Consider the following 71,659-nt stretch of genomic DNA (forward strand, 5'->3'; position numbering starts at 1 on the left):
TCCTATCTCTGCTGTTGTGCATAGCGACACCTTGTGGCAGTTCAACATTAGAAAAACCAGTAATCTCACACTGCACTTGCTTAGAGACTGTATTCTTGATGTGAAGATGCCTAGGGTCTGCTTAGACACTCCCATATCCTGACCTGCCCTTAACTTTTTTTTTTTTAAATATGTTTTTAAGGCATTTCTGCTTTATTGGGATAGAGACAGTAGAGGTTGACAGGAAGGATGGGTGAGAGAGAGAGGGATGACATGCAGGATATGTCGATGGCCGGAATCGAACCAGGGACCTTGCGATGATATGGTATGTGCCTTAGTGTGCTACACCACTGAGCGCCCTTGACCTGCCCTTAACTGTCTATAATTATGACTGAAATGGATTCCATCTTATTATGTTTTATTACAGCGGTTTTATGCGGACAATTATGCTGCTCAATCTGTCCCACTCCACACTTCTCTTGTGCCATTGCCCTCTCTATTGCATTGATAAGCGATAGTCTTGTTACTCATATAGACAGACATCTTAAACAAATGGTATCACTGTTTATACTCAATCTCTCTCTAAATGTGGTGCCTGAGACAATAAAGAGGGAGTTTTTCAAACGTAACCTTTTTTATTATTTGTACATTCACCACTTACAGGAGTAAACAAAAAATGAAAACAAAAAACAAGAACAAAGTAAGCTTTAATATACTTAAACGATATAATAATGATAAAAAAAAAAATATTAAAACCATTGGGGGGTGTGGAGTTTTTAATATGCACCCCTTCCTCCAGCCTAGGTCGACCATATAGGGAGTAGGGAGAAACAGCATCAGGGGCCAGGGAGGAGGGAGGGGGAGGGCCAGGGAGGAGGGAGGGGGGGGGGCCAGGGAGGAGGGAGGGGGAGGGCAAAGGATGGACATGGGAGGGAGAAGCGTGTAGATATAAGGACATCGGGTGAGCCTGACCTGAGCCAGGTCTAAAAGCTCTTGGAGAATCTCTTGGCTGCAGAGAATAGTCGCTCAGAGAATAGTCGCTCAGAGAATAAGTCGCACAATCGTCCCTCAAACTAAGCAGTTACAGGAAGGAGAAACAAGAGACACTGAACAACTGGTCAGCCCCCCCCCCCCCCTCCCCCCACCCACCCACGCCAGGAAACAAGGTAGAGGACGGCAGACTTGGACAGCAATGCAGGCAGCAGTTTATCGTTTCTCCCAGCGAGAAGGGTTGTGAAACACTGCAGAAGGACTGCAGAGACTGATGTGTGTGTCTGGGGAGCTCAGCACTTATAGGGAACCGAGGGGGAATCAGGCGATGGGTGCCGCACTGCCATTCAGCCCAGAATAATAAACAACAACAACAACAATAATAATAATAATAATGAAAAAACTAATAAGAAAAACACAGAGGAAAATCAACACAAATAATGTCAACTTTTTAGACTGGAGAGACAGATGGCAGTCTGGGGAGCGAACACTGTTAAAACCATGGTCCCTATGAGTGTATGTGTGTGTGTGTGTGTGTGTGTGTGGAGTGTGTTTAAGCATGTGTGTGTATTTAAAAAAAAGAAAAAAAAAAGTTAGAGATAGACTACATCTGGTTGGTCCTCTGTCAGGTCATATGTACTGATCGGGGGGAGGGGGGGGGTTCTTTAAGACAGTTCCAGACACACTGGTTCTTCCCACTAGCGCCGCCTGTCTCGGGGCGGGGGGTCACTGCGACTGCGTGAGCGTCTGCCGCCCCATGCACTGCTGCCCCCTGGTCTGCGATAGCCCGCTTCTCTGCGTTTGTTCTCACCCTCTCTGCCCCTCTCCCTCTCTCTGTCCCGCTCTCCTCCCTCCCCTCTGTCTCCAGCCGTGCCAACCCCGGCTTTAATCCTCTCTTTGCGCTCCTCATCCCTTTTCTTCTCCTCCTCTTCCTGTTGCTCCTTCCTTCGCTTCTCTCGCTCCTTCATCCGCTCTGCTCGAGCCGCCTCCCTCTGGGCAAACTGGAGAGAGAGAGAGAGAGAGAGAGAGAGAGAGAGAGAGATTGTAAGACGGTGTGTTGCAAAAACTATCAATGTAGAAGAAAATAATCACTTTCAATTCTACGAATGTGACAGTTACGGGCATTTGTGACGCATCCATGGGAAATGCTTGTGTGTGTGTGTGTGTGTTGAGGTGTGAAACTGTTATGATGTGCAAGACATCAGATAATTCCTTTATTATTGAGTGTGTGTGTCGCTCACCTGCTCGTCTGTGAGGGGGAGCCAGTATATACAAGGGGCTGCTTTGGTTTTACAGAACAGGTCATCTAGCAGTTTGGCAGGGGGCTCCTCAGCTGCTTTGTCTGTAAAAAAAAAAAAAACACCATGAGTTAATACACCATAGATCCATTAGGGCACAACTCCTCGTGCTCTCTGTCTCTCTCTCTCTCTCTCTGTCTCTCACCTTTCTTATCAGTCTTCTTCTCCTTGCTCTTGCCCCTCTCCTTGCGCTTCCTCTCTCGGGACCGGGATCGCCTAGGACCGCTCTGCTCCTCTCCGGGTTTTCCAAAGTCCCGGACCTTGTCCCTGTCCCATTCGCGCTCCGCACGGGTCCTCTCCCGGCGCTCCATCTCACGCTCACGCTCCGCCCACTGGTCGCGCTCGGGGAGGAGAGGGGGCGGGGCAGCCCCCCGGCCACGGCCAGCCGCTGCAGCAGCAGCCCCCCGCTCCTCCTCGCCGGGCCTGTCAGCAACAGGCAAGCCTCTGTGGAAGTCCAGCTACACACACACACACACACACACACACACACACACACACACACACACACACACACACACACACACACACACACACACACACACACACTTCGTTAGACCAATGATGGACCACAGGTGTACTTCTCGTTGCTGTTCCTAGCATTTCTCCTGGCTCTCTCAGGCCAACATGAAGGGATTCATTGGGAGGTTGAGGAGATCAGAATGGCACGTACCTCCTCCTGCTGGCTGAAGTCCACGCTGAGGAACTTGGGGTTGCTCTGGGGCCACTTGACCCCGTGCAGGGCAGCGCGCGTGGCCACAGCCTCCTCCGCATTGGAGTACTGAAACACAAGGAGGTAAAGAGACCTTTTAGGAACAGAGAGGTCTGGCCTTGGTCCTCAGGGTTCTCCCCAAACAATGTAAGAGGGCCGCTGTGCCACCTTGTCGACTTGGCCGTGCCACCTTGTCGACTTGGCCGTGCCACCTTGTCGACTTGGCCGTGCCACCTTGTCGACTTGGCTCCGCCACCATGTAAGATCAAATTAAACTGTTATTTACTAATGATGGGGTCGCTCTCTTTGATCACCGATGACATTGTTGTTAAAAGTGAAAGCGAAAGCGTTGCCATGTTCCTCAGTTAATTCAGCGTTTCAGCAGTACTTTTAGCACATTTTTTTTTACATGAATAAACGCCGGTTTTGATACTGCAATCCAGCGCCACCAAATCCGAAGCCATACAGAGCAGAGTCATGGATCTGAATTGAAGGGATCGGGGTTTGTGGAGACCACTTACCGTGACGTAGCAGTGAGATTTTATCTTGTCTATCCAGAAGCCCTCCTCCACCACGGTGCCAGTCCTGCTGAGCAGCTCCTTCAGCTGGCCCAGGGTGAACGGCCTCACCTGCACCACGGGACCACAGGGGTTACCATCCGCCATCACAACAGCTCACCCTCACCCTCGGCTGTCTCAGCCAGCCCATTCCAACTACATACTGACCTCATTTCTGTGTCGAGAGCAAAGCTAATGCATGGATATTACCATTTAGCGTTTAATGTATGGATATTAGCATTTAGCATTTCAACAATAACACAAAGGATTCCCTCGGGGGAGCTGTGGTGGTATGTGTTTAAGGGACAGGCTGGGCTCTCACCAGATTGGACACGTGCACTATATTGGAGACTTTTCCTCGCGGAGGAGAGGGCTGCTTGGCCGTGCGGACCGGGTCGTCGATGGTGACGGACACGCCCGACTTCTGCTGGCTGATGGAACGACGGATCAGAGTGTCGCTAGGGGCAACTTAGGAGAGAGGGAGAGGGGGATGTATCGATCAGGCAACTCATTTAGGACACAATCACGAGGGTAGAACATTATTGGGGCGGGGGGGGTCATCATCAAAGAGAGTGATCAATCATTGATCTGATCACTCACGTGTATTGATCTCCATCTCATGGTTGGGAGGAGATGGGGCTTCTGGCTTAACGACACCCTGGAATGAACTGTCCATTCTCTCCTCCTGACTCCTCCCCTCTCTGTCTGACTTCACCTCTTCTCCATCCTCCCTCTCCTCCTCCTCTTCTTCCTCTTCCTCCTCCTCGTCGCATCTGTTCCTCTTGGTCTCCTTCTGCCCGTTCTCCTGACTCTCAGACGGGACCACCTAGGTTGGTGGAGGGGATGAAGAGAAGGTGTCACACAGATGTTTATTTTTTTTTGTATACGTGTTTTTAGAGCATTTCTGCTTTATTGGGATAGAGACAGTAGAGATTAACAGGAAGGATGGGTGAGAGAGAAGGGATCACATGCAAGTCGGGCCCTTGAGCAAGGCACTTAACCCCTAACCAGCGGTGCCGAATATGGCTGCCCTGTGCCCAGAGCTCTGTTCTCCCTTGGGGGTGTGGTGTGTGTGTTGTCTCGGGAGGGGTGTGCACGTGTCAAATTCCTACAATTGATTGCATTGACTGCCAAATAAAGAGTCTTCTTCTTCTTCATATGTATTTTGGATTATTTGGTAACAGTTGAAGCCCCCTTCAGAAAATCGGACAGAATGCACCTTTAAACTGAACAAATGTACGGTCCAAGGATTCAATCATCATGTTCGACCCTGACCTGGGTGACTGTGCGTCTGATCATGAGGTCATGGTCGCCCCGCTCCCTGTCCTCCTCCTCTCCCCCGGAAAGGTGAGCCTCCTCTGGGTGCAGATCCACCACCGCCTCCTGGCCTGGACTCGGCCTGATGTCTGGGATCAGAGACTGATGGAAGGAAAATAAAGACATTACAGGTGGGACCTGTATATATATACACCTGGGGTATATTCATATTTATTACCACCATGTGAATAGATGTATTACATGTATATCCAGTGAGTGAAGTGATACTGTGAGGGTTTAATAACATCCGTAGATGACCAAGGTTTCAAATAACCAAATCAGAGCCGCCCCAAAAGAATTAAACACCAATGCGCCTGGTCTCAAAAAGTGTCAACGTCTCTACCGTGGGCAGCCCCAAGAGTCATCGGGCTCCTCTAAGAGACCATGTACACCTGGAACCCTGTATAGGATGGTTCCATAGTTCCATAGGTGGTGAGCTGCAGTGTACCTTCAGAGAGTCTGTAGTGATGCTGATGGATGGTTTCTTAGCAGTGACACCGCTGCTGGAGCCCCATCTCCTCTTCCTGCCGCCCGCCGCCCCAGACTCCGCCTCTCCCTCTGCACTGACAGCACCTGGGGAGGCCTTACTGCCTGTTGGCGGGGGAGAGAAGAGTTGGGTCATGCTCCAACTGACGCACACGCACACGCACACACACACACCTCAGTGTGTCACACAAATTCATTCATGTTAAACTGGCTCTCACTCACTCACACACAGTGGCTTGTAACACACAAGAGTAGCAAGAGTACCATTGCATACATTGCTTCACCGCTGTTTGTACTGCTTATACTGTTTATATTTTTTATTACTTCTATTTTATTTTATTCTATTTTAAAACTTATTGTTGCACTACTCTGTATAACAATGACATAACAAAGCCATGCCAGACACAACGACTACACCCTAACATAAAGAGAAAGAAGGGGAAGGACAGGTGGTGCAACAACACCTGCACAGCCGTGGAAGGACAAAGACAAGAGGGAGACGGAGATGTGACAGGAGGAGAGGTACTCACTGCTAAGGGAGATCTTACGGGCCGTGAATGCCTTGGGTGTCTGAAAGAAAAGGAGAAAAACACCCCACAGAACATGGGACGGTGAGAGGCAGAGATGGACAGACGCACATCCAGGTCGACGGACAGATAGAAGGAGAGGACAGCACAATTAGAGAGAGAGAGAGAGATTGGGGGGGAGGGGAAGAAAGGAGGTGATAGAGACTGCTGCTCCATGTCACTTTCTTCCTCAGAATATGTTAGTGTGAACAGCATACTGCAGTGACTGACAACACTGTGGGTGTTCGTCCATCTACGGTCCCCAGACACACAGCCAGTGTGTACGCCTTAGACATAGCCAGAGTTTATGTAACGTTTCTAAATACAGCCCCAGAGATGGAGATAATGTCAGCTCAAATTTGGTGAAGAGCTGTGATGGGGGATGGAGCTGCAGTCTCTATCACACATATAGACAGACAGACAGACAGACAGAGAGAAACCTGATGGCAATACTGCAGTTTGAATTCCTTAGAATTTATCAATTTAATTACACCGTATCCAAATAGTGTCGCTCTGTATCTAAGTGTCTCTAGGGATTACTTACAAAACAATGGGGTACAAGACAGACTATGAAATAATAGGATATTAAATATTGGGTGGTTTAAAACCATTCTTAATCAAAACTGCAGTAGCCATATATAATGTAAACAGTGTATCCATTTCACAATTATACTCTAGTCAATTCCCCCGTTTTAGACTAAGATGAGGGAGTCTGACTAAGACTAAGCATTTTCTAAATATTTCGTTGTAGGAAATAACATTGAGAAAATGACTACTTATTCCCTGCAGGTACCACTGAAACCTGATCCTTACTGGGTTGGATATGGCCCAATCACGACTGCGTGTACTGTATCTAGGCAACAAGGGTCCAATCAAAGGAGGTTGAGATGTTTGGGTGGAAATCTGATTTGCTGGTTGGCAGGATGGGCTCTGTAGTTCAGTGGGGGGGCAGCAAGACTTGCGAGGCTTTTTTTTTTTTTTTTTTTTAAATGCTTTGGGTCAAGGCAGGAGTCCTTTGATACCATGTACAAGTCCTTTCAGAAGCATCATCGTGTGTCTATGTTGTGCTACTGTCCAAACCGATGGAGAGCTGAGACAGTGAATCTTGTGCAACAGTCACCACTGAAAATCCAAAGACAGTGAGGAGAGCGGTTCAGCAGACACCCTCTTGCTGGAGGGCATCAGAAGTCAGCCACAGTTCATGTAGAGTGCCAGGAACCAGCAGAAACCCGGGTATATAAAAAGAAGGGATCCAATTGGCAAGTCCCTTTGAAAACACAAAGTCCATGTAGTCCCTCGTGAGAGATTCATTTGGATCCCATTCTTAACAGATGGAGAACACAATCCAAAATGTCCTTTCTCGGAATAAACAGTCCAGCAAAGATCACCCAGCTTAGCCGTTCATGAAAGCCAAGTCCATTGAGCAGCACATCCACATGCTGCGATTGGTTTAGCCACTGTAGAAAAACAGCCAGTAACACCACTGGAAACTCATTCACAGGCGTGTTGAGGAGGGGTGTGAATGAAAGTGTCTTTCAACAAGGTCGTGGTAAGTGCCTGCTTCCTCATCTCCACTACATCCCACCTGTAAGGTTATGCATGATGGCCAAACAGGTGAGGGTCTATGAGCCGACAGGGCTGGGCAGGCCATGCAGGTGGTCAGTTCAGAAGTAATGTGCCCACATCCAACTTATTTGCAGGATGGCATTGTGTTACGGAGACTGTCAGATCACATCCCTCTCTCAAGCCTTTAGCTCATCAGTCCAATCAGAATCTCCTGTCAGCCATCTCCGTAGCAACATGGCCTTTGTTGCCACGGCTGTCCCACAGCAGCAGGGGGCCTATCTCTGGTATACGCAGGGGTCGTGGGGACAGTGGCATAGGTGCAGCAGTAGTAGTAGTAGTAGCAGTAGTAGTGGTAGAAGTAGTGTGCAGGTACCATTAGGGGCAATGGAACAGGCATGAGCACCTTTATAACAAAGCAATCAATGGGGATTTAAACATCAGCCACAGTGAGAGTAGTATACCACCCCCTGCTGCTTCTGTCTTGAGACAGCATCAGCAAAGGTTCAAAAACACAGCAAAAATAAAACAAAATATTTCTTTTCTCTATCGACCCAGTCCTAAACTTTGGGTAATTGGTTGACAGCATCACCAAAATCAACAGGGTAAAATACAAAAAAAAAAGAAAAATCAATAATACTGTTTAGCTTTCATTTAGATAAAAACGTGCCAATTTAAAATTATTCCTCTCTCATGACCTATACGCACTTCACTGTCTACAATGTAGAGGGAGGTGAACAACATAGTAAACTGGAAGGGAGGAACCACTGATGTGCCCAAGATGTAACTCCCTACAACTGCCACCTAAAACAACAACATTGCCATTTCCTCACTAGAGTGGTTAGTTTTGCTGGCTGAGAGTTGGGGAGAAGAATCCTCACAGGTTGGCCCGTCCAAGCCCTGAGCTCAGCTCTGTAGAGAGCTATGGTACAGTCAAGTCCCAGTGTTCCTGAGTAGCCTTACCTCCTCACCGCTCTCTGGAGCCCGATCAGGCTCAGCCATGACGGCCTCCTTCGCCTCCCTGGACACAAAAGACGAGAGAAACGAAAGAATAATAGAGAATAATAGATAGAAGGATGGAGGAGTAGAGAAGCGGTTGGGCAGAGAGATGGGGAGGCAGTGGGAGAAGAGAGATAAGGGAGAAGAATATTTGTTCTATTAGCTTAAAATACAAGATTTTCAGAGCAATGGGGGGGGGTCAACATATATATATGTGATGTGAGGACAATGTCAATCAGTATACAAGGGTTCAAACCGCCACTCTTAAATATCAATTGTCATGCACTTGGTGTTACTCTATTAATTATATAAATAAGTGCCTGCTCCATATTCGAATTCTGTACAAGAATGGATTAGATGGTGGTGCAATTAATCAGTGCTACATTATATCCCAAGTATAAGATAATCGAATATAATAAAGCTTGTTTTTTTGTCATTAGCAAACGGAAGACTAGATTAAAGACTACATTAAATCTATGGAATCGCCTATGGGAAATATAATCCACGAGGTATAGCCACAGCTATATGCGTCGTCTTGCAATTCGCGGTTTATCCCTTTCGAATTAATGGAAAATGACGACACGTCGAGCGAGACATACGAGTCCATAAATTAATATAGCGGAGAGCAGAAAGGCACTTTGGAGTATCCCACTCATCCGAAATTCCCTTTCACTTGATTGATTCATTCTTTCTAGAGGCAGTGCAGTACAATGACAACGGTGACTGCACGTCCCCCACTCCTCTCTCGTCTACAAACACACACTAGTACCATTCTTCAACCGGACAACCCTGCATCGGAGTGCAATATTTCTCCACCAAATTGCAACACAATCGCAATACGTTAGTGAAGAGAAGAGCGCGCAACAATGTTGCTACAACGTAACGCCTCAAATCGGGTGTTGCTATAAAAAAAAATCCCTGCGCCGCGACGAACAGTCTCTCCCCTTCCTACCTTTACTCTCACCAGATTCTAATCCCCTCCGACAGCATTTTTGCCGGTACCGGTTCAAAATCAAACCTGGCCCGTTAAAACGATATACAGAGACAAGGCAAGCGACGAGTTTGACTGTTGACCGGAGGCTCGCTGCACTGCGCTGTCATCGGTTAAGCCCAAACACGCAGCACAGCCATGTTGAATTCAATGAGAAATGAGACACACAGAAATAGGACCCCCATCTTCTCAGCCACACCGGCTTCAAGGCAGTCGCATTAAACGCCTGTCAGGAATTTCTTTAACGTTGGATTCTTCCGATGTAAAACCCTTATTAGATCTAATCTTCAATTACTAATGACTAAAATGTAGTGCAAAGTAGCCACACACAACGTTGTAAAAACGATTGCAAAAGATAACGATGATCACTGATCTATGATACATAAATATAACGAAAAATATTTTGTATGATACCACACAATTTCCAAGGCTAAAGGCATCATGAAGTTTATGTTCTGCATTGCATGAGGCGAAAATGTTTATCCAAGCAATTCCTTGATGAGGTGATCCCAAGTTCACACATATACTGATATAATTGCAATGATGGATGCATATCAGTGTTGACAAGGGTATTTTATGTATGTATGTATGTATGTATGTGTGTGTGTGGTGTGTGTGTGTGTGTGGTGTGTGTGTGTGTGTGTGTGTGTGTGTGTGTGTGTGTGTGTGTGTGCCAACAGTGTGTAAACGGACCTTGCTGTGTCACGCTTTTCCTCCTCTCTTTTGTTGTCCTTCTGTTCATTATCTTCTCCAGCAGGAACTCCAACGAGTGGCTTCTGCAGGATGGATGGATCACGTTAAAGAGAGGAACAGACATTATGCACGTGGACATAACTGATGGAACAGGTAAGATACCACCAACTTCCACCAACCTATGGTCACAAAAATGTCACTTTTTGAATAATCTGTAGTGTAACAGTGAAGACTCAGCTGACCTTGCTGTGGCTGGCTCCATCAACTGTCATGTCTTTCTCCTGCCCAAACACTATCCTTTTGCGCTGTGGGGCTTTCGAGGTCTCAGTTGAATCCTTAGGTTGGACAACTGCCCCCTTATCCTGGGATGGGGTGTTTCTCTTAAGTTTCTCAGACTGAAGGGGAGAGAGAATAGGTCTTATACAATGTGTATCAGGCAAACATTCATTACAGTAATAGTCATACCAAGTAGAAAGAGTGTGTGTATGTGTGTGTGTTTGTTTTGGGACATTTATATCAATCAGTTAGTACAAATGTATCCCTGTCCTATGCCAACTAATGGTCAAATATATCCAAGCCACATGGGTGTGATTGCACGTTGCTAAGACTGCATCTATAGCATTTACTGTGTGCCCAATATACGACAAACATACATAGTCTATAGAATCAATCTTTCACCGCTAAAGCAAAATATTGTAATTCAGAAATTCTGTTCTCCTCTAAAGAATTGACTGTCTCTGTGTCATTTGCTCTGATAGAACGTAAAAAGATGAGAACAAAAATTACACAGGAACAAAAAGGGAAGAACTACTTGCCCACTTGGGTATTAAGACCTATTGCCCTTGTTCAACTGTACACGTCATATTGATATTCATCTCATGTATATTCGCTCATTACATTCATTTAATTATACTCATCGTAATACCTATACTGTAATAGATGCCAATATTTGCATCTGGTTAGATGCCAAACTGCATTTCATTGTCTCAGTACTTGTACTCTGTGCAATGACAATAAAGTTGAATCTAATCTAATCCATTACGTGTATGTATAGGAAATACATTGTTTTAATGGTGCACTCTCTGACACAACAGTTTTTGTAAAAAGCGCTATGCAAATAAAATTGGATTGATTGATGGCGCTGTTTGATTGGGGAAGAGAGCAGGACCTGTGGACCACCACTCACCATTTTACCACTGGAAGTGGTTCTGGTTTTGTCCTGGGAGGAGGCTGACGACCCAGATGAACGTGAAGAGGACGACCCAGAGTCAGAGTCTGAGGAAGAGGAATCACTCGATGAGGAGGCCCGTCTCCCTCGTTTCTCTTCTTTCTTTCCACCCCTCTTCTTCCGTCCATCTCTATCTCCCTCACCCCCCTGTGGTGGGGCTGAGGTGGGCAGCACAGCGCCCGCTGGACCTTTTCCAGCTGTCTCTCTTGCTGCCCGTTTCTGTGGCTCCTCCTTATCCTTTACAGCATGCTTCTCTGACAGGCTGCTGCTCTTCACCTCTTGAGGACTCTTGCACGGCGCGGCAATCACAGGGTTCTCCCTCTCTGGAACCTGTGACGCTGACGCTGCTGGTCCTGAAACAAGGACCCCCTGTCTTGCAGGCACCTGTGGTGCTGCCTGTTCAGCAGCAGGTAGAGGGCCTTCCTGCCCTTGTCCCTCTCTGGGTTTGCTGGGGGAGAGAAGAGTTGAGGCCTGGGGAGGACCCTGGGGGCTGTCAGAGAAAGTACGGGGCCTTTTGATCAGCATGGATGCTGAGGCGGAGGAAGATGGAGTGGACAGAACCGGGGCGTCTCTCAAGAAGCGGAACTTCTTGGAGGAGGACTGGGGTGACAAAGGTGTCGCATGGGTTGGTGACAGGTGTGTGCCAGACTCAGCTGGCTGGTTGTCTCGCCGTGCTTTCTGAGGCAAGGATTGCACTTGGGGAACACCACCATCCAGTTCTCTTCCCTCCGCTGCCACCATTTTACCTGCTCCGGTGGAGAGGGGGGGGGGAGTTGGCAGGGGGGTGAGACCAATCTCACGACCACGCTTCCATGGAGGAAGATGACTCTCCCTCTCTCTCTCAGCCACCCTTTCTTTTTCCTGTTCCAAAGCTTTCTCCTTCTCCTCCTTTTCTCTCTGAAGGGCCTTCTCTTGTTCCAAAGCTCTCTCTTTCTCCACTCTTTCACATTCCAAAGCCTTTTCCATCTCCTCCCTCTCTTTCTCCACGGCCCTCTTTCTTTCTAGGGCTTTCTCCCTTTCGATTCTCTCGTCCTCTAGAGCCTTCAACTTCTCCTTCCTCTCTCGCTCTAAAGCTCTCTCCCTCTCCAAGGCCTTCTCCCTCTCTTGCTCCAAAGCTTTCTCCTTTTCCCTCTCAGCTCGCTCCAGCTCCAAAGCCTTTTCTCTCTCCACTCGCTCTCGCTCCAAAGCATTTTCCCTATCTATTCGCTCTCGCTCCAAAGCTTTTTCCTTCTCCACCCTCTCCCGCTCCAAAGCCTTCTCCCTCTCAAGCTCCAAAGCCTTCTCCCTCTCAAGCTCCAAAGCCTTCTTCTTCTTCTCCCTCTCCAGCTCCAAAGCCTTCTCCCGCTCCAACGCCTTCTCCCTCTCAAGTTCCAAAGCCTTCTTCTTCTTCTCCCTCTCCTGCTCCAACGCCTTCTCCCTCTCCAGCTCCAAAGCCTTCTCCCTCTCCAGCTCCAAAGCCTTCTCCCTCTCCAGCTCCAACGCCTTCTCCCTCTCCAGCTCCAACGCCATCTCCCTCTCCATCCTCTCTCGTGCCAAAGCTCTCTCCCTCTCCAAAGCTCTCTCCCTTTCAATCCTCTCTTGTTCCAAAGCTCTCTCCCTGTCCACTCGCTCTCGCTCCAGAGCCTTCTCCCTCTCTTCCCGCTCCAAAGCTTTAGCCCTTTCTAGTTCCATTGCTCTCTCCTCTCTTTCCTGCTGCAAAGCTCTTTCTTGCTCCAAGGCTTTCTGTCTTTCTAACACCTGCAGCCTCTCCAGCTCTAGGGCCCTTTCTCTTGCTGCAGCCTTCTCCCTCTCTTCCTTTTCCCTAGCCAAAGCTTTCTCCCTTTCCTCTCTCTCTCGTTCAAGAGCTTTCTCCCTCTCCAACACTCTCTCCCTCTCCAGCGCTCTCTCCCTCTCCTTCCTCTCCTGCTCCAAAGCATTCTCCCTTTCTTCTCTCTCGCGCTCCAAAGCTTTCTCTCTCTCTACCCGTTCTCGTTCCAAAGCTCTCTCCCTCTCCTCCCTCTCTCGCTCCATAGCACGCTCTTGCTCAAATATTCTCTGCCTCTCCTGTCTTTCCAGCTCCAGGGATCGAAGTCTCTCTTGCTCAAGGGCTTTTTCTCTTTCCCTCTCCAACTGCTGCTCCCTTTCTTTTTCGTGCTGCCATGCGGCATCTCTCTCTTCTACCACAGAGGCCCTGAGCACACTCACAGGAACTTGACTGTGGGGGAGATGGGCACCCATGCCACCCTGGTTGGTGGCTGGAATCACACCAGGGAAAGACAAACTGGCTGCTGCATTGGCTGTGTGGGTGATGGCAGACACTGTGCCCTCTTGAGGACCTCTACCAGGAAAAGATGTTGCAGTTGCAGTACTGTTCTCCTGCCTCTCTGCCTCCCCGCCGCGTCCATGCCACCCAACTCCAGAAAAAGCCCCCTCTGACTCCATCTTGCGGGCCAGCAGGGTCAGTGGGCCAGGCTTGCGCTCTGCGTGGCCGCTCTGTGGCTCTGGGCTGCTGCTGCGACTGCCGCTGCTTGAGGAGCCAGAGCTGGAGGAGCTGGAGGTACGCCGCCTGGCTGGGGGCTCACCTGGACTAGGGGGGCTTTGTTTAGGAGTATCTGGCAGTGGGAATGATAACTCTGGGGGAGGGGATGGAGGTGGGGTGGGCTGCCGAAGTTGCTGAGACAACAGGGGAGGGGGAATGTGCTGTGGGGGTTGGCGGGATCCTCCGGACCTCTCTCTTGCCAGCTGGCCTCTCGGTGGCTCTCCTTGACTCCTCCTCCTCGCGCCAGTATCCCAGTCCTCATCCTCTCCATCCTCATCACCTTCATCGCTGTCGTCATCGCTGTCTGCTGGGACTTTGCTAGATGTGGGAACCCTCTCCGGTCGCTGCTCACCGCCAGCGACACGCACAGACAGAGAGGCAACGGCACCAGGTGCAGAGGTAGGAGAGGTGGGGGCAGGTGGACCAGGTACATGAGCCTCTCTGGCCCTGTGCCCCTCTCCCTCGCTCGCTGGGCCAGCTAGTACCTCTCCCTCGGAGGGGCCAAGCGGTTTGTGCTGGTCAACCAACACGGGTGAGACATCCTGATGAGGACGGAAAGGGAGCTGAGATTGAGTTTGTTGCAGGTATATGCCAGATAGTTTCTCCCATGCATACATGCAAATTATCAGGCATACATTAAACGGTGTGCAAGTTCCCCTTAAAACATGCAACATCCTCTCAGACATGCAAGTTAAATACACGGGAGAAACGGGAGAAAAAACAGCTACTTAAGTTGCCATCTTACCTGGTCTGGGGCGGCACAAGAACTGTTGTTGCCCTCTGAGTGTTCCACTTCGTCAGCACCTGGAAAACGATGAACGGTATGTATTAAGGGTGTGTTCCCTAAACATGAGAGGAGTATCTGACCCAATTTCATTGACTGAAGCTAACTGTAAGCTTTTAGTAAAGCCCTGAAAATAGAAAAGGCATGAAATGGTTTAGAGCGCAAGATCATATCTATGGGTGAGGGGAGCCACTGTCACCTTGGAATAACACAACTTTATTGTCCACCCGAGGATGGAAATGTGCTTTCATCCCGCAAAGATTGTAAAAATAAACAAACAATCGTATCATAAATCACATCACTGCTCACCGTCAGTTTCAGCTGCTTCCCTGGCCTCTCTCTCCAGACGCTGTCTCAGGAGCTCCTGTTGTTTAGCCAGATACTGCTTTATAAAGCTATTCTGACTCATCTCTTCACCAATCTGAAATTAAAAGGACAGACACTTTAATTATTATTATTTTATTTGTTTAATTGCATTCGTTCAAGATCTATGTTGCAGCACATCATGTGTGCAAGGTCTTAAGTTTTGCTCTAGGCACACCTCCACTTATCGGTCTCACCTGAGAGTTGGGCTGAAGTCCGATGTGATGAGTGGAGGTCCTTTGGAGGTTCTCCAGCATGAGAGCCTATTACAGACAAAGTAAATTAGGCTTTTCATCCTAAACATTTTAACTTTCGATATCATACATGTCTTTTTTTTGCCTTCAATAATCCTTTGGGACGGAGTCAGATCAAAGTTTCAATGTAGTTCAAGAAGCATAATACTACTTCCAGTAACGATAAATAATCTATCTAGCAAACAGAGTTGTAATACCGTATACAAATGATGCAAATACTCATTGCTTTCCCGTGGATCTTATATCAACAATGGTCATCCCACTACTGCAAACTGTAAGTACAGTAGCTACGGTAGTTTGCAGTCGCGTCCAAGTTGTATAACCTCCCCCGTCCCCCCACTAACTCATGCACACCAACAAAGCGCGGAGCCGACCGCCGAGAACTGAACAAACCGTGTCTCACATAAACACACACGTCCTGTAGCATTTTTTACGTCTAATTCAATGTCCCGACTGTTTAAAACACACCTAAGTTTCCAACAACATAGAAAAACGCATCGCCACGACGCAAAGCAGACAGCACACACACTTAATTTATCAAACTAGAGAGCAAAGCAAACACTCCGGCCTTCAAGACAAGAATCAGCCTGTCTGTAAACGTTAGCTAGCCAACTAGCTAGCGAGCATGTCTAGCGGCAGCAATAGGTTTAATGATCTCGACTTCTTAACCAAACATACCCCTTTGAGTCTCTTGATAAGAGCATTTTTCTGTCCGCTTTTAGGGAGCTTTCGCTCCTCCAATGCAGCTTTTAAATCTGCCACCCTCAGTGAGTGGAGCGGTCTCCCATCCAGCGTAACATCTTCGAGATCCGCCATTTTCCCTTCCTCACTCGTTCGTTCGCTGCGAGCAACGCCTTCCTTCAACCAACGTCAGACTCGGCAAGTTCCGACCGCGACGAGGGGGCAATCAACACACTGACAGCATGGAGATCACTCTTTAGTTTTAGCTGAATTTTACGCCGAGACAAAGTAAAATTAAGTTTAACTAATCACAGGGAATTTCGAGGAAATTGCCATTTAAAAACTCACCTTTGCTATAAAATGCGGGGGACTCATTCTTGCACCTGTTGGGTGCCAAACATTGACGCACTGCCCAGGTGTAGTCAGTCAGGGATATTTTATGCAATAGATCAGTTACACCTATTAGATAACAGAGTGATATGCTCTAGGAAAGGAAAGTTATGGAAGATACATTTTCAAAGTATTTGCAACGGACCCTGCCACACCAACATGCGCATCGGCTGCGCATTGTGCGTAAGCTTGATGCGCAACTGCATTCGACAACTGCGCACTGTGTAGCGCAAATTGTGATTAGCCAGCTAGACATCAACATTGCTCGGCTCAGTTGAGGTTTACAGAGCGCTATGCCTACAGCAATATGCAGAAAATAGGAAGGTGACTTGTAAAAAGCTGTACACGGTGAGCTTTGTGATCACAAGGTATTTGGTGGCTAAAACGTGCTTGTCCGTTTCTAGAAGGTTGGCTACTAGCTAAATCATCAGCTGTTGTCGGTTCGTAACGTTATTAGGTTAGCAACAAGGAAGTGCTGCTAGCTAGACCGAAAGAGGGGGAGCTACTGTAGCTACTTGTGTATGTGGACAACAAATAAACATAACAATAACGATTCAACGAGTGTATTCACTGTGACAAATTACCCGCTTATGCTAATGTCGTGGATATTGTTTGCTGTTTATGGCAAGACGAGTGATGTCTAGACACAACATGACTCAATACTAGTGATGTATTAACTGGCATTCTCTGTGAGCTGGATGCATGACAGCTCTATCACAGTATGTGCATAACAATGGATTCCGTTTTCTGATTTACTTAGCACACAGTTAACTAGTTAGATAGTTAGTTAGGTAGTCTCTCATCTGAAACTGAATATGGAACAATAACAATGTTTAAATTGTTCTGTTTTTTCGACCCATAGATGTCCTGGTTCTTTCATGTCAGCCATGGCTCCAATCAACAACCGCCAGGCATGATGTCTCCCACCACAGACGATCTGGCCAGCACACACTACTCCAACATCAGAGGTCCCACACTGGGTACAACGGGCACAGCTGCGCCAGGCATGCTCTGTGCCCAGTCCAGCTCATCTCCACGGAGCCTAAGCCTAGCAGACTTTCCATCGGCACCACAGGGCCCAGTACCTCTAAGCTTGGAGAACCTGTCGTGTACCTCCCTGAATTCGGGGGCGGGCAGAGAGCCCCTACCGCTCTCTTACGTAACTCTACAGGAACAGAGATGCGTGTTGAGCTGGTTCCTGACCTGGGGCACTATGCAGAGGGAACGGTTTCTGCAGGACCTGTTGGGGAAAGCTGTCCCGGGGAAAGTGTGTACCCTCCTTGAGTCGCTCAATACGCTACAGGTATAACCCACTCACCCCCCCCCCCCCCCCCCCCCAACCCAAATATATTAACTTCAAACTGCAATGTGACGTCCTTTGATAGCAGCAGTATCTTATAATAGTCATCTACTGTATACCTCACTCATACTTTTTTCTTTCTTCTCTGTGGTTTCTAGGTTAAGGACAGCCCACCTAATATCTTTGAGTGCCAACTGCGCCTCTGGACCCAGTGGTTTGAGTCATGGAGTGAGGAGGAGAGGAACAGTTTCTTGCACATCCTGGAGGAGAGGGATCCGATTTTTGTTGCCCACTTCTATAGAGGTGTTGCTGGGACTTCAGGCAGGGATTGAGGGATGGGTGGGAGAAGGATATGGTAGGTGTAGAGCTTATGGATGTTAGACAGTGATAGGCAACTGACATTAAAACAGGTGAAGTTGATGGAGTGGAGTTTATATGTGGGGTGAGAGTGAAGAACATGATTTTGTCTGTCTAGTAACATATAAGAAAGCTGTTATACTAATGATAATATACCCTGTGTCAACTAATTTGAGAGGGTAGGACGGAGTGGACTGAATAGAGGGACCATAATGAATCACCACCTTCATCATACAGAATGGATGGATGGATGGCATATCATCAACTTACAACCTTTTTCTTCCCTCTCACTGAAGTTAAACACCAGGGTTGTGTTCAGTAGAAAAAAGAAAAGAAAACAGTTTTCTGAGGAGGTACCACTTGAAATTGCCCAATAAGAACAGCCATTTTTGTCCCCCATCCCCCCCCCCCCCCCCCCCCTTAGTTTGAGACTAGGGCCAATCAGATCAGAGAGTTTCATTTTCACAGCTGCAGTCATATTGAACAGTTTTGTACAATGCCGGAAATAAAACACAATTTCATAATTCAAGTGTCAAACTTTATTGAAACAAATATGTTTTGACATACATGAATGAAAAGAAGAACATTTGATTTGTACTGCAATTAAAGTTGTGTCACTTAAGTCTACTCTAGCCAAGACACATTACGAACAGGGGAGAAGACAATTGGATTGTCATTCTCCACACAGGCGTTGATGAATGGGAAGAGTGTCTCTTTGAACACGTAACTACCCATTGTATAGATAAGAGTCCTGGCATCTGCATCGTAGAAGGAGACCTCTCCCTTCTTATAGTCTAGCAACACACCTACTACCTTTGGTTGCACCGGGGGGACGCCAAGATTTACTCTCCTATCCCCCATAACAGCAAGTTCACCCTTGTTGTTTGAGACAATGGTAAAGTAGCCACTGTTGGGTCGTAGTGAAACAGCCTTCCTATTAGCGGAACGACTAGCAACCCCTAAGTTGTAACAATATTTTGATACCACAATCTCCCAGTAATGTCTCCCCTTGTCAAACCCTGTCTTCCCAAGAACAGCGATAGACGTTTCAAAACGGCCTGGATTGTCTCTCACATTCTGTGGTTCAGAAACTCGTAGCGTTGTCAGATCTTGTGACAGGATGAGTTTACGATGGGCTGTGTTCGGGTCTAAGACAACTCTGTCTGCAGGTGGAAAAACAGAGGTGAAAAACAGTCAGTTTATGAACAAGTATCATTTTGAACATCACTGAGGAAATCAAACCAAAAACATATACCAGTCAGAATGGTATTTTCCTCATCCTCGACTGCTGTTTTCCTCTTCAACTCTGGATTAGAAGGAATGACCAAAATAATTACATTAAAATCCTGAATTTTATTTCACATTTGCATTTATGTTGAACAGGAGGTCCCCCTCAGCCCTCACCATCACATTCAACCTGCAGTCTGTGCATGTCTTCATCCTTCTTCCTCAGGTCCTCCCGAAGCAGATTCAACTCCCTGTCCTGCTGCTTTTCAAGTTCTGAGGCAGACATGAAAACAACACAATTCAATACATCACAAAGGCAAATCTCACCATTGCAGTTGTTCTGGAGCTTTGCACAATCTTTATAATTTTTCTTCCGCCACTTCTCAAGAAAGAGAACGTCACCAGAATGGGTATTATAGGTAAGGATATAATTTGCAACATATGAATATGCCAAACCTTTATTTACGCGATCTAGTCTTCGATTTTCCTCTTCTGTGGCTTTGAGTTGTTTCTTCAGCTCTAATTTGAGGAATAGATAAATCAATCACAATGCCAAAATTCCCCCCCAAAAAACAAACAAATTCCAGCCAAAGCTTGAGATGGCTTGAAATGCCACAATTGGGTCATACTTTACATTGAGTTGATCTTTTACCTGTGTACTCTGACTCTGTTACTACTCTAGCAACAACATTGTATCTACATGTTCTTCAAGTATTTGCCTTGTAATTGTATGCCAATGGTGTTCAGTGGTTTGTGTCACTTATTCCACTTGTGTAAGAGCACAAACTGCTCAACTCCTCACAACATGCAATTATCAAAACTACAGTGTTACACAGGTATAGGGGCAACTTAATGTACAGTGGTACAGCTAACAGGGGGATGAAGGATGAGACATGGAGCATCTGAATAGCCAATGGACAACGTATGAGTTACAGATGCCAACATGTGAGACACTGATGATGAATACATGTTAGTGAAACAACAAAAAAATGAAATTGACGAACCAGAGACATCAGACGCAGTGTCTTTGTCTTTTTTTGCCTCAGTCTCTATGGCTTTCTTCTCAGCCTGAAGAGCAATAATCTTCAGAACTAAATGAAAAGAACAGAATAGAAACAGATTGTGTAGTTAGGTGTGTAGTTAGGGTTAGGGTTAAACACTGAAACAAAATGTATCTCTGAAACAAAATATGACTTTCTGGCGAAATATGGTTATTTGATAAACAAACATAAACAACAGAAAATACTGACATTAAATACATGTAGCTTGATTGATTACTATATAATCATCAACATACTCAAGTCAGCGTTTTTGCTGTCCTTAGCTTCAAGGAGTGCTTTGTTGTCTTCAAGCTGCTCAATCTTCAGGTCCAGTAACCTTTGAAGTTCTGAGGAAAATAGACACTATTTTTTACACTGGTTTACTAGAGGACGAGCTACCAGTTATATTCCCCTGTTGACTCTATGGTTGCAAATTCTACATTTACATCTAGATAGCATCCATTCTCCATTCTTATCGTCTCCATTTACTCCACTTGGCTTTTGATGGTAGAATTTACCTTTGATTCTGTCAGCACTTGTCTGTTTCAGCTCCGATAACTCTCTTTCTTTGTCCTGCTTTTCCCTACGAAGTGCCATGATCTCAGCAGCTGAAAAAGAAAAGCATAGTAGTTTGTCACTCAGAACCACCCTTCCAGAAAACATCGGAGGACAAATTCTATATCACCATCTTAAATTGAAAATTCCTGCAAAAGAAACCCTGGTAACAAATGTATATATGACAACTTACTCAGTTCAGAAATTCTACTGCCACCTTGTCTCACTTCTTCTGTCTTTTGGTCCAACTTGTCTCTGATCTTCTCCAGTTGACTCTCAAGCTCTTTGAGACACAAAGGAAATATTCTATTCCTTCAAATGTTCTCCACTTTCCATCAAATTAACATTTTAATGACGCAGTATGTGAACAATTTAGCTATTAAACATCTACAAGCTATCAAACATAAGTAAAAGAAACTCTTATAACAGAAGACTGGTACTAAGGAAGGACAGATTCATATTACAATGGCACCCACCAGCAATCTTGTCCTCTGATGTCCTATTGGCCTCTGATGCTTGCTTCTGTACTCTTGCTACTTCATTTTGCAGTGCAATGATCCTCATGACTGAATGAACAACAGAAAACAAGCGTTATTCAAAAGATTCAGGGAGACAACATTTGTCACCCGGATAATTCATCCATTCCTGTTACATTGATTATGGTTATAAACTTACTCAGTTTAGAGTTGTCGTTCCTCCCGTCCTCAATGCCACTGATCAGGTCATCCAGTTCTCTCTCAAGCTCTGTGGACAAGAGAGATAGAAGAGTGGATGTCATGACAACACTAACTGGACCAGTGGGCCGATGACAGACACGATCCATCTAAAGTACCAGTAAAGGACCGGCCGTACTGTATGGCTGCATCATGGTATCCGAAAACATTAAGCATTTGACTAATATCACCATACAATATAGAGTAACATATTTACGTGTCGAAATGCAGCCGTAGGTAAAGACTGCCTTATTATTATCTTGATAAGGCCTTCAACTCACCAGCAATCTGGTCACGGGTTGAATCATTCGTAGCCACTTTCTGCAGGTCCTCAATCTGATCCTGTATAGCAATGATCTTTAGAACTGAAACAGACAATGATTAGGATTGAATGTTTGAAGACTGTATTTCAACGGCAGAGGTTTTGCTAAATATATAAATGAATAAATACATGAATCAGTCAATCAACTGACTTCTCTGAGGTTGGGAACTCTTCGCTTCCAGGTCTTTGGTTTTACTCTCCAGCTCTTTGGTCTTTTCATCCAGAGCCTTCTGAAGCTCTGAGAGATAATGAGAATTGTTTTAAATTCAGCAAGTGATTTGAATTGACAATTAATTTTTTTTTTTTAAAAACATTTGATGTAAAAAGCTTCTAATTTTAACAGTTGATTGAGAATCATTGAATTGATTGCGAATCATTGAATTTCAAAACTTTGCGATCATTAAATAAGAATAAGAATACACATTTCTATTTATTTCCTAAATTGACTGACTTGAAATTCAGCAGACCCAAACCCTGGTAGAAACAGACATTTATTTTGCAATGAATAGTAAGCAAATCAACAGAACACTCACCAGCAATCTTGGTCTTAGCTGCAGGTGTCAGGACCCTTGCCTTCAGCTCCTTAACCTGGCCACTCAGTGACGAGACCTCCAGAACTGAAATAACACATTTGATGAGCTGAGCAGAGGCAGAAGACACATTGAAGACCAGCTCAGCTCCATGTTTAGGGCCCAGAGTTTTTCGAGACCATGTGTGAACCTACTCACTCAGTGAGTTGACACTATCAGTTCTTTTGGCTAGCTCTTTTAGTTTGTCACCCAGGTCATCTTGCAGTTCTGTGAAAGGCAAACAGAATATTTTTTTTATATATTACAACTACATGCAGTTGACTGGGTATGAACAGGACACACTAAGACACTAAGAATTCAATGCTGTATATGCTCTCGCTGTGCAGGAAGAATGCATTTACTTATCCCAGAAACCTAATTACTGAAAAGCAGGGAAGGCTGATAGAGGTAGAAATTGGAGGATGGGCTCACTGTAATGCATGGAACAGAATGAGTAATGATATCAAACTATCATCCCTCATTCCATTCCATGCATTACAATGAGCCTGTCCTCCGATTTCTACATCCACCATCCTCTACTGCTGAAAAGGACCCTGAGTTTAATCAGGGCAATTCAGAGAGAGGTGGAGCTCACTGTCAAGTTTGTCCTGGAGCCCAGAACACTGTGCTTCGTTGACCTTCAGCTTTTTCCGCAGATCTGGTTTGAGAAAAATAGAATATTACATATAAATTCATCAGATATGTACAACTGTTTCTGTAACAGTTATTATGCTCAGAGCAGGTTGTTTCTAGCTGAACATGGCTGGTGTGACAAAAGTCGGAGAAATACCATTATTTTGAGCCTGAGTTTGGGAGTTCTCTTCCTTTTGGACCTCAAGTTGTGTCTTCAGTGCTGTAAGTCAAGCACATATTATGACACATACATCTTCCGTGTCACTGCGTAGCATATGAATGTATGAATTTCAAAAGTCCAAACTCTTACCAGTAACCTCAGCAGCAGATAACTTGCTTTGATCAGCTGCATCATTTTGTATCTGTCTGAGTTGGTTTTGTAGGTCCAGAATTGCTAGAACTAAGAGACCCAAAAAAGGAAAATTGTGAGTCTCAGTAAAGTGGTTTAACTGCGAGAAGATACAACATACACCAACACCAACATAGGACTGTATTCTCTCAAGAACCTGTTACCTTCACACGAAAAACACTTCTTCAGCTCTCCCTTAAAGATGTAGGCTATAGTTCTTTCATCTGTTGTTTGCAACTGAAGTTAATGTACAAATGATTCAGTATGGAGTGGGAGCATTAAGCTCAATCAATCCATCGTTTATTTGGATGCCGCTTTTTGCAAAGACAATTGCCTCAAAGTGTTTTACGACAAAAAGAATACAAACAAATGAAACAATAAATACAACACAAACAGTATGAATTTACACCCCACCGTAAACCCCCAAAAAGTAAGGAAACACTCTACACTGTACTTCCTGTACAGCTCTCTCTGTACTCACCTTGTTTTGCATATGCTCTGTCCTTCTTCTTCAGTTGATCAACGAGAGCCAGTAGCTGCTTCTCCTTAGCCTCTAGCAGCGTCCGCAGCTCTGGGAGAGGTAATTAAATAAGTAATGGCATAAGTGGGGACATAACATCTTCATCAGAATTACACAATACTATATGCGGCAAGTTTTTGATCACATTGCCAGTAGATTTGGTGGCAGGTGAAGATTTTCATTTTTTTTTTCAGTTGTTGCAATTCTGTATTTTTTGATTTTAACAACTCAGACCTTTGTCTTTGCATATCAACTTACACCAGAGAATTTCCCCTCAATAGGAACAACAACATTTGTGATTACATTTTAGCAGACAGATGCAGGTGAATGATTGGGGGTTTACCGTCTCCCATTGAGAGATCATCCATAACAACTCTCTGGCTGGATTGGGTTAGGGTTAGGGTTAGGGTTAGAGCTAGATGATATATATATATATATATATATACAGTATATACAGTATATACACAGATTAACATGGGAGTGCAAGTGGAGTAAGTTCATTTGACCTTTAAAAGATTCATAAGAGCAGTGAATATGAATGCCACTTACGATCTTTCTGGTCTATGGTCTGATTGAAGCCTGATAACTTCCCCTTGAGCTCTGCCACCTGGTTCTGCAGTGAGATTATCTGCAGCACTAACAAACCAGAGGGAGGAAATATGAAAAAACAAAGCTCAGGGTTTCATCATCCAATGTGGCTTAGTAATAATAATAATAATAATAATAATAATGCATTTTATTTGTATAGCACTTCTATCATACTCAGAGCACTTCACAGGTCAACAAAAACATTGACAAAAACATGGCACATATAGGGACAGCACAGAACAGGGGCAACATACAAAGTCACACATTATCAACTGTAAATACTGATTGTGACTAATATGTGAAGTTTATTTAACTAGGTGTGTCATATTTCTATAAAGACATCATTGACATCAAATCATGGTCTAGAAAGAAGAGTGTATTGATGTTTACACTGTTCAGTATTAACTCACTCAGTTCAGTATAAACTCACTCAGTTCAGTATAAACTCACTCAGTTCAGTTTAAACTCACTCAGTTTAGTGTTGTCATTATTCTTGTCTCCCATCTTATTAACCAGGTCATCCAGCTCTTTCTGTAACTCTGTGGAGAAGATGACCAACAGCAGAGGTTCAGATATGGTTGAATGCCGTGTCTTCCTCTGCAGCATGTTCTACCCTCCATGTCTGTAGTCCTTCTCTCCAAAATCACCTTGTTCTTATCAATGAGACATCATTTTTAACTCACCTGCAATCAGGTCAGAGTTGGCCTGACTTGCTGTTCCTCCTTGGAGACCTTGGATCTGATTCTGCAGGTAAATTATTCTCAGAACTGAAACACACAGAGGACGGAACACATTGGACCACGCAAAGTGCCGAGCAGAAACCATAACCTACGGTGTGGATGAGCCTCTTTTGTAGGTCATACATGTTCATCTTTTGTAGGTCATAGTTGTTCATCTCATGCCCTGCCGTACAGCATACCAATTACAAGTGTCATGATGCATCAGATCAGTTGAAAACTCACTCCTTTGTGGGTTAGAACTTATCTCCTCCAGTTCTTTGTTCTTTATATCCAGTTGTTGGTTCTTCCTGTCTAGTTGCTTCTGCAGCTCTGAGAGATAAATACAGGTGTGAAGGATGAAGGATAAGGAAGATCAGGGCTTTAGGAAACAATACCTTACTTACCGTGCAAGTTAATTTTTTATTTTTACTTGGTTAAAAGTGTTACTACCTAATAATTGCATGTTCATTGTCCTCCACCAATGGAGGGGACTATGATTCGGTCTCTGTCTGTTCGTATGTCACAAGCGTTTTCACCACTGGAACAATTTTGATGAAACCTGGGTGAATGATGGGTCTTACCATACAGATTGTTAAGGAGTTTCGATATTATTCCCAAATTCGTTAGGCTATAGGCCTATTGCATTAGGCTACACTCCTGGCTCTCCACATTGCAACCTATAATGACATTTTTAATGATGAATCGGCGTCACCTCGAAACTCCTAAACAATCTCTATGGCAAGGCGCATCTTTTACCATTGTTTCTTGGTAAGAGATGGTCCCAGTGGTGTCGGAGAAGAGTGTGTGACATATGAACAGACAGAGACCGAATCATAGTCCCCTCCCCGATTTCATGGTGGGCAATAAAATAACATCATTATTATGCTTTGGTTTCATGAAGTGTCATCTGTTACAACATCGATATTACAGTACACCAGCTTAAACTGGGGTGTAAAACAAAGCATTAACAAAGTTGTTCTTTAGAGAACATCAGGGGAAAGCGGTGAGGCTCACCAGCGACCTTGGCCTTGGCCTCTGGGGTCAGGATCTGTCTCTTCAGCTCCGTCACTTCATCATTCAGACCAGAGATCTGGAGAACTGACAGGGCCACAAGGAACAACTACTGTATTACAGAGTAATAACTACTGTATTACAGAGTAATACAACAACTACTGTATTAGGAGAGAGAGAGAGTGAGAAAGGAGAGAGAGAGAGACAGAGCGATAGAGAGAGAGAAAGTAGACCGTAGACTTAACTACTCTGTAGAAAACACGCAAACACTCTGTAGAAAACAATGCAGATGAGCAGAGAGAGAGAGAGAGAGAGAGAAAGATGAGCAGGGAGAGAGAGAGAGAGAGAGAGAGAGAGTTAGACATCACCCAGTTTACTCACCCAGCTTAGAGGCGTCTCCTCTTTCGACCTTCAGCTCTTTAATTTTGTCCTCCAGTTCATTCTTCGCTTCTGTCTCACACACACACACACACACACACACACACACATTGAAAAATATTGAGCACATACTAATACTGTACATACTGGGGATTAAGCTTTCATGTAGACAATAACGTTGCATGCACCTGTGCATGAATGTTCAGGTTTAAGCCCATGGTGAAATGTATCATCAGGTGTAGCAGAGTTCGCATTAACTTTTAGGACATGAAGTTGAATTTCGAGAAATGTATTATTATTATTTTGGGGGGTTTTATTATTTTTGGGGGTTTTATTTCTAAGTTCGACAAAATGTTGTATTATTGTATATATCTACTTGTATTCTTGTTGTATTCATAACAGTGTTGCAGTGAAGAGCTAGCGTAAAGTAAAAAGTAGACTCACTGTCATATTTCTCCTGGACATTGGAGCACTTTGCGTCCTTCTCCTTCAGTTGTCCCTGCAGCTCTAAATTGGGGCAGGGACAGAGCAGACACATCAGACACCCACCCCTGTCTCTGTACCTGTGGTGATCGTTACAGCCTCTGTGCTTCTTCGCTAGGTTTCTGGCTCCACACGGCTGGTGAACCAGTTCATAGGATGAGAGAAACCTGGCTTACCTTTGTTCTGCTCCAGAGCTCTGGTGAGCTCTTCCTCTTTGGCCAGAAGTTGTACCAGTGCTGCAGTTCAAACAATGCATGTTGGTTAATATATGCGATTTAATAATAATAATAATAATAATAATAATAATAATAATAAGCCATTTATTAATAACAACAACAATAATAATTTATGACATTTATTATTAATAATAATATATGCCATTTAATAATAATAATAATAATAATAATAAATGCCATTTAATAATAATAATACATGCCATTTAATAATAATAATAATAATATATGCAATTTAATAATAATAATAATAATAATATTATATGCCATTTATAAATAATAATAATAACATATGCCATTGAACAATAATAATAATATATGCCATTTAATAATAATAATAATAATAATATGCCATTGAGCTGACGCTTTTATCCAAAGCGACTTACATTGCAGTGAGTGCATACATTTCAGTATATATGGTCCCAGCAGGAATCAAACCCACAATAAGCGTTGTTAGCGCCATGCTCTACCAACTGAGCCACAGAGGGCCACAGAGGACCAGGTTAATAATATCAGACCATCAGTCATTCATACATCACACTATGATGTTGAGGGTACAGAATGGTGGTAGATATACTATACAGTAGCAGAGTGAATACGCTTTTTCTTCCTGTTTTGAGTGAGGATTCTGGATAAATGAGCTGTCAATCACACAGTAAACCTTCTAATAGTCTATAAGAACAACAACTTTAGTTTGTATTTGTTGAAATTATTATTTTTGTGTTATTTCTACAGTACTTTGTACGTTTAATTCTGTTTGTGCATTGGGGTTTTTTCACTAGTTTTTTCCCCCCGTTCCAGACATAAGAGAGGCACCAGGGTTTGATGAGTTTCCAGGGGAAAGTAAGGTCAGGTTTAGTTTAGAACTGGTCTAGACCTCAGGATCTAGAACATCTCTGATTGTTCTAGAATGTTTCTGACTGTTGAGGGCAGATTGTTGAGGTATCTTCTCAAACAATGATGGCCTTAATTCTAAACTAGGATGTAGATTCAATAGGTATGATCCGCAGTCCTGTCTTAAGAGACCTGTAGTAAGAGTATACAGAAACCCAATGAGTACCTTTGTACTCTTTGTCTAAGAGAGTTTGTGAAATACGAGGAGCTGGCTCCTTGTGAGGTGCCATTTTGTCCTGAGGACTCACTAAGGACTCATGTTTATGTTTGAATACTTGTATACTTAGTCATCGGAAGGAGCAAAGCTAGAAGAAACATTTTGTAGCTTTTTTTCTCATATTGCCCGTGTGGAATGTACCCAGCAATCCACCAGTTCAATGACAGATTAGCTGTATTTGATATTCTATCAACCTCCGCTAAAACCAATACATCATGTTTGAGCTGCCATTTTGTTCTACTGTATCATGAGCTCCGATCAGTGGAGGCTGGTGGAAGTAGAAATTGGAGGACGGGCTTATTGTAATGCATGCATGCAATGGAATGAGGAATGGTATCAAACACACCTGATACATACTACAGTGTAGTGACAGAATAGAGCTCACCAGTGTTCTGCTGTTCTGTTGTGGTCTGGCTTTGATCGTCATCTTTCTGGAAGTCCTTTGTTTCTCTGATGAGATCGATGATTTTCAGAACTGGACAGAGCAAAATACAAGCACTGGGTTAAAAGGATTTCTAGAAGTTTCTCCCTGCCTCCGTTGAATAGAATATGAAAATGGAATACATATGTAGTTATAGCTGGAGTGCAGTTCACTATTAACCAATTCTATAACAGATGACTTGGTTAAGACTTTGATTGGATCATTGTAACCTCGACTGATGCTTATTGGCTTCTTTACTCACTCAGTTCTGCGTTACTGGCGTCTTTTCCCTTCAGTTGTTTGGTCCATTCCTCTTGTTGCTTCTCCTTAACATCCAAAGTCTTTTTCAGCTCTGATAAAAACAATCAGAGCCATAAGCATTCTTTTATCATGCAATCCACATTGCAAACAGTGATACTATCATTCAGGACAAAACTGGCTAGTCTACCTGCAAGTTCGGCATCTGCTTTCTGTTTGAGGCTTGATATTTTCCTATCTAATTCCAGCACTTCAGACTGCGTTTCCCAAACCTCCGCAGCTGAAATGATCAAGGGAGCACAGCATATCACACTGTTAAGTATACAGAGACAATACACCCTATTATAGAATCTCTTTGTCTGCGGTCATGATGGACCTGTCTACTTACTGAGTTGAGTGTTTTCATGGTGATCTTTCAGTAACACAATCTTAGCTAGAAGTAACTGGGTCTTCTCCTTCCGTTGCCTCTCTAGATCTGTGGACAAACAGTGATTTAGCCTAGTGACAGATCACTATGTGTTTTCTTTTTCTGTGTAGAAGTAGAGCTATTCAGTCTCTGGAACTCACCACCTATCTGGGTTTTGAATGCCATGGTGACGGCTGGGATCTTGCCCGCTAGCTCTGCAATGTCATTCTTCAACATGAGCAACCCCAGTACTGGAAGGCAGACAGAGCACAACTGTAAGAACTAAGCGTTTCAACAACAACGGGAAGACCAACATTGAGCTCAATGTGTCAATTACAGTGATCTTCTGTGTGCAGCATAGCTGGTCATATATGGTTGAAATCAGGATTTTAAACTATCAGCCAAACTCACTGACCAAGTTTTGAGCTGTCATTCGGTCTTTCTTCCAGTTCATTGAACTTGTCCTCCAGTTGTCTCTGTAGCGCTGATGAAAACAACAACATTTTAAAATATTTTGTAAACAGAAAATGCACAGGTAGGCTAACATTCAACATTGCTGAAAGAGGGATTCTATTATATGGTTAAACAGCACCACAATTAAACAGTCGGCTGTGAAGATCCAAATTGTCGGACAAATGAGTAGTATTGTTGAGTAGTTTATACTCTACCAGTGATGCGGTCTGTAGTGGTCTGACTGGGAGATCCTTTCTGCAGCTCCCAGATCTCATTAACCAGTGAAATGATCTCAAGAACTGAAACAGATGACACAAAAGCCATGACAGAAACATAGTCATGTTTAGAAACTAAAATCACTTGTCTTGGAGAAAGTAATGTCTCAAGTCTAAACCATTTCGCTGCATGACGACTGAATAATTTGCATGGCAGTACATACAGTAAAGTCTGTACACAATCTGAGGATGCTGCTCTTACTAAGCTGAGAGTCGCGGCTGTTCTTTTCCAGTTGATCCTTCGCCAAATTCAGTTGCCTGTTCTTTTCATCCAGCTGTCGCTGTAGCTCTGACAGACAGACAGACAGTGAGAAAGGGGGGAGGGAGAGACAGACAGAGAGACAGACAGACAGAGAGAAAGGGGGGAGGGAGAGAGAGAGAGAGAGACAGACAGACAGACAGACAGACAGACAGACAGTGTTAGACTCGTAGGGAGTTTCATATCATAGGAATGAGGCACTGCAGCACATTCTACCACAGCCTTGGTGACCCATGTTGAGTAGGAAGGAGTTGCAGAGAACATGTCACATTGCTGGAGATATGGTTATGGTCACGGGGATAGGACAAGAAGAGCAGCAACGCAACACACACCAGTGAACCGGGCAGAATTTACGACTGTTGAATCGGTTTTCCTCTCTAGCTCCTTCACTTGAACAGTAAGTGTTGTGATCCTGAGAGCTGAAATGACAACAATAAGGAATGGTGAGACACGCAGAAACCAATATGAGCCAGGATGTGCTGGTCGCTATGGTGGTGTTACAAGTTCAGTCATCTTCACTCACCCAACCTGGCATTGTCAGTTGACAGCTGTTCCAGCTGCCGCATCTTCTCCTCCAACTGAACTTGCAGTTCTGATAGATGAGGCAAGTTTTTGTAAGAGTAGACCAACAATTGAAATCGTGTTACCTTACCATATGTTACCAAAAGGAAATACTCATTACTGTACATGTAACTAACTACATGACAGTGCATGCTACATTTTATTCAGCTTGTTCAATAATAGTTCCCTATTCAATACAGCTGACATGGGACCACAGAGCTACCCCTCTCACCACGCCGCGCTTACAGTACTTAATGGTTACTGTATGTTCAAATAGCTATACTACCATACGACATAAGGTAGAATAAAGCAATATATTGGCTATATATTCTAAGTAGTATGCTAGGGTTGATATTGAAAAGCCAATGCATCTCCAAAAGGCCGTTCAGTTGTATGAGTAGCACACACGTACTGTATCCGACAGGGGAGGCTGGTGGAGGTAGAAATCAGAGGACAGGCTCATTGTAATGAATGGAATTCCATTCCATTGCATGCGTTTCAATGAGCCCGTCCTCTGATTTCTGCCTCCTAGAGGCTCCTCCAGGCTCCTCCAGCCTCCCCTGATGAATATGGTAATGTGCATTTTCTTCTTAGCCTGTACTCAGTGGTGAGGTCACTCACTGGAGATCTGAGCTGTTAAATCTGTGCTGCAGGTTCCCTTCAGTCTTAGCTGTCGTATATCCCTCTTCAGTCCGACCACATCTCGCTCTGTGAAGAAGCACATAGCACTGAGTTTAGATCCATCTCATTGGTTCCATGGATATTGGGCACATGGAATAGGGCCATCAATTGCAAATAGAATGTTTTCAGGATGACACACAAACACAATTAGATTTTTTGCATTCATGTGTGGATTCATGGTACACTGTGTGGATATTGCAACAACATGAACTGCATTTTTAACATGCTTTCATTCTGCACAATTAATTCGACGTGCACCCGCTGGCTCACCAAGTTGAGTGGAGTAGGCGCTTTTCTCCAGAAATTGCGTGGTCCTGTCCGTCAGTTGCTTCTTGATATCTGAAAAATATAGTTATGTCAGGCCTACGACAAACACAGGGTGCCAACACAGGGTGCCAACACAGGGTGCCAACAGAAAAAAAACTGGAATACACGCAAGCCTCATCTACTCTGGACAGTACCGTGTGTCATATTCAAATGTCTGTATGACAAGTTTAACATCTGGCGTGTGTGTGTGTGTGTGTGTGTGTGTGTGTGTGTGTGTGTATAGCGTACTACATGCACACATACAGTATACCGTGACTAAAATCAAATTACAACCGATTTTGTTAATAATACCCTTCTGCTGAATCTAAATCATTGTGGCTGAAAAAGGAAGTGACCTAACAGCTTGTGTGCGTCTCCATTATGGACAACCACCTATACATTCAACATTCAATAGGTTGGTGTAAAATAAACAACTTTGCTGGTCTGCATTGGCACTTACCATCACATCCTACCAAGTGGATGGTCTGAAAGAAAACAAGAAAGAATATTCCACAGATTCTAATCAATATGTTGAGATTGGGAAAGGAGATTATCAATTAAGTATTTTAGTTTTGTTTTAAAAACTGCAATGACTGTGGAAAAGCACATGTTTATTTTAATATCAGTGTCTTAATACCCCATATGGGCTGGGCATCATCGAGGTCCAATGACACTCAAATAAGTACAAATAATCAATCAATCAACCAATCAACCAACCAACCAATCAACCAATCAATCAATTCCTCAATCAATCAATCTGTCAATTAATATATCAATCAATCAGTATCTGATCAATATATTGATATGTTACTTTTGAAAACCATGACTAATTACAGGATATAGTTTGACTGAAAACAGGTGTAAAGATAAAAAATTAAAAAACCTCGAGTACATACCGTTATTTCTGTGTTATTACACCCATTTGGAAAATCCTTGTTGAGGTGCTTCTCGATGATTTGTTCTGGGAAAGCAATGGCAACTTCATCAAACCAAATCAAACTTTATTTATGTCATATATTTCACATACAGTATATTCCATATACAGACGAAATACAAAGCTCTTTAAAAGGTAGACTAAATAAAAACTATTGAAAGTATGAAAGACTTAAAAACAAAATACATATTAATATGACTGTAACTGTTCTTGAAAACATTTGTATGCAGCACTGGATCCTATTGTACACTACTAGGGGGTGAACCATTATCAATGGTTAAGAACATGCTGCTGGATATACAGAATCATGCACTGTACTTTAACAGCCTGGCTATATCTTAGCTCAGCCTACAGAGCATATCACAAAACCACCATTTTCATTACAATTACAACCACAGTGTACTGCAGTCCAATAGTACCTCAGTATCCTGTGTTACATCAAACATTTTTCTGCATAGATCGATGACAGAGTGGTATAATAAGTGTTGCAAACCTATTTCTGACCGTCTTCTCTGTCGTGTTGGGCTACATAAAGTTGCCTGAAGGATAGACGAGAGAACAAGGTAAAAAAAGAGAGACCGCATTTCCAAAATCATCCTGTCTGGCAGCTGTCTGACTGGTGCCCTCTCCACGGTCCTCAAGCTTTTTTTAAAGCTGCCAAACTGTTAGTTCCCCAAAAGGGGGAGGGAGTATCTCTAATCGTTGACTTTATGTACCGACAATGCAAATTGTGTAACATTTTTAGAATGTCCACTGAAATTAGCCAAACATGTCAGGTGAGAGAATATCAAGGAGAAAAATAAATATTTTAATATTGTTATTCTTTCTATATGTATGTTTTCTCTTTCTTACTGGTCGGGTACATGATGTACAATGTTTGCTTTAACTGGACGATACGTTTTGAAGTAACAACACCCCCTGCACCATGTTTCACTGATGAGGTGGTATGCTGTACACCTGTTTTGGCAGGTGTAGGATTTTGGCTATGTTTCTAATCGTTTCTCGTAATCGTATTCAGATTTTTCAGCCTAATAATCATTTACTTTAATTCAACATTTACTGCACATTGATGGCTCTGCTCCAGAGACTATATAAAGGGGCACTTCCTAAAGTGTCAGGTGAGAGAATATTAAGGAGAAAAAGGAATATTTGAACATTGTTATTACTTTATCTTTCGGATATGTATGTATTCTCTTTTTTACCCGTCGGGTACATGATGTACAATGTTTGCTTTAACTGGACAATACGTTTTGCAATAAGAAAACAAATACTTTCAGACAAATGTGATTATAGGTCATCATTGTGGAGGACAATGACACATACATGAACACACCACAGCCACAACTCTACTTGGTTTCCCATAAAGTTCATGCCCTACATGCTGCACACTGCAACGTAGTTGCAACATAGTGTGTGGGTGGGTTTGTCTAAAAGTGCTGATCCAATTTATTTACGATAAAAACCTGGTCAAGAGGCCACATTGCAAAAACATTGGCCAACGGTTATCAGTATTTCCAGTAAATACTGTCTATTGGGAGGAGTGGAAACACTGTTGGTAATGGACAGAAGAGGGCATCCAATTACAATAAGATTGGTGGCAGAGATGGTGAAACATTAACTAATTGTAAGATAAGATAACACTCACAGGAAATGCATTTATTTATTTAACATTTATATAACCAAGTAAGTTATTTACAATATCAATCTGGCCAAGAGGCTTGTTAGAAATTATTTTTATAAAAACAGTTTATTATTGCTATAATAAAAAAGTGTGCTAAATGTACTAATGTGATGGCCTGTTGATAAATGAGCGATGGATCAAGCATTAGTCCCATAGTACGTTGGATTAATACATGGAGAGGTTGAGCCAGGTCATCAAGAAAGATGTTGCAACACACGCTTACACAAAGAGCTATAGTGGAATAATACCAGGCTAGGGAGGACAGGCTAGGGAGGACATACCAGAGTAGGTGTCTTATCTCTTACAGGGTGCTGACTCTGCAGCTGGGATGAATGGTGTGATCAGCCCGTGAACAACAAGGGATGCCAAGTCTAAACCATGGTTCCTCCCCAACCAAATAGCCAATCACAATCATTTTGTATACTGTAAATACTTTGTTTGACTGTTTGAATGCATCCATTTTTGGAAGGTTGGTTACAGATTAACAGCTTGCTGACTGTGATTTTCTTCGCCAAAAGTGGTCCTTGTACAAGCCTAGAATTCTGACATATAAATAAATAGTTAAAAGTAAGAAGTAGTTTGTCTTCTCCTTCAAATAAAGAACATGTTTTCTCACAGGCCACATTGCAAAAACATTGGACAACGGTTATCAGTATTTCCAGTAAATACTGTCTATTGGGAGGAGTGGGAACACTGTTGGTAATGGACAGAAGAGGGCATCCAATTACAATAAGATTGGTGGCAGAGATGGTGAAACATGAAAGAAAGAAAGACTGTTTATTTGCCATGCAATCAATTCACATCAATTGTTGGAATGGGTCTTTTTACACCCCCCCCCCCCCCAGACAACACACACGCACTGCACACCCCCCCTCCGAGACAACACATGTGCACACCCCCCCAGGGAGAACAGAGCGCTGGGCTCTGGGCACAGGGTCAGCCAAGTCAGCGCCCCTGGAGCAATTCGGGGTTAAGTGCCTTGCTCAAGGGCACAATGGCAGTGGTAGGGACCTGGATATGATGCCAGCAACCCTCCAGTCACCAGCTCACATCCAGATCCCTCCTGGAGCGGGGATCGCCTTACTAATTGTAAGATAAGATAACACTCACAGGAAATGCGTTTATTTATTTAACATTTATATAACCAAGTAAGTTATTTACAATATCAATCTGGCCAAGAGGCCACATTGCAAAACAATTCTAACACAGCAAAACCAATAAACAAACCTCTGTGGCTCAGTTGGTAGAGCATGGTGCTAACAATGCTTAGGTTGTGGGTTTGATTCCTGCTGGGACCATATATACTGAAATGTATGCACTCACTGCAATGTAAGTCGCTTTGGATAAACATGTCAGCTAAACATTTATTAAATAAAAACAGAAGGAGTTAGCATATACAGTACAATCAAGCAACAGAACCACAGGGAGGTAATTATGAAACACACGGTGACACTAACTTGAACTGGAAAAGGTCAAAGGATAAGGTGAAGCACTTGACCTTTCCAATGGGGAAGCAGCAATTACAATATTGTTTACTCTTGATTATTCTCTTGCACGAGGTGGTTTCATGCGGGAACACCCTCAAGCAGAGTGCTCCTCATGTGGTTGACAGTGTTTGCCTTGATAAACATTGCTAAATCATCATTGCTAAATAGCTTATTCTTGTTCCCTCATTGTTGTGTCCTGATGTTAAATTGCATTCATTGCCTAGTGCATTACCACATACAGTTAGGTCCGGAAATATTTGGACAGTGACACGATTTTCATAATTTTGGCTCTGTACGCCACCACAATGGATTTGAAATGAAACGATCGAGATGGAATTGATGTGCAGAATTTCAGCTTTAATTCAAGAGGTTGAACTAAAATATTGTATGAAGCGTTTAGGAATTGCAACCATTTTTATACACAGTCCCCTATTTTCAGGGGCTCAAATGTAATTGGACAAATTAACATAACCATAAATAAAATTGTCATTTTTAATACTTTGTTGAGAATCCTTTGCAGGCAATGACTGCCTGAAGTCTGGAACCCATGGACATCACCAAATCCTTTGTGATGCTTTGCTAGGCCTTTACTGCGGCTGTATTCAGTTGTTGTTTGTTCGTGGGTCTTTCTGCCTTTAGTTTTGTCTTCAGCAAGTGAAATGCATGCTGAAGAGTTCATCAGGTTAAGAGTTCATCAGGTTCATCATGCTGAAGAGTACATCAGGTTGAGATCAGGTGATTGACTTCCGCCATTGCAGAATATTTCACTTCTTTGCTCCTGGGTTGCTTTCGCAGTATGTCCAGCATAGGTCCCTGTACCAAAACTATAAATACAACCTGTACAGCTCCATGTCTAAACTGCAGAACTTTGTTCTTAGGGCAAAAATAATCTGATTTGTTTTGGCCAGAACACATCTGATTGGTGGTTTGCACCTTGCAGTGAAGTGTCTGTAGGATGGTAAAATAAGCATATAGCTATAGGTTGGTTCTGTGGATGGTGGTCTGAGACATTCACAAGTCTTTTGGGTTCCAATTTACTTTGAGCAGCCTGATATTGGGTTAGAAAACGTGTGCCCTTGGGGCTGTAGTTGGTTGATAAAGGTATATGTCTGTTCTGTCAGGGTGCTTTAAGTGAAGCGTTACTTCCTGCCATCTGTCTGCTATCTCCTGGAGAGTGTTCCTGATCTGTGGGACAGTTGTTTTGGGGGTTTTCTTAATTATGGTGAGTATTCTTTGGTCCTCCACTGTGGAAGTCTTCCTTGGACTACCAGCTCGATTGCGATTGTACCAGTGATTGCGATTGTTCTCTTTTTAATGATGATTTTGGCAGGTGTAAGGTTTTTTGCCTTTCTGATTTTTTTTCAGGATATGACATATGCGATTAGCTAGTGATTATTGCCTCCCATTTAGGTTTGTAAAGGCAAACTTGCTAGCTATTTAGGCCAGTTCGCTAGCTTGCCAGCTATCTGTTGCCAACAAACAAACTAACCATATTTGTATGTGTGTATCTCATTTTGTCTTTTGTTTATGTCCCTTACATAACTACAGACAATCTAAAGCAAATGTGAACGGTTGACAGTTCTTTTTGAAGGACTAGTCAGCTGTTGCCATGGCATCATAGGCCTTAGATCAAACCCTGAGGGTAGGCAGTCTAGGCTTAAGGTAAGTCAGTCTTAATGTATATACAACTGAAATTTTGCCTTGTCTTACAGCTAAAATAAGACAGGTCTAGGCCCATAGACCAGTTTTAACTATGTTTATGCAACTGGCCCCAAGCCTATACTATGTTTATAGTTATTGTGAAGTGTAATTCATAAATGCAGAATCCACCAACCTTTTTCCAGACCTCTGCAGGCTTTTTAGGTACTTTTTAGCAAATTGGTTGACAGGTCTAGACCCATAGACCAGTCATAACTATGTTTATGCTGTTTAACTGGCCCCAAGCCAGCATTCAGATATCCAATGTTAAGATATACTATGTTTATAGTTATTGTGAAGTGTGATTCATAAATGTAGAATATACCAACCTTGGATATGTCTAATAAAGGATATTGTATCTTTTCTGTTGAGCACTGTATATAGAGTATTGTGAAAGTATAATGCTGTGTGAATGAGTGGACCATGCAATACAAAGTTTGAACTGTTTTGTAGGTGTCAATAAAAAAGGTTTCATTGGATGAAAACAAACTTTTAATTTCATCATCAGTGTTTAATGAAAATACACAGCATTGATTTTTAATGTTGATATTTGCAAAGTACTACCAACTAAGAGTTATACTGTGAGCATCTTGGCATTCTTCATCTTCTCTTGCTACGACAGTTACGACAGCCATTCCCCTGACTTTTTTTTGTTACTTTTGTCTCCGGCTCTGCAGCCCTGAAGAGGGGGGTGAAAAAAATGAAAGATAAATGGATTATAACAAACACAGTCACGGCAAATGTATGAACCGGTTGTTGAAATTGAACTTTCAAGGGGCACATCTCACCTCAGATCCGGGCCATCCTTGGTTTGGAGTTGAGAATCCTTGGTTTGGATTTGATCTTGGAGCTCTGCAAGGGGTAAAACAATACATCACATATACTAATGTATGGTACAGGGGTCAGTCAACATGCATACCCTTTCCAGACTGGCTAGAGGTGCAACACACAGACAAAATACATATATGAATACCAATATATAAAATATATAAAAATGAAAAAAGTTAACATTGGATACCAGTTTAAAGGTCAAGATTATAGGGAAGGGTGGAGAGTAAGGATTGAGAGGGGATTACTAAAAAGTGTAACTACAGTTACACAGAAATGTATTGTGACATGTTAAAGCACTCACCAGCAATTTTAGCTGCCATCTGTCTGCTGTCAGAGCCCTTATTCTGTAATGCCCTCATGTCACTTTGCAGTGCAATGATCCTGAAAACTGAGAGAGAGAGCAAGAGAGAGAGAGAGAGAGAGAGAGAGAGAGAGAGAAGAGAAAACACTGAGCAATGTCTTCTGAAAGTCTTGCTGAAAAAGCTTCAGTTTGCCTGGGCAACAGCTATGTACTTTAGCTAGCTCTTCAAACATTGTATCAGTAATTCAAATCTATCATTCTATGAAGCTTTTCCGACATAACTTCATGTATGACTACTGAAAGAAACCTCACATACGCAGTTGTGTGTTACTGGGATCCATTTCTCTTAGCTCATTAGTCTTTTCCTCAACTTCTGCTTCCTTAATCGTCATTTGCCTCTTCAGCTCTGAAAAAGGGAGGAATAAAGGTTCGTGGAGGTTTGAGGTTGGGGTGACATAAAGAGATACAGTTGATGGTATGGTACCATACAGGGGAGGCTGGTGGAGGCAGAAATCGAAGGACAGGCTCATTGTAATGTATCGAATGGAATGAGGGATGGTATTAAACACAATGTGCCCGTCATCTGATTTCTACATCCAGCAGCCAACCCCGGTACTACTACAACCATACAGTACCATAATATGCAACATAACCACAACCATACCCTCAACACTGGTAGTAGTGGGACCACCATCTATCATTCTCCTGAGCTCCAGTATTTCACTCTGCAATGCCATGATCCTCAGAACTGAAAAGAGAAGGGAGAAGATCTGAATTCAGCCGTCAGAGTGTTCACAAGAGAATCCAGATGTCAGAATGTTCATGTGGTGACAGAAGACTGCCCCCCCCCTCCATGTATGTGAATATAGTAGTCTTTACATTTCTTTACAGCAGGGTAGAGGGAAGCTGTGTCAGTCTATACATGATGAGTCAGTCTAAAACTTGTACATTTATAGTCATCAAACTGTACTGTGACAGAGTGCAGAGCTGAACCCTGAGTGATGGACTAACTCACCCAGTTTTGAGTCATCATTGCTCCATTTCTCCATGTCAGTGAGCTTGTTGTTCAGTAGCGTTTGCAGATCTGTGTGATATTCAGGATATTACATGATTTGAAAACACAATGACTTGTCTGGACAGGTCTACACAGGCCAATATATCAATTCCACATAAAATAGCTAACTTTAATTCCGATACAGGACAGAGTTATAGCAAATTCCCAATAAATTGTTCTAATTGTATAGTGCTTACAAGGGTGCCAGTCCACAATTTAAAGCATTGACTTCATGAAAAAAAAAAACGGAATGCGCTCAAGTTGAATTTAGAACTCATTTGTTTGCTCATGCTCCGTTTTTCTGTGTTCTTATTTGCTTTCAAATTAAATCAAAAGAATTCTAAGTTCAGCTTGCTGTAACTATGACCGTTTACTCACCATTGATGTTCTGTGAGACAGTGGGACCATAAGGTCCACTCTGCAGCCCCCAGATCTCATTCTGCAGTGCAATGATCTGAAGGACTGAACAACAAACAAAGAAATAATCACATGTAAAATAAACTTGACATACAGTAATATAACTACATGGTCTAAATCTGCCATTGAAAATGTAAAAACATTGTGTACATAAGAACAGTTTTTGAGGAGTGCAAATAAACATGTACAAGAAGTCTCACTGCTTTTCATTGTCTTTGAATAACTCACATTAATGAATTCATCACATTGCACATTAATACATTTACCTGAATTAAAAACCTTTGCTTTTATTTTGTCAGCAACAAAAACATAGATATGCAGTATGAATTGGAATCATAACAGTCTCTATACTCATAGTACAGTACATGATGTTGTATTATGCTGTATGTCTGTCTTGTTTCACTGCTATATATTATAGTGTAATTGGAGCTTCCAAGATCATGTGTCTTGTATTATACTGTACACTATACCAGACAACTGTAAAGTGCTGCAGTATACTTACTCAGATTTGCGTTATGAAGGTTTTCCTTTAGTTGGTGATTCTGAGAGTAAATGTAATTGTTTATCTCCATAAGTTGCCTCTGCATCACTGAAGAGAATGAAGGGGATGAAGAATATCAGAAATGGCGGGTTCAGATAGATAGATAGATAGATAGATAGATAGATAGATAGATAGATAGATAGATAGATAGATAGATAGATAGATAGATGAATAGATGAAAGGATGGATGAATGGATCGCTAGATAGATCGCTCAATATATCGCTAGATAGATGAACTCACCAGAAATTTTCTGTGAGTCTGTGCTGACAGCAGTCCACTTACTGAGAAGTTGTACATCCGTTTGCAGCACAATGAGCTTAAAAACTGAAATGACGTAAGGACAAAAAATTAAAACAAAGCATTCTAGGATCTGAGGGATTCCAATGAAATTCACTTTTTTAAGTGTACTCATCTATACATTGCAGGCATACTGTTGTGTTCTTGAAGAGTATAGATTGTGAGTAAGACTCATACACTCCACTGTATCCCATTACATACAGGTGCAGTATCACAACAAACTTTTAATGTCTCAAACTGCCATGATACAACATTACTTACTCGTTTTAGTAGTACCATCTGTGATTCCATTGCAAAGTTGGTCGATTTTTTTGTTCAACTGGGACACCAAATCTGAGAGACACACACAGAAATCCATCACTGATTTGTTTGTCATAGACAAAATGATTTCAAGATTGTGGAGAAGAGATAACGGTTTATCCCACCTTCATGAGTGCGGGTGCATTCATCTTCCTTAGCTGACAAGCGCGTCTGCAGCTCTAAGATGGAAAAGCCAAAACTCAGCTCCTTATACACTTCCTAATCAACGTCTTTGACAAACCTCTATGGCAACATGGTTAATTCATGCCAATACATCTCAACAAAATGGAATGGATTAAGTTCATGGATATCCATGAAAAATAAATACTCCATCATGGAGTTTTCATCATACAATATTGTCCTGCAAATACACCATGTTAATAGGACCTAATGTCTGTATAATATGATAATTACTGTACAGATTATCAACATTATATATTATATTATAATGTATGCAAATGCATCTCTGGCTGTATATTTGGGTCAAAGGAACACCCATTACCTTGAATCTCTTGCCTGAGATCTGATGGGAAAAGAAAAGGCAGACATAATCATTTTTCAAGGAAGATGGATAAAAGTATCAACTGGACATAAACATCTGGGATGAAAGACTGTCTGAGAGACATTTTTCGAGTCCTAAAAAGCTATTGTGTGTGTGTGTGTGTGTGTGTGTGTGTGTGTGTGTGTGAGTAGCCCTTCCAGCCCAGAACAAACACATCAGATTCAATGAATTGTGTCCCAGACAGAAGACACATTTGGTTAGTTATTGATTTTATAAATGTGTGTCAGTGGTTAGTGCTGGGTTGGAATGAAAGTCTGCAAATCCAACAGGTCTCATGTAGATTACAGTATGACTAGTTAAATGGTAACAATACAGTTGGCTGAGAAACCTAATAACTCACTGATTACAAGCTTCACAGTCTGAGATCCTGTCATTTTCTCCTGCTGAATCTCCCCCAGCTGAGTCAGTAGAGCCATTATCCTTAGTTCTGAAAAGACAACAGGAGGAACTGAGCAGAGCATTCTAGGAGAGAGAACAGAAACAGTCGCAAAAGGGGCGGTTTTAATAGCCAAAAAGAGTCGCAAAAGGGCCGGTTTTAATAGCCAAAATATGACAACAACAATTATGCAGAAAATACCATAAAGACATTCTAGAATCAGCTCATCATAAGCCACTGAATCATATGATTCCTCACGGGCGTGATTGTGATTCTAAACATTCACTCCTGGGGTATCTGGCCAAACTGGTGCACTCACGCAGAACACCATTTTGCTGATCCTTAGCCTCCAATTCTGCAGACTTTACCGCCAGCTGATGGTCCGTCTTCACGCGTTCTGTATGCAGGTCTGGGAAAGCAAAGATATGGCAAGAGAAATGTCAAATAAAGATAATGACAAACATTAACGCTGTTCCAGTCTGGAAACACAGATCTGCTCTCTTTCACCTAAAGGGTTAATCAAACAAGTAATTTTCCCTGATGTATGAATTTTAATATTACTTGAAAAAAAAAAAACTCACCAAGGATCACTGCACTGCTTGTCAATCTGAGGTCACTCAACGTTTTCTCCAGATCATGCAACTCAGTTTGCAGCGCTATCATTCTCTTCACTGAAGGTAACAGAGAAGGACATTAGCACCACACTCAGAGAGTTTCTGCAGTATAAGCCTGCTGTGGTATAACAAGTGGGTTTCCATCCAGGGTCTCCCGCATGGATGACCCAAGTGTCTACCTTTACACGAAGAGGACACACTCTTGGTACTGTATGTGGGCTTACAAATCTCTAGGGATTTGGCGTTACCTCAAAATGGTATAGCCAACACTGGTACACATGTGCTGCATTAACATTGCAAAGTGTTCACTTTAACCAGGTGGCTGCACTCACACAGGTCAGAGATATCGTACTGTCCTTTCATCTGTGCAATCAATTGTTTCAGCTCGTTCCTCGTTGCCTCCAGTTGCTCCTCAAGCTCTGTAGAGACACATTATGAAGAGTGGGTCTCTTTTTGGATTAACACATGTTCATCAATCTCTCACTCTTACTAATCTGAATTCATTTATTTATTTATTTTACTCACCAGCAATTTTGGAAGAAGATGTCTTATTTAGATGTTCTGCCAATGTGGCTACATTTTCCAAATGATCCCTCAGAGCAAGGACATGCAAAGCTAGAGTAACAGAAAGACAAGTGCAGCCTAGGTGAGACACATTGACTCAAACCCTACTGACATCTTAAAGTGATTTTGATCTTCAAAACTAAACAAAAGTAAAACACTGAAATAAATCCAGTGAAAGCTCATATTTTTCAGAAGAGACCAGAGAAAGCCCCAAAAATGTTTACAAAAATACAGTAGCAGGACATCTTATGGCTCATATACTGTTACCAGTGGAGGCTGGTGGAGGTAGAACTTGGAGGACAGACTCATTGTAATGCATGGAATGGAATAAGGAATGGTATCAAACACCTGACTGTAACACAATTACGCATGGCACAATGCATTTCGACCACACCAGGTCTTCCTCAGACCACCCATATTCTTCAGGCTGAGCATCGGACCATTGTTAACAGCAGAGGTATTAAAATGGGTCAACTCACTGAGTTTGTAGTTGTCCTTTTTGCTGTCCTCTAATTCAGCAATATTGGCAATTAGTTGTCCTTGCAGCTCTGAAAATAAAATAAAAAATTAGATATTAACCCTAATTCTACATTGAAAGATAAAAAGAATAAGACAATTTATTATCAGTCAGAATGATAGCTATTTTTTTCATGACTGGTCTGCTAAATCATATTTTGGCCCAAATTCAATCAATTACAGATAAAGGCAAACTGTACAGTGGGTTCACTCAGAATATTCTTACTGGCGGGACAGTGGTTATACACCGTGGCTTAGTGATCAAACTCCCAGCTAAAGCACACATGTACTTTATGAGTTGATTATTTGAAACAACCGTGTTAGTGCTTGGCAGTAGCAAAAAGCCTGCACATCCAGTGGATCTCCCAGTTGGGAGACCCCTGCTCTACTCACTGGCAAGCTGGTCTGCGGATTGGTTCTGAAGCCTGTAAATCTCAGTCTGCTGTTCAATAATCCTCTGAACTGAAAGAAATACAAAATAGAAACAGAGCATGAAATTGCATGACGTTTATTCAACCCTTGTTTCCCCAAACAAGTTGACTGAAATTGCTAAATGGCCTGATTTTAAAGATTTAAAACAAATGTTTTAATCAGGGTAAAAGCATGATAAGTTCCAGGGCAATTTTAAATCAACCAATCCAAAATAATCACCACTCTTACCCAGGTCAAATTCATTGCACAATCTCTTCAACTGTTCATCTTTCAGCCTCAGCTCTTCCTTCATTTTCTCCAGTTGTCTCTTCAGTTCTGAGGAACAAAAGGAACTGTCAAAAGGCAAAACCTACACAATAGAGTACCGTAGAGTTGAATTCATAAGATAAATTGGGTTAAAGTAATGAATAATCAATGGCTGTTACCAGCTATCTTGTCTGGTTCATTCTCTATAGATGTCTGAAGATCCACAATTTGTCTGTTCAGAAGCGTGATTCTGAGGGCTGAAAAGACATACCCAATTAAGCCAACAAGGCAGAGAGCAAGTGAAACAATGATCAGTGACAATGAGGTTCCTAAAATATTCAGCGATTTCTGAATATTTTTCCAAAGTGTTTCCATGGTGGTTTGTCATTTTGATGCACATTTCGTCTCTCACTCCTGAGCACCACACCACACCCCTGCTGCACTCACTCAGCGTAGAGATGCCAGCGGTCTTGTTCTCCAATTCTTTCATCTTTTGTTCAAGCGTCGTCTGCACTTCTGTGACGGGAAACACATGAAATACTGTATGATACAGAAAATGCTATACTGAAGAATGAATCTAAAATCAGAAAACATTTGGGCTCATCCTTGTCGTCACATCACATTCACGTCACATTAATGTAAGTTCTATTTAATGGAGAAAGCTTCAACCATCTTTGATGATGATATCAGTCAACATTGAACCTTGATAGAAATATCTCACCTTTGTATTTCTCAGATACTCCAGAGCATTCTGTGTCTTTCTCTTTCAACGTTTTCTTCAGCTCTGAGATGAAGAGGGGGAAGAATCATTTATTCAGTCAGAATCTGTATTATTTCAGCATGTGTTTCAATCGCTTTAATCAAATCTTACCTTCATTCTCCTGCTTTGTTTTAGTGAGCTGATACTCTAGATCTGAAATGAATAGAGATGAGTTAGAATGCTGGCACAATATTAATCAACAACCAAGCTACTTCTTAAAAGAAAACTGATTGAACATTTTGAGGAAGATACAATAGTCTACAGGAATGGGTCACTGTGGTTCAGAAGCTGACACGGAAACACAGAGAATATTCAATCAACCCAGAGACAGAAAGAGGGAAAACAGACAAAACTGAATTAAGTGATGATTATGTGACGGTGAAGACATGGACAAGAGACCATGTTTAGTAAAGAGGGCAAAAAGTACCATTTAATAACCTGCTAAGTCAAACCATAGGGTTAACATACTGTACAACGTGTATACATACCATCAATTTTGGTATTGGTCTTTTGACTCTCCTCCGCTTGATAGTTCATCAATTGATTATTGAGAAAGATGATCTTTAATTCTGAGAAGACAACAACAAATAGACCTTTAAAAGCATATCATTTCATACAAAGCATATTGTCAGAGAAAAATTCTGTCAACTTCTTTGGTCATCAGGGACTAGTCTACTAACTGTTCCTCGGATTAAAACAAAACAAAGTGAAGCAGCATTTAGTTATTATGCTATACATAGCTGGAATAAACTTCCGGAAGATCTTAGATCAGCCCCAACTCTGGGCTAAACACCTAAATGTTCGCCTCTGCCTTAAATTAACTAAGTTAACAAAGGTATTTGGTTTAGAGTCCAAAATAAAATGTGGGTTAGAGTCCTAAATAAAATGTGGGTTAGATCCCAAATCAAATTTGGGTTAGAGTCCCAAATCAAATTTGGGTTCGAGTGCCAATAAAAATTTGGGTTAGTCCCAAAAATGTTTTGGGTTAGAGTCCCAAAAACAATGGGGGTTTCTGTCCCAAATAAAGATTTGGGTAACTAAGGTATTTGCGTTATAGTCTCAAATAAAATTTGGGTTAGAGTTCGAAATAAAATATGGGTTAGAGTCCCAAATAAAAATGTGGCCAAATAAAAATTGGATTAGAGTCCCAAATACAGATTTGGGTTAGAGTACCTAACACCCAGGGAACAGGTATTTTAAGGTAAAGAAAACTAAATTGCTTCTAATAATTGCACTCTGACCCTAAAATGCACTGTAACTTTTATTCTTTTTATGTCTTTTAAGATTTTTTTTAAATAATTTTTTACATTTTTTATTTAAGATTTTTATACTCTTTCCATTTCATCTATTTTATAAAAAAGCACTTTAAATTGCCTCTGCATATGAAATGTGCTATATAAATGAACTTGCCTTGCCTTGCATCACCCCTGAAAAATATGACAAAAGTGTCCCACTTACTCAGAGCACTATTTTCCTGATCCTTTTCTTTCAGCTCTTTAGTCTTGTCCTCAAGATCAGTTTCCAAGTCTTCCTGTCGCTTCTTCAGCTCTGAGGGCAACAAGGATATAACCAGTGAAACAAAGAACCAAGATGCCTTTTGAAAAACATCAAGGTTTAGTCAAGCATCTTCACTGAATAACGTTAAACAAAAACAGATCTGCTTGAGCGATTCAAAAAATTAATTCCAACTAGATATGGCAAAGTATACAATATTAAAATAGCAACGGGTTGTTTAAAAAGAGGAAAGAATCTCACTTACCAGATACTTCTTTGTTGGATTCCTCTTTGAGGATTTTTAACATGTCCTCTAAAGTTTTCACCTTATCTTGAAGTCTTTTTAACTTATCAGCTGAAAACAAAAGGTAAGAGAAACGTTTTTAATTTCACAGAAAGGATGCTTCTCGGATTGTGGTTGATGGGAATCATAGAAAAAAATAGATGATCAGTCTCAACACCACAAACTGTTCTCTTTAACCAGATGGCTGCACTCACTCAGGTCAGAGATATCTGTGCCCTGTACCAAGATCTGTGCAGTCAAGTTTTTCTGCTGCTTGATCTTTGTCTCCAGTTGCCCCTCAAGCTCTGTAGAAACATATTAGAGTTGTTCATTTTGTGTTTCAAATACAGTTTATACATTTTCCGTTGTGTTCATTTGACTGTGTTCCATGTATATGCACTGTAGTAATTATGTGAACTAATGTCCTGAACTCACCAGTGATCTTGGCAGTAGAAGTCTTATTGACATGTGCTATCCATCTCTTTAGTTGTGTAACCTGATCCGTTAGATAGGTGATCTGCAGAACTACAACAAGGGCAAGCACAGTACATTGGAATCAACCCAATTGACACCTTTCTGTATATTAAGAACACCAGATTCTGCCTAAACGACTGAATATTAAGGCTTGGCAATAGGAAAACTTGAGTGCATCATGGTAAATTAAAGCTACAATGCGTAATTCATGTGGCAGGGCTGCTGCTTTGTTCTTTTTCAAATTAAAGATTGTGGCTTTAATAGCAGGAGAGCTGTCGTGTTTTAACTCCAAAACTCACCCAATTTAACGTTGTCATTTTTGCTGTCATCAAGTTCATTGAACGCACCAGTCAGTTGTTCCTGCAGCTCTGTAAGCATGATGACGAACATTAACATTCCATTCAAAGCATAACATGAACGCTGAACAAATGCAAAACATAACTTCTCAACCCAGATCAAGCTAAACAGAATGTCATTAGCTTGATACCATCATACCATCATACCATCTTCATTACTAATCTGCTAATACCACTCTGTCCTACTCTTTACTCACTGTCCATCTCAACTGAGGTCCGGTCCTGTTGTTGGGCAATCTGAGCCTGCAGATCAAGGATAGTCTTAACTGAAAAAAAAAGGAAAGTATGATCCTGTATCAAATAGGTTAAACAAAATACACATTTAGATATGACTTAAGTATATCATTGAATTCATCAGTTAAAACATTGTGATGTTTTTCAAGTAAGTGAAAGCATTTTTATGCCATAAAAATTCCACATCAGCCAAATAAAAAATGCCAGTTTCTCTTACTCAGGGCAGAGTTATCACACACTCTCTTCAGCTGTTCGTCCTTGAGACTCAGCTCTTCTTTCAATTTGTCCAGTTGTTTCTGAAGTTCTGAGAGACATAAAAAACAAAAATAGGGCTCAAACAGCATAACCTCCACTGAACAACTACAGTATATCACTACAGTTCAATTCATCATCCTAATGGGGGTTGATGAAATACATCTATCACTATTACCAGCTATCTTATCTGTATCTGTTTCTTTTGGGATCCGTGCCTCCAGATCTTGAATAGATCTCTCCAGAAGACTGATCCTTAGAGCTGAAATGACAAGTTAAACACACTCAACAACAAGACAGAAAGCAGGTGACACTGAGAGATTAATAACAACAATTTTCTTAAAATGTTCAGCAGGTGTTTCCATGGTGGTTCTCCATTGTTTGTCATTTTGATGAACATTTCTTCTCTCACTCCTGAGCACCACACCACACCCCTGCTGCACTCACTCAGCGTAGAGATGCCAGCGGTCTTGTTCTCCAATTCTTTCATCTTCTGTTCAAGCGTCGTCTGCACTTCTGTGAGGGGAAACACATGAAACACTGTATGATACAGAAAATATTACGCTAAAGAGTGCCTTCATCTAAAATCAGAATCAATTTGGCCTAATCCTGTCATTATGGCACATTCACCTTACCTTATACTTAATGGTGAATTCACACATCCCAACTAAAGTTAACAAATAATTTTTAAAAAGCCGGAAAAAAAGCCAAAATGACCTCAATGATCTTTGATCGTGATATCAGTCAACATTGAACCTTGATAGAAAAATCTCACCTTTGTATTTCTCAGACACTCCAGAGCATTCTGTATCTTTCTCTTTCAACGTGTTCCTCAGCTCTGAGATGAAGAGGGGGAAGTATAATTCATTCAGTCAGAATCTGTATTATTTCAGCATGTGTTTCAATCGCTTTAATCACAGTTCAATATCTTACCTTCATTCTTCTCCTTTGTTTTTGTGAGCTGATACTCTAGATCTGAAATGAATAGAGATGAATTAGAATGATGGCACAATATTAGTCAACAACCAAGCTACTTCTTAAAAGAAAACTGAATGAATATTTTGAGGAAGATACAATAGTCTATGGGAAAGGGTCACTGTGGCTCAAAAGCTGACATGGAAACACAGAGAATATTCAATCAACCCAGAGACAGAAAAAGGGAAAAGAGACAAAACAGAATTAAGTGATGATTATGTGACGGTGAAGACATGGACAAAAGACCATGTTTAGTAAAGAGGGCAAAAAGTACCATTTAATAACCTGCTAAGTCAAACCATAGGGTTAACATACTGTACAACGTGTATACATACCATCAATTTTGGTATTGGTCCTTAGACTCTCCTCCGCTTGAAAGTTCATCAATTGATTATTGAGAAAGATGATCTTCAATTCTGAGAAGACAACAACAAATAGACCTTTAAAAGTACATCATTTCATATATAGCATATTGTCAGATAGAAATTTGGTCAACACGTAATGTAAGTCACCCCAGAAAAATATGACAAAAGTGTCCCACTTACTCAGAGCACTATTTTCCTGATCCTTTTCTTTCAGCTCTTTAGTCTTGTCCTCAAGATCAGTTTCCAAGTCTTCCTGTCGCTTCTTCAGCTCTGAGGGCAACAAGGATATAACCAGTGAAACAAAGAACCAAGATGCCTTTTGAAAAACATCAAGGTTTAGTCAAGCATCTTCACTGAATAACGTTAAACAAAAACAGATCTGCTTGAGCGATTCAAAAAATTAATTCCAACTAGATATGGCAAAGTATACAACATTAAAATAGCAACGAGTTGTTTCAAAAGAGGTAAGAATCTCACTTACCAGATACTTCTTTGTTGGATTCCTCTTTGAGGATTTTTAACATGTCCTCTAAAGTTTTCACCTTATCTTGAAGTCTTTTTAACTTATCAGCTGAAAACAAAAGGTAAGAGAAACGTTTTTAATTTCACAGAAAGGATGCTTCTCGGATTGTGGTTGATGGGAATCATAGAAAAAAATAGATGATCAGTCTCAACACCACAAACTGTTCTCTTTAACCAGATGACTGGACTCACTCAGGTCAGAGATATCTGTGCCCTGTACCAAGATCTGTGCAGTCAAGTTTTTCTGCTGCTTGATCTTTGTCTCCAGTTGCCCCTCAAGCTCTGTAGAGACATATTAGAGTTGTTCATTTTGTGTTTCAAACACAGTTAATACATTTTCCTTTGTGTTCATTTGACTGTGTTCCATGTATATGCACTGTAGTAATTATGTGAACTAATGTCCTGAACTCACCAGTGATCTTGGCAGTAGAAGTCTTATTGACATGTGCTATCCATCTCTTTAGTTGTGTAACCTGATCCGTTAGATAGGTGATCTGCAGAACTACAACAAGGGCAAGCACAGTACATTGGAATCAACCCAATTGACACCTTTCTGTATATTAAGAACACCAGATTCTGCCTAAACGACTGAATATTAAGGCTTGGCAATAGGAAAACTTGAGTGCATCATGGTAAATTAAAGCTACAATGCGTAATTCATGTGGCAGGGCTGCTGCTTTGTTCTTTTTCAAATTAAAGATTGTGGCTTTAATAGCAGGAGAGCTGTCGTGTTTTAACTCCAAAACTCACCCAATTTAACGTTGTCATTTTTGCTGTCATCAAGTTCATTGAACGCACCAGTCAGTTGTTCCTGCAGCTCTGTAAGCATGATGACGAACATTAACATTCCATTCAAAGCATAACATGAACGCTGAACAAATGCAAAACATAACTTCTCAACCCAGATCAAGCTAAACAGAATGTCATTAGCTTGATACCATCATACCATCATACCATCTTCATTACTAATCTGCTAATACCACTCTGTCCTACTCTTTACTCACTGTCCATCTCAACTGAGGTCCGGTCCTGTTGTTGGGCAATCTGAGCCTGCAGATCAAGGATAGTCTTAACTGAAAAAAAAAGGAAAGTATGATCCTGTATCAAATAGGTTAAACAAAATACACATTTAGATATGACTTAAGTATATCATTGAATTCATCAGTTAAAACATTGTGATGTTTTTCAAGTAAGTGAAAGCATTTTTATGCCATAAAAATTCCACATCAGCCAAATAAAAAATGCCAGTTTCTCTTACTCAGGGCAGAGTTATCACACACTCTCTTCAGCTGTTCGTCCTTGAGACTCAGCTCTTCTTTCAATTTGTCCAGTTGTTTCTGAAGTTCTGAGAGACATAAAAAACAAAAATAGGGCTCAAACAGCATAACCTCCACTGAACAACTACAGTATATCACTACAGTTCAATTCATCATCCTAATGGGGGTTGATGAAATACATCTATCACTATTACCAGCTATCTTATCTGTATCTGTTTCTTTTGGGATCCGTGCCTCCAGATCTTGAATAGATCTCTCCAGAAGACTGATCCTTAGAGCTGAAATGACAAGTTAAACACACTCAACAACAAGACAGAAAGCAGGTGACACTGAGAGATTAATAACAACAATTTTCTTAAAATGTTCAGCAGGTGTTTCCATGGTGGTTCTCCATTGTTTGTCATTTTGATGAACATTTCTTCTCTCACTCCTGAGCACCACACCACACCCCTGCTGCACTCACTCAGCGTAGAGATGCCAGCGGTCTTGTTCTCCAATTCTTTCATCTTCTGTTCAAGCGTCGTCTGCACTTCTGTGAGGGGAAACACATGAAACACTGTATGATACAGAAAATATTACGCTAAAGAGTGCCTTCATCTAAAATCAGAATCAATTTGGCCTAATCCTGTCATTATGGCACATTCACCTTACCTTATACTTAATGGTGAATTCACACATCCCAACTAAAGTTAACAAATAATTTTTAAAAAGCCGGAAAAAAAGCCAAAATGACCTCAATGATCTTTGATCGTGATATCAGTCAACATTGAACCTTGATAGAAAAATCTCACCTTTGTATTTCTCAGACACTCCAGAGCATTCTGTATCTTTCTCTTTCAACGTGTTCCTCAGCTCTGAGATGAAGAGGGGGAAGTATAATTCATTCAGTCAGAATCTGTATTATTTCAGCATGTGTTTCAATCGCTTTAATCACAGTTCAATATCTTACCTTCATTCTTCTCCTTTGTTTTTGTGAGCTGATACTCTAGATCTGAAATGAATAGAGATGAATTAGAATGATGGCACAATATTAGTCAACAACCAAGCTACTTCTTAAAAGAAAACTGAATGAATATTTTGAGGAAGATACAATAGTCTATGGGAAAGGGTCACTGTGGCTCAAAAGCTGACATGGAAACACAGAGAATATTCAATCAACCCAGAGACAGAAAAAGGGAAAAGAGACAAAACAGAATTAAGTGATGATTATGTGACGGTGAAGACATGGACAAAAGACCATGTTTAGTAAAGAGGGCAAAAAGTACCATTTAATAACCTGCTAAGTCAAACCATAGGGTTAACATACTGTACAACGTGTATACATACCATCAATTTTGGTATTGGTCCTTAGACTCTCCTCCGCTTGAAAGTTCATCAATTGATTATTGAGAAAGATGATCTTCAATTCTGAGAAGACAACAACAAATAGACCTTTAAAAGTACATCATTTCATATATAGCATATTGTCAGATAGAAATTTGGTCAACACGTAATGTAAGTCACCCCAGAAAAATATGACAAAAGTGTCCCACTTACTCAGAGCACTATTTTCCTGATCCTTTTCTTTCAGCTCTTTAGTCTTGTCCTCAAGATCAGTTTCCAAGTCTTCCTGTCGCTTCTTCAGCTCTGAGGGCAACAAGGATATAACCAGTGAAACAAAGAACCAAGATGCCTTTTGAAAAACATCAAGGTTTAGTCAAGCATCTTCACTGAATAACGTTAAACAAAAACAGATCTGCTTGAGCGATTCAAAAAATTAATTCCAACTAGATATGGCAAAGTATACAATATTAAAATAGCAACGGGTTGTTTAAAAAGAGGAAAGAATCTCACTTACCAGATACTTCTTTGTTGGATTCCTCTTTGAGGATTTTTAACATGTCCTCTAAAGTTTTCACCTTATCTTGAAGTCTTTTTAACTTATCAGCTGAAAACAAAAGGTAAGAGAAACGTTTTTAATTTCACAGAAAGGATGCTTCTCGGATTGTGGTTGATGGGAATCATAGAAAAAAATAGATGATCAGTCTCAACACCACAAACTGTTCTCTTTAACCAGATGACTGGACTCACTCAGGTCAGAGATATCTGTGCCCTGTACCAAGATCTGTGCAGTCAAGTTTTTCTGCTGCTTGATCTTTGTCTCCAGTTGCCCCTCAAGCTCTGTAGAGACATATTAGAGTTGTTCATTTTGTGTTTCAAACACAGTTAATACATTTTCCTTTGTGTTCATTTGACTGTGTTCCATGTATATGCACTGTAGTAATTATGTGAACTAATGTCCTGAACTCACCAGTGATCTTGGCAGTAGAAGTCTTATTGACATGTGCTATCCATCTCTTTAGTTGTGTAACCTGATCCGTTAGATAGGTGATCTGCAGAACTACAACAAGGGCAAGCACAGTACATTGGAATCAACCCAATTGACACCTTTCTGTATATTAAGAACACCAGATTCTGCCTAAACGACTGAATATTAAGGCTTGGCAATAGGAAAACTTGAGTGCATCATGGTAAATTAAAGCTACAATGCGTAATTCATGTGGCAGGGCTGCTGCTTTGTTCTTTTTCAAATTAAAGATTGTGGCTTTAATAGCAGGAGAGCTGTCGTGTTTTAACTCCAAAACTCACCCAATTTAACGTTGTCATTTTTGCTGTCATCAAGTTCATTGAACGCACCAGTCAGTTGTTCCTGCAGCTCTGTAAGCATGATGACGAACATTAACATTCCATTCAAAGCATAACATGAACGCTGAACAAATGCAAAACATAACTTCTCAACCCAGATCAAGCTAAACAGAATGTCATTAGCTTGATACCATCATACCATCATACCATCTTCATTACTAATCTGCTAATACCACTCTGTCCTACTCTTTACTCACTGTCCATCTCAACTGAGGTCCGGTCCTGTTGTTGGGCAATCTGAGCCTGCAGATCAAGGATAGTCTTAACTGAAAAAAAAAGGAAAGTATGATCCTGTATCAAATAGGTTAAACAAAATACACATTTAGATATGACTTAAGTATATCATTGAATTCATCAGTTAAAACATTGTGATGTTTTTCAAGTAAGTGAAAGCATTTTTATGCCATAAAAATTCCACATCAGCCAAATAAAAAATGCCAGTTTCTCTTACTCAGGGCAGAGTTATCACACACTCTCTTCAGCTGTTCGTCCTTGAGACTCAGCTCTTCTTTCAATTTGTCCAGTTGTTTCTGAAGTTCTGAGAGACATAAAAAACAAAAATAGGGCTCAAACAGCATAACCTCCACTGAACAACTACAGTATATCACTACAGTTCAATTCATCATCCTAATGGGGGTTGATGAAATACATCTATCACTATTACCAGCTATCTTATCTGTATCTGTTTCTTTTGGGATCTGTGCCTCCAGATCTTGAATAGATCTCTCCAGAAGACTGATCCTTAGAGCTGAAATGACAAGTTAAACACACTCAACAACAAGACAGAAAGCAGGTGACACTGAGAGATTAATAACAACAATTTTCTTAAAATGTTCAGCAGGTGTTTCCATGGTGGTTCTCCATTGTTTGTCATTTTGATGAACATTTCTTCTCTCACTCCTGAGCACCACACCACACCCCTGCTGCACTCACTCAGCGTAGAGATGCCAGCGGTCTTGTTCTCCAATTCTTTCATCTTCTGTTCAAGCGTCGTCTGCACTTCTGTGAGGGGAAACACATGAAACACTGTATGATACAGAAAATATTACGCTAAAGAGTGCCTTCATCTAAAATCAGAATCAATTTGGCCTAATCCTGTCATTATGGCACATTCACCTTACCTTATACTTAATGGTGAATTCACACATCCCAACTAAAGTTAACAAATAATTTTTAAAAAGCCGGAAAAAAAGCCAAAATGACCTCAATGATCTTTGATCGTGATATCAGTCAACATTGAACCTTGATAGAAAAATCTCACCTTTGTATTTCTCAGACACTCCAGAGCATTCTGTGTCTTTCTCTTTCAACGTTTTCTTCAGCTCTGAAATGAAGAGGGGGAAGAATCATTTATTCAGTCAGAATCTGTATTATTTTTGCATGTGTATCAATAGATGTAATCACAGTTCAATATCTTACCTTGAATCTTCTCCTTTGTTTTTGTGAGCTGATACTCTAGATCTGAAATGAAGAGAGATAAATTAGAATGATGGCACAATATTAGTCAACAACCAAGCTACTTCTTAAAAGAAAACTGACTGAACATTTTGAGGAAGATACAATAGTCTATAGGAATGGGTCACTGTGGTTCAGAAGCTGACACGGAAAAACAGAGAATATTCAATCAACCCAGAGACAGAAAGAGGGAAAACAGACAAAACTGAATTAAGTGATGATTATGTGACGGTGAAGACATGGACAAGAGACCATGTTTAGTAAAGAGGGCAAAAAGTACCATTTAATAACCTGCTAAGTCAAACCATAGGGTTAACATACTGTACAACGTGTATACATACCATCAATTTTGGTATTGGTCTTTTGACTCTCCTCCGCTTGATAGTTCATCAATTGATTATTGAGAAAGATGATCTTTAATTCTGAGAAGACAACAACAAATAGACCTTTAAAAGCATATCATTTCATACATAGCATATTGTCAGAGAAAAATTCTGTCAACTTCTTTGGTCATCAGGGACTAGTCTACTAACTGTTCCTCGGATTAAAACAAAACAAAGTGAAGCAGCATTTAGTTATTATGCTATACATAGCTGGAATAAACTTCCGGAAGATCTTAGATCAGCCCCAACTCTGGGCTAAACACCTAAATGTTCGCCTCTGCCTTAAATTAACTAAGTTAACAAAGGTATTTGGTTTAGTCCAAAATAAAATGTGGGTTAGAGTCCTAAATAAAATGTGGGTTAGATCCCAAATCAAATTTGGGTTAGAGTCCCAAATCAAATTTGGGTTCGAGTGCCAATAAATATTTGGGTAACTAAGGTATTTGCGTTATAGTCTCAAATAAAATTTGGGTTAGAGTTCGAAATAAAATATGGGTTAGAGTCCCAAATAAAAATTTGGCCAAATAAAAATTGGATTAGAGTCCCAAATACAGATTTGGGTTAGAGTACCTAACACCCAGGGAACAGGTATTTTAAGGTAAAGAAAACTAAATTGCTTCTAATAATTGCACTCTGACCCTAAAATGCACTGTAACTTTTATTCTTTTTATGTCTTTTAAGATTTTTTTTAAATAATTTTTTACATTTTTTTATTTAAGATTTTTATACTCTTTCCATTTCATCTATTTTATAAAAAAGCACTTTAAATTGCCTCTGCATATGAAATGTGCTATATAAATGAACTTGCCTTGCCTTGCATCACCCCTGAAAAATATGACAAAAGTGTCCCACTTACTCAGAGCACTATTTTCCTGATCCTTTTCTTTCAGCTCTTTAGTCTTGTCCTCAAGATCAGTTTCCAAGTCTTCCTGTCGCTTCTTCAGCTCTGAGGGCAACAAGGATATAACCAGTGAAACAAAGAACCAAGATGCCTTTTGAAAAACATCAAGGTTTAGTCAAGCATCTTCACTGAATAACGTTAAACAAAAACAGATCTGCTTGAGCGATTCAAAAAATTAATTCCAACTAGATATGGCAAAGTATACAACATTAAAATAGCAACGAGTTGTTTAAAAAGAGGTAAGAATCTCACTTACCAGATACTTCTTTGTTGGATTCCTCTTTGAGGATTTTTAACATGTCCTCTAAAGTTTTCACCTTATCTTGAAGTCTTTTTAACTTATCAGCTGAAAACAAAAGGTAAGAGAAACGTTTTTAATTTCACAGAAAGGATGCTTCTCGGATTGTGGTTGATGGGAATCATAGAAAAAAATAGATGATCAGTCTCAACACCACAAACTGTTCTCTTTAACCAGATGGCTGCACTCACTCAGGTCAGAGATATCTGTGCCCTGTACCAAGATCTGTGCAGTCAAGTTTTTCTGCTGCTTGATCTTTGTCTCCAGTTGCCCCTCAAGCTCTGTAGAAACATATTAGAGTTGTTCATTTTGTGTTTCAAATACAGTTTATACATTTTCCGTTGTGTTCATTTGACTGTGTTCCATGTATATGCACTGTAGTAATTATGTGAACTAATGTCCTGAACTCACCAGTGATCTTGGCAGTAGAAGTCTTATTGACATGTGCTATCCATCTCTTTAGTTGTGTAACCTGATCCGTTAGATAGGTGATCTGCAGAACTACAACAAGGGCAAGCACAGTACATTGGAATCAACCCAATTGACACCTTTCTGTATATTAAGAACACCAGATTCTGCCTAAACGACTGAATATTAAGGCTTGGCAATAGGAAAACTTGAGTGCATCATGGTAAATTAAAGCTACAATGCGTAATTCATGTGGCAGGGCTGCTGCTTTGTTCTTTTTCAAATTAAAGATTGTGGCTTTAATAGCAGGAGAGCTGTCGTGTTTTAACTCCAAAACTCACCCAATTTAACGTTGTCATTTTTGCTGTCATCAAGTTCATTGAACGCACCAGTCAGTTGTTCCTGCAGCTCTGTAAGCATGATGACGAACATTAACATTCCATTCAAAGCATAACATGAACGCTGAACAAATGCAAAACATAACTTCTCAACCCAGATCAAGCTAAACAGAATGTCATTAGCTTGATACCATCATACCATCATACCATCTTCATTACTAATCTGCTAATACCACTCTGTCCTACTCTTTACTCACTGTCCATCTCAACTGAGGTCCGGTCCTGTTGTTGGGCAATCTGAGCCTGCAGATCAAGGATAGTCTTAACTGAAAAAAAAAGAAAGTATAAATCTGTATCTAATAGGTTAAACAAAACACACATTTAGATATGACTTAAGTATATCATTGAATTCATCAGTTAAAACATTGTTTATTTTTTCAAATAAGAGAAAGCATTTTTATGCCATAGAAAGTCCACATCAGCCAAATAAAAAATGCCAGTTTCTCTTACTCAGGGCAGAGTTATCACACACTCTCTTCAGCTGTTCGTCCTTGAGACTCAGCTCTTCTTTCAATTTGTCCAGTTGTTTCTGAAGTTCTGAGAGACATAAAAAACAAAAATAGGGCTCAAACAGCATAACCTCCACTGAACAACTACAGTATATCACTACAGTTCAATTCATCATCCTAATGGGGGTTGATGAAATACATCTATCACTATTACCAGCTATCTTATCTGTATCTGTTTCTTTTGGGATCCGTGCCTCCAGATCTTGAATAGATCTCTCCAGCAGACTGATCCTTAGAGCTGAAATGACAAGTTAAACACACTCAACAACAAGACAGAAAGCAGGTGACACTGAGAGATTAATAACAACAATTTTCTTAAAATGTTCAGCAGGTGTTTCCATGGTGGTTCTTCATTGTTTGTCATTTTGATGCACATTTCGTCTCTCACTCCTGAGCACCACACCACACCCCTGCTGCACTCACTCAGTGTAGAGATGCCAGCGGTCTTGTTCTCCAATTCTTTCATCTTCTGTTCAAGCGTCGTCTGCACTTCTGTGAGGGGAAACACATGAAACACTGTATGATACAGAAAATATTACGCTAAAGAGTGCCTTCATCTAAAATCAGAATCAATTTGGCCTAATCCTGTCATTATGGCACATTCACCTTACCTTATACTTAATGGTGAATTCACACATCCCAACTAAAGTTAACAAATAATTTTTAAAAAGCCGGAAAAAAAGCCAAAATGACCTCAATAATCTTTGATCGTGATATCAGTCAACATTGAACCTTGATAGAAAAATCTCACCTTTGTATTTCTCAGACACTCCAGAGCATTCTGTATCTTTCTCTTTCAACGTGTTCCTCAGCTCTGAGATGAAGAGGGGGAAGTATAATTCATTCAGTCAGAATCTGTATTATTTCAGCATGTGTTTCAATCGCTTTAATCACAGTTCAATATCTTACCTTCATTCTTCTCCTTTGTTTTTGTGAGCTGATACTCTAGATCTGAAATGAATAGAGATGAATTAGAATGATGGCACAATATTAGTCAACAACCAAGCTACTTCTTAAAAGAAAACTGAATGAATATTTCGAGGAAGATACAATAGTCTATGGGAAAGGGTCACTGTGGCTCAAAAGCTGACATGGAAACACAGAGAATATTCAATCAACCCAGAGACAGAAAAAGGGAAAAGAGACAAAACAGAATTAAGTGATGATTATGTGACGGTGAAGACATGGACAAAAGACCATGTTTAGTAAAGAGGGCAAAAAGTACCATTTAATAACCTGCTAAGTCAAACCATAGGGTTAACATACTGTACAACGTGTATACATACCATCAATTTTGGTATTGGTCCTTAGACTCTCCTCCGCTTGAAAGTTCATCAATTGATTATTGAGAAAGATGATCTTCAATTCTGAGAAGACAACAACAAATAGACCTTTAAAAGTACATATATAGCATATTGTCAGATAGAAATTTGGTCAACACGTAATGTAAGTCACCCCAGAAAAATATGACAAAAGTGTCCCACTTACTCAGAGCACTATTTTCCTGATCCTTTTCTTTCAGCTCTTTAGTCTTGTCCTCAAGATCAGTTTCCAAGTCTTCCTGTCGCTTCTTCAGCTCTGAGGGCAACAAGGATATAACCAGTGAAACAAAGAACCAAGATGCCTTTTGAAAAACATCAAGGTTTAGTCAAGCATCTTCACTGAATAACGTTAAACAAAAACAGATCTGCTTGAGCGATTCAAAAAATTAATTCCAACTAGATATGGCAAAGTATACAACATTAAAATAGCAACGAGTTGTTTAAAAAGAGGTAAGAATCTCACTTACCAGATACTTCTTTGTTGGATTCCTCTTTGAGGATTTTTAACATGTCCTCTAAAGTTTTCACCTTATCTTGAAGTCTTTTTAACTTATCAGCTGAAAACAAAAGGTAAGAGAAACGTTTTTAATTTCACAGAAAGGATGCTTCTCGGATTGTGGTTGATGGGAATCATAGAAAAAAATAGATGATCAGTCTCAACACCACAAACTGTTCTCTTTAACCAGATGACTGGACTCACTCAGGTCAGAGATATCTGTGCCCTGTACCAAGATCTGTGCAGTCAAGTTTTTCTGCTGCTTGATCTTTGTCTCCAGTTGCCCCTCAAGCTCTGTAGAGACATATTAGAGTTGTTCATTTTGTGTTTCAAACACAGTTAATACATTTTCCTTTGTGTTCATTTGACTGTGTTCCATGTATATGCACTGTAGTAATTATGTGAACTAATGTCCTGAACTCACCAGTGATCTTGGCAGTAGAAGTCTTATTGACATGTGCTATCCATCTCTTTAGTTGTGTAACCTGATCCGTTAGATAGGTGATCTGCAGAACTACAACAAGGGCAAGCACAGTACATTGGAATCAACCCAATTGACACCTTTCTGTATATTAAGAACACCAGATTCTGCCTAAACGACTGAATATTAAGGCTTGGCAATAGGAAAACTTGAGTGCATCATGGTAAATTAAAGCTACAATGCGTAATTCATGTGGCAGGGCTGCTGCTTTGTTCTTTTTCAAATTAAAGATTGTGGCTTTAATAGCAGGAGAGCTGTCGTGTTTTAACTCCAAAACTCACCCAATTTAACGTTGTCATTTTTGCTGTCATCAAGTTCATTGAACGCACCAGTCAGTTGTTCCTGCAGCTCTGTAAGCATGATGACGAACATTAACATTCCATTCAAAGCATAACATGAACGCTGAACAAATGCAAAACATAACTTCTCAACCCAGATCAAGCTAAACAGAATGTCATTAGCTTGATACCATCATACCATCATACCATCTTCATTACTAATCTGCTAATACCACTCTGTCCTACTCTTTACTCACTGTCCATCTCAACTGAGGTCCGGTCCTGTTGTTGGGCAATCTGAGCCTGCAGATCAAGGATAGTCTTAACTGAAAAAAAAAGAAAGTATAAATCTGTATCTAATAGGTTAAACAAAACACACATTTAGATATGACTTAAGTATATCATTGAATTCATCAGTTAAAACATTGTTTATTTTTTCAAATAAGAGAAAGCATTTTTATGCCATAGAAAGTCCACATCAGCCAAATAAAAAATGCCAGTTTCTCTTACTCAGGGCAGAGTTATCACACACTCTCTTCAGCTGTTCGTCCTTGAGACTCAGCTCTTCTTTCAATTTGTCCAGTTGTTTCTGAAGTTCTGAGAGACATAAAAAACAAAAATAGGGCTCAAACAGCATAACCTCCACTGAACAACTACAGTATATCACTACAGTTCAATTCATCATCCTAATGGGGGTTGATGAAATACATCTATCACTATTACCAGCTATCTTATCTGTATCTGTTTCTTTTGGGATCCGTGCCTCCAGATCTTGAATAGATCTCTCCAGCAGACTGATCCTTAGAGCTGAAATGACAAGTTAAACACACTCAACAACAAGACAGAAAGCAGGTGACACTGAGAGATTAATAACAACAATTTTCTTAAAATGTTCAGCAGGTGTTTCCATGGTGGTTCTTCATTGTTTGTCATTTTGATGCACATTTCGTCTCTCACTCCTGAGCACCACACCACACCCCTGCTGCACTCACTCAGTGTAGAGATGCCAGCGGTCTTGTTCTCCAATTCTTTCATCTTCTGTTCAAGCGTCGTCTGCACTTCTGTGAGGGGAAACACATGAAACACTGTATGATACAGAAAATATTACGCTAAAGAGTGCCTTCATCTAAAATCAGAATCAATTTGGCCTAATCCTGTCATTATGGCACATTCACCTTACCTTATACTTAATGGTGAATTCACACATCCCAACTAAAGTTAACAAATAATTTTTAAAAAGCCGGAAAAAAAGCCAAAATGACCTCAATAATCTTTGATCGTGATATCAGTCAACATTGAACCTTGATAGAAAAATCTCACCTTTGTATTTCTCAGACACTCCAGAGCATTCTGTATCTTTCTCTTTCAACGTGTTCCTCAGCTCTGAGATGAAGAGGGGGAAGTATAATTCATTCAGTCAGAATCTGTATTATTTCAGCATGTGTTTCAATCGCTTTAATCACAGTTCAATATCTTACCTTCATTCTTCTCCTTTGTTTTTGTGAGCTGATACTCTAGATCTGAAATGAATAGAGATGAATTAGAATGATGGCACAATATTAGTCAACAACCAAGCTACTTCTTAAAAGAAAACTGAATGAATATTTCGAGGAAGATACAATAGTCTATGGGAAAGGGTCACTGTGGCTCAAAAGCTGACATGGAAACACAGAGAATATTCAATCAACCCAGAGACAGAAAAAGGGAAAAGAGACAAAACAGAATTAAGTGATGATTATGTGACGGTGAAGACATGGACAAAAGACCATGTTTAGTAAAGAGGGCAAAAAGTACCATTTAATAACCTGCTAAGTCAAACCATAGGGTTAACATACTGTACAACGTGTATACATACCATCAATTTTGGTATTGGTCCTTAGACTCTCCTCCGCTTGAAAGTTCATCAATTGATTATTGAGAAAGATGATCTTCAATTCTGAGAAGACAACAACAAATAGACCTTTAAAAGTACATCATTTCATATATAGCATATTGTCAGATAGAAATTTGGTCAACACGTAATGTAAGTCACCCCAGAAAAATATGACAAAAGTGTCCCACTTACTCAGAGCACTATTTTCCTGATCCTTTTCTTTCAGCTCTTTAGTCTTGTCCTCAAGATCAGTTTCCAAGTCTTCCTGTCGCTTCTTCAGCTCTGAGGGCAACAAGGATATAACCAGTGAAACAAAGAACCAAGATGCCTTTTGAAAAACATCAAGGTTTAGTCAAGCATCTTCACTGAATAACGTTAAACAAAAACAGATCTGCTTGAGCGATTCAAAAAATTAATTCCAACTAGATATGGCAAAGTATACAACATTAAAATAGCAACGAGTTGTTTCAAAAGAGGTAAGAATCTCACTTACCAGATACTTCTTTGTTGGATTCCTCTTTGAGGATTTTTAACATGTCCTCTAAAGTTTTCACCTTATCTTGAAGTCTTTTTAACTTATCAGCTGAAAACGAAAGGTAAGAGAAACGTTTTTAATTTCACAGAAAGGATGCTTCTCGGATTGTGGTTGATGGGAATCATAGAAAAAAATAGATGATCAGTCTCAACACCACAAACTGTTCTCTTTAACCAGATGGCTGCACTCACTCAGGTCAGAGATATCTGTGCCCTGTACCAAGATCTGTGCAGTCAAGTTTTTCTGCTGCTTGATCTTTGTCTCCAGTTGCCCCTCAAGCTCTGTAGAAACATATTAGAGTTGTTCATTTTGTGTTTCAAATACAGTTTATACATTTTCCGTTGTGTTCATTTGACTGTGTTCCATGTATATGCACTGTAGTAATTATGTGAACTAATGTCCTGAACTCACCAGTGATCTTGGCAGTAGAAGTCTTATTGACATGTGCTATCCATCTCTTTAGTTGTGTAACCTGATCCGTTAGATAGGTGATCTGCAGAACTACAAGGGCAAGCACAGTACATTGGAATCAACCCAATTGACACCTTACTGTATATTGAGACCACCAGAGTCTGCCTAAAAGACTGAATATTAAGGCTTGGCAATAGGAAAACTTGAGTGCATCATGGTAAATTAAAGCTACAATGCGTAATTCATGTGGCAGGGCTGCTGCTTTGTTCTTTTTCAAATTAAAGATTGTGGCTTTAATAGCAGGAGAGCTGTCGTGTTTTAACTCCAAAACTCACCCAATTTAACGTTGTCATTTTTGCTGTCATCAAGTTCATTGAACGCACCAGTCAGTTGTTCCTGCAGCTCTGTAAGCATGATGACGAACATTAACATTCCATTCAAAGCATAACATGAACGCTGAACAAATGCAAAACATAACTTCTCAACCCAGATCAAGCTAAACAGAATGTCATTAGCTTGATACCATCATACCATCTTCATTACTAATCTGCTAATACCACTCTGTCCTACTCTTTACTCACTGTCCATCTCAACTGAGGTCCGGTCCTGTTGTTGGGCAATCTGAGCCTGCAGATCAAGGATAGTCTTAACTGAAAAAAAAAGAAAGTATAAATCTGTATCTAATAGGTTAAACAAAATACACATTTAGATATGACTCAAGTCTATCATTGAATTCATCAGTTAAAACGTTGTGATGTTTTTCAAGTAAGTGAAAGCATTTTTATGCCATAGAAATTCCTCATCAGCCAAATAAAAAATGCCAGTTTCTCTTACTCAGGGCAGAGTTATCACACACTCTCTTCAGCTGTTCGTCCTTGAGACTCAGCTCTTCTTTCAATTTGTCCAGTTGTTTCTGAAGTTCTGAGAGACATCCAAAACAAAAATAGGGCTCAAACAGCATAACCTCCACTGAACAACTACAGTATATCACTACAGTTCAATTCATCATCCTAATGGGGGTTGATGAAATACATCTATCACTATTACCAGCTATCTTATCTGTATCTGTTTCTTTTGGGATCCGTGCCTCCAGATCTTGAATAGATCTCTCCAGCAGACTGATCCTTAGAGCTGAAATGACAAGTTAAACACACTCAACAACAAGACAGAAAGCAGGTGACACTGAGAGATTAATAACAACAATGTTCTTAAAATGTTCAGCAGGTGTTTCAAAGGTGGTTCTTCATTGTTTGTCATTTTGATGCACATTTCGTCTCTCACTCCTGAGCACCACACCACACCCCTGCTGCACTCACTCAGTGTAGAGATGCCAGCGGTCTTGTTCTCCAATTCTTTCATCTTCTGTTCAAGCGTAGTCTGCATTTCTGTGAGGGGAAACACATGAAATACTGTATGACAGTGTAAATTAAAGAGTCCCGTCATTTATAGTTCGCCTATACTGTATATGTGGGCTCTTCGCATCAAAAAAGAGTCAATCCCTTATGTTTTATTTTAGCTATTTTTTCCAGGTTTTTTATTCTGTTTTGCACTTCTGTAGGCTACATACAGTACCTGTAGATCATACTGCCCCAAGAGTTATACTGCATTTATAACAAGTCGTAAACTCTGAAGTTACGTTAACAAACGTTATTTGTGTAGAGCTTCATATTGGTTGATTCTGATACTCTCTAAGTGGGGAAACTCGGGTGTCATCTTTCTACGTGTTTTCAATATGAAATCTCTCAGTTTTCCTAGTTCTGACACGTCATGAACGCAGCATTATACAGTGTTGAATTCAACCTTCTTCCCGATGTATGCAACATGCATCACATCATCAGACATCAAAATGAAAAATAGTGAGCAATGTCTTACCGTGAAGTCTTTCCTCGTAATCAGAGCATTTTGCATTACTCTCTGTGATCTGTCTCTTCAGCTCTAAATAGAGAAAATAAAAGCATATTCATGCTTCACCCAGTTTGACATGCCTTGTTACAAATGTTTCTTTTCATTTACATCTGTCTTACCTGCATTTTCCTTTTCTTTCTGTGTAAGACGAGTGTGGAGCTCTGCATATCAAAGACAAACATATTTGTAAATGTCATTCATAGTTTAAACAAAAATAATTGATATGAGTCTGTCTAAATGAATGAGGTGTGTAATATTTGGGAGAATTATATTTGAGTTATTTAGACACAATGAATAAATGAATTAATTTGATAGTAAAATCTACAATCCTGGCTGATTTTTTTTTTTTAAACTCACCTTTAATTTCATCTGTTTTTGTGTTTTGGAAGATTTGTGCTTCAGTTATTACGGTCCTCCTTTCTGTCAGCGCAGAAATTATCTGCAAAACTGAAAGGAGCAAAGTTCATTGTTAAAATATGAAAAAACAGAGGTAAAGAATTGCTTTTTGATCATGTCACGACAGGTGCTACTGTCAAATTCAATAAGAGGGACAAATAATGGTCAGTTTTAAAGGAAACTCTTAAATTCCCTCTTTAGACTGCTGCACTCACCTTTCTCTCCGTTCCTGTTCCGCATCAGCAGTGAAATCAGGTTCTGCAGTTGCCTGGTCTTGTCAGTCAACTGCCCCTGCATCTCTGAGGCACCAGAACAGGATGAGGAAACTACATTACAATGTCAAGTCAAACTTATCCATATGGCGCTTGTAACAAAGTTAACGTTTTGCCACAAAGGTGAAGCATGTCGTTTTGCGCTTTGCTGCCCTCTATGGCCAAGCAGAAAACGTAAAAACTTAAATATGCTGTTTTCTAATAGCGCCAAATATGTGCACTAAAAGTTTGGTACAGTACGTAAAGGCCAGTGCTTGACCTCGACACCAGATGTTAGAAGCGCTTTGCTTGGACCCATACACTGCTTTTGTCTTCACTAAATATTATTTATCACGCATGTCATTCCTTGATTGCTACCTATTGATCTTTGCCATTTAGCACAATTTAAAGCTTAAATCTACATACTGGACCTTTAACAGAGAGCCGTACAGTGACGAAGAGAGTATGAGAGTATAGGAGAACATCAAAGTGAACACACTTACCTCTAATTTTGTTTCTAGTTGACGTTTTGACAGATGAAAGCTCATCCCATAAACGCAGAACGTCCCTCTGCAGGGCCGTAACCTCGTTCACTATAAAAATATATGAACTGAGTAGTGAATTACAGGATGAGTGCTAAAGCACATGCTCTTGTCAAAAGTACTCGTTTTACAAGGACCTGCCATTATAGTTTATGGTCAATGGTCATTCGAATAATTCTGATAATTTCCGATGCTGTTTTAGCATTTCTGTAGTTTTAAACATGTATACAGCTTTGCTTACACAATTGAATAGTCTGTTTCTCTGGGTTTTTCAGGTCGGTCGATTTGATATTCATCTTCTCAGTTGTTTCCATCTGCTGACGCTGCAGATCTAGAGATTAGAAAGGTTGTGGGACCACAATGACAGAGTATGATGTTAGCTACATGTATGTTTATTAATGGGCAGAATATTGACATACTAATCCTCACAGTTATTTTAGTCTCTAGTTGAAGTGTATTCAAACGTTCCAAACCACGTAAACACGTCACACTTACAATGTGTAATGTTTCAATTGAATGAGCAACGTCTGCCTGTAGCGAGGGATTTTGAATGTCGTCAGAATAAACGTAATTCTACTTAATAATTTACATGACATTCGGCTAATTCAAGTGGCGTACTGTACTGCATACTTAGCGGTAACATTGCAAGACAAGTTTGTTGTTCGTTCCATTCCCTGCACAGTACTCACCAGCGATCTGTTCTGCTGATCTCAGATTGAGGTCTTCTATCCATTTCTTCAGCGCAGCCTGGTCACTCTGAAGTGTAACGATCCTCAGAACTATACAGGTACGGCAGAAGAAGAATGTGTGAGAGGAGAGGAGAGGTAAGTAAGACACACTCTGTCTGACATAACTGCATGATTTTCCTGCCATGATTCTATGCTGAACTGGCTACAATATGGAGTGCATAGTTCCAAATGTAAATGTGCCTATCAGCGTTTTACTTAAACATGCTGATAGCTGAATGTTGCACTGTGCAACAGCATACAAAAAACACCATTATGTAAATTATCACATTTAGGGTTATTTTTCAGCTGCCAAGCTTACCCAGAGCTAAGTTGTCACCGCTTTTCCCCTCCAATGTTTTCATCATGACCTCCAGTTGGGTTTGCAGCTCTGGGACAAACATTGATAGAACAGTTAGCCTATCTTAACAATATTCTTAATTCAATGTGAAATTGCACAGAGCTGAAGAGGCATTTAGACTACATTAGTGTATGCTACCTTTGAGGACATGAGTTTATGTGTGTAGTGTCATCAAATACAACACCTTTCACTGAATAACCTCTGTAACGTTGGCAATGTGAAGTCTTACCACTGATCTGGTTCAAAGTTGTTTGATTGGCAGCTTGTCTCTGATGATGCAAAATCTTATACTGCAGGTCAATTATCTGGAAAACTGAGACATAGGCAATACAGTAAGAACATTATTTTAGAGATCTGGCGGATGGAGGATTTGCAGAAATGTCAGATGTAAATATTATGTAATCAAAGATGTCAAGAAATCATTATGACTTTGAATTTAAATGGATCTATATACTTGCCTGTCTCATGATTGTATTTATTTGGCTACATTAAAGGGCATGCATCACCCATCAGTCCTATGTACTGTATAATATACTCAGCAGTTAACTCTAAAAGGTCCAGTACTGTACATAGTAACAGTTTACTTACTCAATTGAGCGTTTTCAGTCTTTCCCTCAAATTGCTGGTACTTGGTCTTTAGTTCTTGGCTCATTTTCACCAGTAGTTCCTGCAATGCTGTAACAACCCAAACCATTCAGACTTAGCATGCTCTGGATCTCTGAGTGCTCTCAGAAAATAAATGGCAAATGCAAAACTGGAGGGTTGGTAGTGGTGCTTCATGAACATTATATGTAAGAGAGATAGAGAGAGAGAGAGAAAGAGAGAGAGAGAGAGAGAGACAGAGATCAGTTGAACTTACCAGTGATCGCAGTAGGATCTGTCTCAGTGGCAAGCTTATTCTCTCCTTCCCTCATCTCAGTCAGTGCTGCAATGATCCTTAGAACTGGAAAAAAAAAGGACAGCGCATCTCCAGAAATGCCTTCTAACCTGCTGTCTCCAATGGCAGCTGAAACTGAAACTGAAACAACCCCCCTGTGTTGTTGTGAATGAGGTCATCTCTCCTCTACCTGCTCTACTTACTCAGTGTGGAGTCGCCCTCCTGTCCTTTCAAGCTGTCAATCAGGCTCTCCATCTTCATTTTCAGTTCTGAGAAAGAGACAAATACTGTAGGTGATGACTGGTGAATGCAGTGCTTTGTAAAAGCATGTAAAATAACATTAACTGAGAGGGGGTTCAAAGTTAAAAGTCAATCATATTTGATCATCAATTTGGGAGAGGGAGAAGGAAATTAATTTGAAATGATGTATTACAAAATCATATGAAGAAAGAAATCATAGTTTGAATAATAATAATTTATTTTAAAGTTTTTATTTTAAATATGTACAAATTATAGTGTAAAAAAGCTGTCTTCCGATGAGATGGAGAGGTGGTGGGTTAAAAAAATAAAATAATATAAATTGTCCAGTGAAATCTGATCACAATGTGGACACAAGAGATGTAATGCCCTCTGTGAACACACACGCAGTTCTCCTCAGCCATGGCTGAGGCATCAGCTTCCTCTGCTCTGCCTGACCACCTCCAATGCTCCATCTGAGATCTACACTGAGCCTATGTCTCTCTGCTGCCAGCACACCTTCTGTAAGAAATGTCTTCTACAGAACCTGGACGCTGGTCAGAGTGCAGAGCTCTGGTCAAGGACAAAACGTTCCATGTGCTAATTGTACTGAAAGAGTTAAGAGTTAAATGGATATATTATGATACTGTATATCATTCATAATGTGTGTGTGTGTGTGTGTGTGTGTGAGAGAGAGAGAGAGAGAGAGAGAGAGAGAGAGAGAGAGAGAGAGAGAGAGAGAAAGAGGTATAAAAAGCGTATCTCACCATTATATTTGTCTTCATGTCTGGCACAGGTTCCCCCCGCCTCTATCAGCTGTCTCTCCAACTCTGAGATGGGTGAAAGTACACTGTGAGGTGAGGTGAACTGGGGTGATCTTAAACAGGCAAGGTATAGTGTGGAAGTAGGCAAGGATTCTGACAGGATTGCCTTCTGATAGGGAATAAAAGCAGTGATTCCACATGTTTATGTTGAAGTATTATATTAATTATCTACAATACATTATACAGAATATTCATATTAATATTTATCCAAAGCGAAGTACAACAAATACATTTGTTTAAGTAAGTGAATCATCTATCCATCAGTCAACATAAGAAAAAGTAATCAATGCTTGGACCAGGGGCCATTGGCAGTCACAATGCTAGTAGAAGGAAAAAATACTTTTTTTTCTCTTTTTTTATGAATGCTGTGGTGTTTGGGACATATGAATGATTTGGGATGCACCATGTTTCTTAACTGAGGATCTAGTACTGTACCTTTGCTCTTAGCCAGCAACAATGTATACTCTTTCTCCTTTGCCTTGAGCTTCTCCAAAATGTCTAGGGTAGGAAAAAATACAACACATCTCACACAACAAGCTGAAAAACAGAGCCATTGTATGCACTTTGGGATGACTACAGAATGTAATTACAAGAGCTATAGAATGGAATTAGAACAGCTATTGAATGGAATTAGAACAGCTACTGTATATAATGGAATTAGATCAACTACAGAATGGAATTAGAACAACTCCAGAATGGAATTAGATCAGCTACAGAATGGAATTAGATCAGCTGCAGAATGGAATTAGATCAGCTATGTAATGCAATTAGAACAGCTATAGAATGTAATTAGAACAGCTACAGAATAGAACAACAAATCAATTTGAGATGGCAATATTTGGAAGATGGCATGGAAGGGGTTCCCTGTAATGGATTTAACTGACTTACTGTGGGTGTGAATTAAGTTCAGTACAATGTATACTCTAGTCATGTTTGAATGTGTAGAACAGACTCACCAGTCATGTCAGCGTCAGTGGTCACATGGTGTTCGAACAGCTCCCTCTCAATCCTTCCTATATCATACTGCAGAGTGATGATCCTCAGAACTGTAAAGAACATACACAACTGATTTATGCTTGCATGCATACAGTATGATTGCAATCTGAGTTCATTGTTTGTCCACAGATTGAAAACTGAGTTAGTCAGAATGATCCAGTTCACAGGATTCAA

General features: G+C 40.9%; 4 protein-coding genes across 6 annotated transcripts; 1 reads left to right on the plus strand and 3 right to left on the minus strand.

The window, feature by feature from the left end:
- Positions 1-1,484: 1,484 nt before the first annotated feature.
- Positions 1,485-16,122, minus strand: acin1a (apoptotic chromatin condensation inducer 1a). The gene is made up of 18 exons (XM_083689954.1): positions 15,974-16,122; positions 15,239-15,304; positions 14,988-15,099; positions 14,640-14,698; positions 11,335-14,436; positions 10,391-10,543; positions 10,149-10,231; positions 8,429-8,486; positions 5,867-5,906; positions 5,299-5,441; positions 4,809-4,952; positions 4,134-4,359; positions 3,856-4,001; positions 3,498-3,605; positions 2,938-3,045; positions 2,413-2,725; positions 2,211-2,311; positions 1,485-1,970 (listed from the first exon to the last, which is right to left on the minus strand). The coding sequence occupies exons 1-18, from the start codon at positions 16,109-16,111 to the stop codon at positions 1,668-1,670; spliced, it is 5,403 nt and encodes a 1,800-aa protein (XP_083546080.1). The 5' UTR covers positions 16,112-16,122; the 3' UTR covers positions 1,485-1,667.
- Positions 16,123-16,594: 472 nt separating this feature from the next.
- Positions 16,595-18,529, plus strand: cUnh14orf119 (chromosome Un C14orf119 homolog). 3 transcript variants are annotated; one of them, XM_083689999.1, is made up of 3 exons: positions 16,595-16,714; positions 17,229-17,669; positions 17,825-18,529. In XM_083689999.1, exons 2-3 carry the CDS (start codon positions 17,229-17,231, stop codon positions 17,996-17,998), a joined length of 615 nt encoding a protein of 204 aa, XP_083546125.1. In that variant the 5' UTR covers positions 16,595-16,714; the 3' UTR covers positions 17,999-18,529. The 3 variants fall into 3 exon arrangements, with proteins under 3 accessions (XP_083546125.1, XP_083546126.1, XP_083546127.1); XM_083690000.1 differs by having other exon boundaries at positions 16,624-16,734; XM_083690001.1 differs by lacking the exon at positions 16,595-16,714 and adding an exon at positions 16,729-16,806.
- Positions 18,530-18,647: 118 nt separating this feature from the next.
- Positions 18,648-25,474, minus strand: LOC310819177 (uncharacterized protein; the record flags this gene model as incomplete). The annotated part of the gene is made up of 19 exons (XM_083690421.1): positions 18,648-19,186; positions 19,279-19,329; positions 19,428-19,523; positions 19,707-19,769; positions 20,255-20,341; positions 20,548-20,637; positions 20,809-20,898; positions 21,039-21,128; positions 21,322-21,411; positions 21,521-21,589; positions 21,840-21,923; positions 22,032-22,118; positions 22,414-22,497; positions 23,045-23,107; positions 23,913-24,002; positions 24,501-24,587; positions 25,010-25,078; positions 25,223-25,306; positions 25,459-25,474. 19 exons carry the CDS (start codon positions 25,472-25,474, stop codon positions 18,648-18,650), a joined length of 1,929 nt encoding a protein of 642 aa, XP_083546547.1.
- A 12,960-nt stretch (positions 25,475-38,434) lies between these two features.
- Positions 38,435-43,569, minus strand: LOC310818895 (uncharacterized protein). Its single transcript, XM_083689988.1, has 16 exons — positions 43,521-43,569; positions 43,156-43,245; positions 42,894-42,983; positions 42,539-42,625; positions 42,139-42,159; positions 41,762-41,815; positions 41,598-41,669; positions 41,280-41,363; positions 41,000-41,086; positions 40,459-40,542; positions 40,042-40,110; positions 39,691-39,774; positions 39,343-39,432; positions 39,027-39,113; positions 38,683-38,746; positions 38,435-38,573 (listed from the first exon to the last, which is right to left on the minus strand). The coding sequence occupies exons 1-16, from the start codon at positions 43,549-43,551 to the stop codon at positions 38,495-38,497; spliced, it is 1,173 nt and encodes a 390-aa protein (XP_083546114.1). The 5' UTR covers positions 43,552-43,569; the 3' UTR covers positions 38,435-38,494.
- Positions 43,570-71,659: the final 28,090 nt, after the last annotated feature.

The sequence above is a fragment of the Argentina silus genome, assembly GCF_951799395.1.
Source record: "Argentina silus genome assembly, chromosome: 18".
NCBI lineage: Eukaryota > Metazoa > Chordata > Actinopteri > Argentiniformes > Argentinidae > Argentina > Argentina silus.

Excerpts from the sequence above, each read along its gene's own strand:
- acin1a (XM_083689954.1), bottom strand. The coding sequence starts at position 16,111 with ATGGCGGATCTCGAAGATGTTACGCTGGATGGGAGACCGCTCCACTCA. Across the intron at positions 14,437-14,639 it reads CTTGTGCCGCCCCAGACCAG|GATGTCTCACCCGTGTTGGT; the intron begins GTAAGATGGCAA and ends CGTCCTCATCAG. Across the intron at positions 2,726-2,937 it reads ACTTCAGCCAGCAGGAGGAG|CTGGACTTCCACAGAGGCTT; the intron begins GTACGTGCCATT and ends GTGTGTGTGTAG.
- cUnh14orf119 (XM_083689999.1), top strand. The coding sequence starts at position 17,229 with ATGTCCTGGTTCTTTCATGTCAGCCATGGCTCCAATCAACAACCGCCA. Across the intron at positions 17,670-17,824 it reads AGTCGCTCAATACGCTACAG|GTTAAGGACAGCCCACCTAA; the intron begins GTATAACCCACT and ends TGTGGTTTCTAG.
- LOC310818895 (XM_083689988.1), bottom strand. The coding sequence starts at position 43,551 with ATGAAAGGACAGTACGATATCTCTGACCTGT. Across the intron at positions 41,364-41,597 it reads AGATGGTACTACTAAAACGA|TTTTTAAGCTCATTGTGCTG; the intron begins GTAAGTAATGTT and ends ACGTCATTTCAG. Across the intron at positions 41,087-41,279 it reads AGACTCACAGAAAATTTCTG|TGATGCAGAGGCAACTTATG; the intron begins GTGAGTTCATCT and ends CATTCTCTTCAG.